Source organism: Erythrolamprus reginae, chromosome 2 (genome assembly GCF_031021105.1).
Source record: "Erythrolamprus reginae isolate rEryReg1 chromosome 2, rEryReg1.hap1, whole genome shotgun sequence".
In the NCBI taxonomy this organism is placed as follows: Eukaryota; Metazoa; Chordata; class Lepidosauria; order Squamata; family Dipsadidae; genus Erythrolamprus; species Erythrolamprus reginae.
Genome location: NC_091951.1, coordinates 171,418,273 through 171,479,220, shown reverse-complemented (window position 1 = coordinate 171,479,220; position 60,948 = coordinate 171,418,273). Strand labels below are relative to the sequence as shown.

General features: G+C 42.2%; 1 protein-coding gene across 2 annotated transcripts; it reads right to left on the bottom strand.

Annotated features, from left to right (window-relative positions):
* Positions 1-1,046: 1,046 nt before the first annotated feature.
* DNAJC22 (DnaJ heat shock protein family (Hsp40) member C22) lies at positions 1,047-50,355 on the bottom strand. 2 transcript variants are annotated; one of them, XM_070735990.1, is made up of 4 exons: positions 50,300-50,355; positions 33,032-33,143; positions 3,804-4,714; positions 1,047-1,419 (listed from the first exon to the last, which is right to left on the bottom strand). In XM_070735990.1, the coding sequence occupies exons 3-4, from the start codon at positions 4,626-4,628 to the stop codon at positions 1,240-1,242; spliced, it is 1,005 nt and encodes a 334-aa protein (XP_070592091.1). In that variant the 5' UTR covers positions 4,629-4,714; positions 33,032-33,143; positions 50,300-50,355; the 3' UTR covers positions 1,047-1,239. The 2 variants fall into 2 exon arrangements, with proteins under 2 accessions (XP_070592091.1, XP_070592090.1); XM_070735989.1 differs by lacking the exons at positions 33,032-33,143; positions 50,300-50,355 and adding an exon at positions 6,113-6,187.
* Positions 50,356-60,948: the final 10,593 nt, after the last annotated feature.

Below are 60,948 nucleotides of genomic sequence, written 5' to 3'. Positions count from 1 at the left end.
ATATGGAAATGAGTGAAGCAAGCAATTTAGAGAGAATGTAACAAGTTTAAGGAAACCTACAATGTGTATAATGGATGTATGCATAGCATGAGGTTGTATACTACTGTAAACTGCTACCTTTGGCAACTCCTGTCTTGATTTTTATAATTTAAGAAATGCATGTCTGTAGTGTAAAGGTTTTCAATGTGGCTTAAAACTTTAGCTAAAGCAGTGTCATAACCAATCACTATAAAGTTTATCAGAAATCTAATCCAATAAAAAAATACTAAGAAAATTAGAACATTTTTCACTTACCGTATTTTTCAGAGCATAAGATGCACTTGGTTTTTGGGAGGAAAATAGGGGGGGGGGGTCTGCCTACCAGGTATTCATCTGGCTAGGGTCCTTATTTAAGTCAGCTTCAGCACATTATCCCTTGGTTAAAGTTTTAAAAAACCTTATTCGGAAAGAATAACATTGAAAGAGCTTGCAAGCCGATAAGAGCTGGGAACATCATTAGCACCTGGTTGGGGTTGGAAAGCAACATTTGAATAAGTAGTAGAGCAATGAACAAAAGGCTTTGCAGACTTAGGGCTTGGAAAACATTCTTTGCAAAGAGTAACAATGAAAAAACCTGCAAAGTAAGAGCTGGGAAGATTGTTAGCATCTAGTTAGGGCTGGAAAAAAAAGTTTGGGAGGGAAGAGTATAAGATGCACCCACATTTTCAGCCTCTTTTAGGGAGGAAAAGATGCATTTAATACTCTGAAAAATATGGTATTTATTAAATTTCTATGCCATCCATCTCCTCTGCCAGGTGACTATGCAATTCCTGCTTTATTTTTCCTGACCTTAAAAAGGATAACGTACATCTTCTCATTGTTATTTGATAAATAAAGACTTTAAAAAAAATATTGAACATATATTTCAGGGGCAGAAACCAGCAAATATCAGAGGATTGGCAATGTGAAAAGAAACTGGCAGTATCTCATAAAAAAAACAAGCCTAGTGAAAATACAGGTCAGTGATATGTTCCACTCCCCAATTTATCCAAAAAGTCCTGGAATTCTTACAAATATTTAATGAAAGATCATAAAACAGTTATGTTTGTAATCTTCATCTTCTAAGACATTTAACATACATAGAAAATTAACACATTTATAATTTGGTCCATGTTATTTTGAGAACCATTGCTTTAATAATAATAGTTTAATCCCCAGCTGTTTTATGGTAATAAAATTTCTGTGCTGTCTAAAATGCAATCATGCAAATTTTGACTTCTTTGCCTGCATGAGGAATTCATAGGCAGCTTGCACTTCAATAAAATGTCTTTCAGCTTCTGCTATTTGATGTTGATTATGATCAGGATGCCAAAGCTTCACCAGCTCCCGGTAGCTTTTGGTAATTTCTTCTGGAGTGGCATCATTAGGAATACCTAAGATCTAGAAGAAGAGGACAGAGGAATATCAGCATCCTATCAAAGATGTAAATTCATTAATATTTTAATTATCAATTATCAAATCAATAATTAGTTGGCTGGGTGACTTTGAGACAATCACTGTCTCTCAGCCCACCCCACCCGATGGGGTTGTTGTGGGGAAAATGAGGAAGAGGATGGAGCATGTTTGTTGTTCTGAGTTTCTTATAAAGTAATAAAGGAAGGGTAACATCTAAGAAATAAATAAAGTAGTCATTTGTCAGTGATGGAGCAGAGGGGGAGAGCACAAAGAATAATTTGCTGGCACTTGCTGTTACAACTTATTGAAAAAATATATAAAATCCAAAAATCCAATGAAAGATTATTTTTGTGGGGTTTGAACTAATAGGAGAGCACATAATTTTGTAGAGCTTTGGGAATCTAAGCATAAAGGTCCTTTCTCTTTCTTGCAATTCTGCAAAACACAGTTGGTTTTCTTTCTTTCTTTTTCTCTCCTTCCTTCCTTCCTTCCTTCCTTCCTTCACCCAAAGATATCAAAACTGAAGAGCCTTGATATTATCTCTGGTTATACATTTTGGGTAAAACTTTCAGCCAGCTGGATGATAATATTATACAATTCCCAACCTTTAAGCATGGCATATTCTGCTTTATATTTCAAATAATCCCAGAAAATTCTACTAAAATCAGTATGGTGGTCTTGTGTTAAGTCTAAGACTGCAGAATTCTAATTAATGGCTATACTAAAAATTCTGGAAAATTTTAATTCTAAGGTATCAGGGAAATATGCTCTAAATGGAAGAAACTGTTAATAATGGAACAAATATGTATGACAGATAACATTGTTGACTTCTTTGCCCTTTGAACCATTTTCCTTACAATCAAAAAGTTCTGATTTCAGTTAATGTTATTCTTTTCCCAAATAGCATTTTAAACTGGTAAATCAATGTAAGTGTAAAATTATTGGCTAGGGTCTTCTGATGTTTTTATTTAGTTGCTTTGTCTATTTATAAATGCTGTTAAAATAGAAGATTGTATTACTGAATTGAATAAGAATTTTTCACAAACTGTTTCTAATTAGATTTAACATGATTTACATTTTGTTAGTTGTTTTATCTTGCACACTGTACAGTGCTACCAGTAGTATTTGAGCTTCCTTTAGTGCAATTTTGTATTGATACAAATAGCAGTCCTTTAATACAGTGTTTTTCAACCAGTGTGCCGTGGCACACTAGTGTGCCGTGAGACATGGTCAGGTGTGCCACGAAGCTCAGAGAGAGAAAGAAAACAAGAGAAAGAACGAGAAAGAAAGAGCAAGAGAAAGAAAGCAAGAGAGAGAAAGAAAGAAAGCAGAGAGATAAAGAACAAGAGAGAGAGAAAGCAAGAGAGAGAGAAAGACACAGAGGGAAGTAGGGAAGGAGAGAGAGCAGAAAAGAGGAAAGAAGGAAGAGAGAAAGAAAGAAAGGGATGGAGAGAGAAAAAAGAGGGAGAGAGAAATAGAGTGAAAGGGAGGAAGACAGAATTTTTTTGTCCAAACTTTTTTAGCCGCGCCCCCCCCACATGTGCCCCATCGTTTTGTAAATGTAAAAAATGTGCCGCTGCTCAAAAAAGGTTGAAAATCACTGCTTTAATACATGCAAAGCAAGTTGTTTGATATGCAAGGCTTGAAGTGAATTTTAATCTGTCTGAGGACAAAAGAGTTTGATGTACTCATTAAGGCATCAGCTAGAAACTGAGAGGTTGTTTTAGTCCTGCCTTAAATACAAAGCTAGTTGGGTGATCTTGGACCAGTCATTTTCTCTCAGCCCTAGGAAGAAAGCAATGGCAAACCACTTCTGAAAGATCCTGTCTAGAAAAATGCAGAGGCTAGTCCGAGTAGTTGCCAGGAATCAAAAACTGACTTGAAGGCATACACAGACAGCTTGTCACACATGCAGAATCAAAGCTTATAAACACTGTTTTGGACATACAAAGGGGGCAGGGCTTTTATTGTGTAGTAATGACCAGCAGCTTGACTTTTTTAAAAATCCTTTCAGCAGATGATCCTTTGCTAGTCCAGATTTAGTGTTGTGAAATGCAGAAATTCTCATTTCCTATATTTGATTATATAATACTGGATTACTACAATGCACTCCACACAGGACTACCTTGAGATGCATTTAGAAGCTTCAGCTGGTGCAAAGTGTGGCTGTACAGGTGGTAAATAATGTTGGGTATGCCACGGGTCCTATCGGCTAAGAAATGTCAGCCGGCAGGGACTGTGAGATGTACCGTCTTTAAAGTAGCCCCTTCCTTTAGAGTTGAGGTTGACCTTGATCTTGTTGGCTAGGTTGTAGGAATCTTGAAACTTAACTGTTCCCAAAAGCTGAAAAATAATAAAATCCACTGTACCTGATATGCCATCAGCCGTCTTTCATCCTGGAAAGACTGCACAAATTTTAAAATGTTCTCCCATTCCTGGAAATAGCCACCAGTTAAACCCAGCATCTTCGCAGCACGGTAGGGGAGAAGCAGCACTGATTCCAATATTCTACTCAAGGATGGAAACACACTGACATAATCCAGGACTGCTCCAATGGTGCTGGCTATGTAGTTGGCAGTGGCTGCTGTGTTGCTGAAGGCAGAGTAGGCCAGTGGCGTTGTGAATGCCAGATAGGCCAGACCTAGTCGGTAAAGTCGGAGACTTAGCTTCTTCTTGGTGTGATTGTTTTGGGTTTTATAGCTTCGGTAATTCTGGGCTGTCACACTACTGGTAAGAGTAATGGGCAAGATCCCCAGAGAGTGGCCATAGAAGATTGGTGCAGTTATGAAGGCAGCCACTAAGGTTGCTTGAAGATCGGAGGCTTGATTGCCCACCTCGGACACCAAATGAACTCCGAGACCCACAGCCAGAGGGAGAGCCAGAAGGTAAAAACCTGGCAGGGTAGAGAGACCAATCAAAGCCACTATCCCAAAATAGATGCCTACTAAAGCTTGGCCAAGGAAACGCACAGGGTTGAAAGGTGGGGATTGACCTTTAGGCAAGTCTGGGCTACCATTTGCCTGTGCTACCCACCCCGGGAGCAGCCACAATTCCCAAAGCCACCCTAGGCCAAAGCCTCCCAAAGTCAGCATCCAGAGTAAGGCATGGTTATCTCGGCCCAGGTAGAGATGGTGGAGCCCAGCAAGGCCTCCCACAGCCCAGAGAGCAATAGCTACCACAAGGTATTTGGCCATCTCATTTGGCCTTAGCACCACCGGACGTATCACTGCAGGCAATGCTGTTTTCTATATCCATCCTCCCCGGATGCCGAATAATAGTTCTGAGAAGAGAGAGGGAGAAAAAAAACAATAAAATATAGCAGTCCTGTAGGAAGTTAACACCGATCCTAGGAAATAAAATATTTTAGAAGCTGATGGCACGATGGAATAAGGTGAAAAGTTATATCTTAAGTAGAATTTATGACGACAATGTGAAAAATAAATTCCGATCACTTTTTGTATGTAAAGAAATGTAAACTGGAGCTAAGGAAATAATTGGAAATAATTTAACCCCCTAAATGGTGGTGGGGTTTATTGGTGTTGGGCACTTTTTCTTTAAGATTTTTTCATTTGTTTGTTTGTTCTGTTGTAATAAAAATTTAATAAAAATATTTTTTTTTAAAAAGGAAATATTAAAATGGCAGAATATTATATTTTCCTGACGGAGAAATGGAGAAACATGTTTTTAGGTAGGAAATAGACTAACTCTTAATAATAATACCTCTTACCCCACCTTGTCATTAAGATCAGAGCAAATCCCCCCCACACCTTATGTTCTTATGTTTTGTCAATGGGCAGCCTATTCTACGTAACAAAGAATGACCGTAATGGGAATCCCAAAGTCATCTCACCACATGGCACCTGAGAAGATTACATGAGCCAAGCCTGATGGGACACAGACAAAAGCCTACAGAGTTAGCTAAGACCACCCCCACCCCCACCTGATGGGAGTCTGACAGCCAATGGGATGCATTTTTCTTGTACGGGAACAGGAAACATTTAAGGTAGAGCACAACAGAGGGTATAAAACTCAGGCACTCACAGCATCTCAGCCCATCTGTCTTCTTCAACATCTTTAAGGCATATGACCCTCCTATTCCGCAGGCTCTCTAGCCATGTAGTCCTGCTGGCCACCATTAAAACAGCCTCCATGCTTCCAGTGTCTTTTTCTCCACTTGGAAACTGAACCCAGAAAGGGCATTTCGTACAACAGTATCTACAGCACAGGGCTAGCCAAGTGTCTGGACTGTAAGTCATGATTTCTTCCTGTTGTCGAGCCGCACCCTCCCTGGTAGTGACTGCCTTCCCCCGCCAGATCTAGGTGTCTGCATTATGATAGTGTGCAGGAGAAGCTAGTGTAAGCTTCATTTTTCTGGCAGCTAATCCAGGGAACCATTGGTGCTTTCTTACAATTTATCACCGAAAAGATCAATCATTTCCTAATCAGAACATTGCTTCCATAGCCTCCCCAAACTTTCATCGGTTGAATCCTGCCATGTATTTCAGTGGCAGAGTATCAGCTTTTCAAGAAAAAGGTGTTACTTTTTCCAAGCAAAAGCATGTTTAAGGAGGACTAGGAAAGATTCCTGCTAAACACCCTGAAGATCCTTCCAGTAAGAAGAGATGGTTCGGGATGAGAGGGTGCAAAATGTTTGATTTCCAGAAATGTAATCACCTACCTTTCAGCTCATTTTCAGAGGGAACATCGGGAAAATGCAGGCAACTCTTAATGCCTCAGAAAGCCTTTGACCTCACAAGGCTAACAGACTTTGTCTCCCTTCTGGGGGAGGAGGTATGGTCAAAGGGCAGCAGAATACACACTGTGTTACTGATAACGACAGAGAGTGGGGAGAGAGAAGGAGAGAGAGACTGGAGCTTGGTCAAAATTATCATCTACCTAAACTTTTCAGAATTTGTTTATATCAATCAAATTAAGAGGGAGATAAGTTATGCTTATGATTTTCTAAATTATCCAAAGTGATGTTGTGGTTAAAGGTATTAATCTGAGACCTGGGTGTGGGTGTGTCCAGATTCAAACTTATCCTCGTCCATAAGTGGCGACTGAGTGATTTGGGGTGTGTCACTCCTCTCTCAAAGTATTGCTCTTACTGCTTTAATGACGGGGGAGTCATTCCCTACTTTTCCTGCCAAGCATCTTCAGGGCGCCTGAGTGGGGATTATATTTTCTGGCCACTTTGCACCAAGTTGCAGGATGCGGATGTGTGCCTGTATGAGTGTGTTGCTGCTTGTTGCTTCAGATGCTTCTCTGAAGTGTGTGCAGTGATCTAAGGCGACAACCTTGTGGCGCCGGGTTCTTCCCTTTCTCCCTCGCCCGCATCCCTGCCGCGGTGACTCACCAGGAGAAGGCTGGAGACCCACGCAGCTCCTCGGGGGGCCTTGCGGAAGGCGGCGGCGGAAGACCCCATGGCCGGCGCTGGATGCGAGGAAGGATGCTTTCTGCGCGGGCGGAGGCCGAGAGCTGAGAAGGGCGCGCCTTGCCCACCCTCGCTGGAAGAGCTGCCCATGTAGCAGTCCCGCTGCCCCATTGCCTGGCAGGGGATGATGGGCAAGGGACGCCTCGGGGAAGGAGGGCAGGGCGGGAAGGGAAGGAGGGGGCTGGCGGGGGTTTAAGAAAAGGGAGCCCGCCGGGCACGAGGGAACGCTGGCCGCGCGGGGCTCCGAGACCAGCCTTGCAACTCCGAGGCGGGAGGAGCTGAAAGCCACCGGGAGAGGACTGGGCTCAGCAGGAGAAGCACCGCCCCCCCCCCCCCATTATTCAATTTCCCTGGGCCCGGGACACCACTCCCAGTAATACCGGTCTATCGGCGGCCCTGAGAGAGACAGATGCAGATGCAGATACAGAGAAAGAAGGAGAGACAGTGACACAGAGACAGAGAAAGAGAGAGACGTGGCTGGGAGGGGAGGGGTGAGGCAGGGCAGGGCAAGGCAAATAATTTAACAAGTGAATCTCTGCCCTAATGACCGGTTGGGTAGATATGGCTGGAGGGGGAGTGTCATGTGACCAGGCGGGAATGAATGACATTGAGTTGGCCACACCGACACTGTCATACCAATAATTGTTAAATTATTGGCTTCCAATATTTTCTTTTTTGTGGGAAAAGGGTCCAAATGGCTCTTTGAGTGCTTAAGGTTGCAGACCCCTGTACGAGACCAAACTGATTCTATCTGATATAAACTCCCTAAGAACACAAAAACTTACATATTGTTCTGGGGACTTAGTTAATCTAATAAAGGGAACAGCCCAATATGGTTTTGGATGGGCTCCTCTGTTTGCTTTAACATTGGTTGTTGTTTCAAGTAAATGGGAAGTCCCCCAGAGGCTTAAATGTGACCACTCACGTCATGACAGTTAATTTGGTCAACCAACTATATCCGCCTAAATTCATCATTACCGAGTTGCCTTGTTTGATCACAAACCTCCAGAAATTGACAATACAGTGTTCCCTCAATTTTCGCGGGGGATGCGTTCTGAGACCGCCCGCGAAAGTTGAATTTCCGCAAAGTAGAGATGCGGAAGTAAATGTGCTATTTTTGGCTATGAACAGTATCACAAGCCTTCCCTTAACACTTTAAACCCCTAAATTACAATTTCCCATCCCCTTAGCAACCATTTAGATTATTGCTCAACATGTTTATTTATTAAACTTTATTAAAAAAATATTTATTAAAGGCAGATGAAAGTTTGGTGATGACATATGATGTCATCAGGCGGGAAAAACCGTGGTATAGAGAAAAAACCCACAAAGTATTTTTTAATTATTATTTTTGAAAAACCGTGGTATAGACTTTTCGCGAAGTTCGAACCCGCGAAAATCGAGGGAACACTGTACAAAGAATTTAGGCTAGATCCTTAATCCCCCTAATAACAGGAATAAATCTATAGCTGAAAGATTTACAACAGATGGTGAAATCTAGGGTATTGACACACACATTAAGAACAATTGTATTTTTTTTAAAAAAAGAAAATAAGCGAAGTACAGTGGAACTTAATTCGTTCTGTCACCAGGTTCGTAAGTAGAAAAGTTCGTAAGTAGAAGCAATTTTTCCAATAGGAATCAATGTAAAAGCAAATAATGTATGCAAATCCATTAGGAAAATCCAAACTTTAAGGCTTAAAAAAAAAGCGGCGGGCAAACAAAGTGAAGGCTAACGGAGTGGAGACTGACAGCGAGGAGAAGCCAGAAATGGAGGTCCTAACAAAGGCTAATGCCGCCCCAAATCACTCCCAAAATCACCCCTCCAGATGCTTCCTATGCCACCTCAAATCACTCCCAAAATCACCCCTCCAAAAGCTTCCTATGCCACCCCATTTGTACATTAAAAATTTTCTACCCCAAAAAAAATATTTTATTTATTTTCCTTTTCAACCCATTCATAAAATTTCCTCAAAATTTTATAAAACTCCAAGTCTTCTTTATCTTTAATTTTCATTGTAAGTCTATTCATTTCTGCACAATCCATTATCTTCCTTGTCTTCTGGCCCTGGGCTCACGTTGCTGCTGCTCAATGCCAGGTCGGTGGTAAATAAAGCTCTCCTCATCCGGGATTTAATCCTGGATGAGGAGGCCAACCTGGCATGTATTACGGAAACCTGGCTGGGCCCAGAGGGAGGAGTTCCTCTCTCTGAAATTTGCCCAGCCAGGTTTCAGATATGGCATCAACCTCGACCCCAGGGAAGGGGGGGAGGAGTGGCTATTATAGCCAGGGAGAGCCTTTGCCTACGTGGACTCATTGCTCCAGAGATTGCGGGTTGCGAGTCTCTCTTGATGAAGTTGGACTTAGGGGTTCAGGTGGGCTTGTTTCTCACATACCTGCCTCCCAGCTGCGTGTCAAAAGCCCTGCCTGTGCTACTCGAGGAAGTAGCCGGGTTGGCGGTGGAGTTCCCTGGACTTATTGTCTTGGGGGACTTCAACCTGCCGTCACTCGGCGAAGCCTCTGGACTGGCACAGGAGTTCATGGCCACCATGACAGCCATGGACCTGACTCAAGTAATACAGGGTCCGACTCACAAGGGAGGACATGCACCCGACATGGTATTCCTCTTCGAGCAATTGAGTAATGGTCTGAGACTAAGGGGCTTAGAAGCATTGCCTTTGTCTTGGTCGGACCATTTTCTACTACGGCTTGACTTCCTGGCTTCAATCCTTCCCCGCAGGGAGGCGGAACCAATGAAGATGTTCCGCCCCAGACACCTGATGGACCCAGAGGGCTTTCAGACGGCGCTTGGGGTTATTCCAGATGCACTCGTCCACAGTTCGGCGGAGTCTCTTGCGGAGGCCTGGAACAAGGCTGCAGTGGATGCTCTTGACCGGACTGCGCCTTTGCGACCTCTCCGTGGCGCCAGACCCCGTAGAGCTCCATGGTTCAACGAGGAGCTCCTGGAGTTGAAACGCCAGAAGAGACATCTAGAGAAGCGATGGAGGAAGAGTAAGTCTGAATCCGATCAAACACTTGTAAGAGCTTTTATTAAGACTTACAAAGTGGCGCTCAAGGCGGCAAGATGCGCGTATCATGCCACCTTGATTGCATCAGCGGAATCACGCCTGGCCGCTCGGTTTAGGGTGACCCGCTCCCTTCTTAACCAGGGGGGAGTTGGGGAACCCTTACAGAGCAGTGCCGAGGATTTTAACTCGTTTTTCACTGATAAAATCGCTCAAATCTGGGCCGACCTCGACTCCAATTGGAAAACAGAGTTGACTGACAATGAGTCAGTTGAGGTGACTGGGGCCCGTACTTGTCCACCTGTCTGGGAAGAGTTTGATCTGGTGACACCTGATGAAGTGGACAAGGCCATTGGAGCTGTGAGTTCCGCCACCTGTTTACTGGATCCGTGTCCCTCCTGGCTGGTTTCGGCCAGCGGGGAGGTGACACGGAGCTGGGTCCAGGAGATTGTCAACGCTTTCTTGGGGAGGGGATCCTTTCCAACACCCTATAAAGAGGCGCTCATGCGCCCCCTTCTCAAGAAGCCTTCCCTGGACCCAGCCGTACTTAATAACTATCGTCCAGTCTCCAACCTTCCCTTTATGGGGAAGGTTGTTGAGAAGGTGGTGGCACTCCAGCTCCAACGGTCCTTGGAAGAAGCCGATTATCTAGGTCCCCAGCAGTCGGGTTTCAGGCCCGGTTACAGCACGGAAACTGCTTTGGTCGCATTGATGGATGATCTCTGGCGGGCCCGGGACAGGGGTTTATCCTCTGTCCTGGTGCTTCTTGACCTCTCAGCGGCTTTCGATACCATCGGCCATGGTATCCTTCTGCACCGGCTGGAGGGGTTGGGGGTGGGGGTGGGAGGCACTGTTCTCCAGGGGTTCTCCTCATACCTCTCCGGTCGGTCGCAGTCGGTGTTAGTGGGGGGCCAGAGGTCGACCCTGAAGTCTCTCCCTTGTGGGGTACCTCAAGGGTCGGTCCTCTCCCCCCTGCTATTTAATATCTACATGAAACCACTGGGAGAGATCATCTAAGGGCATGGGGTGAGGTATCATCAGTACGCTGATGATATCCAGCTTTACATCTCCACCCCATGTCCAGTCAACGAAGCAGTGGAAGTGATGTGCCGGTGTCTGGAGGCTGTTGGGGCCTGGATGGGTGTCAACAGACTCAAACTCAACCCTGATAAGATGGAGTGGCTGTGGGTTCTGCCTCCCAAGGACAATCCCATCTGTCCGTCCATCACCCTGGGGGGGAATTATTGACCCCCTCGGAGAGGGTCCGCAACTTGGGCGTCCTCCTCGATCCACAGCTCACATAAGAGAACCATCTTTCAGCTGTGGCGAGGGGGGCGTTTGCCCAGGTTCGCCTGGTGCACCAGTTGCGGCCCTATCTGGACCGGGACTCACTGCTCACAGTCACTCATGCCCTCATCACCTCGAGGTTCGACTACTGTAATGCTCTCTACATGGGGCTACCTTTGAAAAGTGTTCGGAAACTCCAGATCGTGCAGAATGCAGCTGCGATAGCAGTCATGAGCTTACCTAGGTATGCCCATGTTTCACCAACACTCCGTAGTCTGCATTGGTTGCCGATCAATTTCCGGTCACAATTCAAAGTGTTGGTTATGACCTTTAAAGCCCTTCATGGCATTGGACCAGAATATCTCCGAGACCGCCTTCTGCCGCACGAATCCCAGCGACCGATTAGGTCCCACAGAGTGGGCCTTCTCCGGGTCCTGTCAACTAAACAATGTCAGTTGGCGTGCCCCAGGGGAAGAGCCTTTTCTGTGGTGGCCCTGACTCTCTGGAGCCAACTCCCCCCAGAGATTAGAACTGCCCCTACTCTCCTTGCCTTTCGTAAGCTCCTTAAAACCCACCTTTGTCGTCAGGCATGGGGGAACTGAGACATCTCCCCGGGGAATATACAGTTTATGCATGGTATGTTTGTATGTATGTTTGCTTAGTAAATGGGTTTTTTAAAATATTTTAAACTATAATTTAGATTTGTCATGAATTGTTTTATTTTGTTGTGAGCCGCCCCGAGTCTGCGGAGAGGGGCGGCATACAAATCTAAATAATAGATAGATAGATAGATAGATAGATAGATAGATAGATAGATAGATAGATAGATAGATAGATAGATAGATAGATAGATAGATAGTATAATGGTACATCTACTTAAGAACTTAATTCGTTCCGTGATCAGGTTCTTAAATAGAAAAGTTTGTAAGTAGAAGCAATTTTTCCCATATGAATCAATGTAAAAGCAAATAATGCATGCAAACCCATTAGGAAAGAAATAAAAACTTGGAATTAGGGTGGGAGGAGGAGGAGGAAGAAGAGGAGGAGGACAGTCTCTACTGAAGGAAGAAGGTGAGGTGAGGGGAATGAAAAAAATCCAAAACTTTAAGGCTTAAAAAGACAAAACAGGGACTCTGAGGCGGCAAGGAGGAGCACGTGCCTCCCATACACCTGGCGCGAGGCTGCCTCCCATACACTGCACCAGAGAGAGAAACCCAGTGGGAATGGCAGGAAGCTGGCCGGGCCTTTGTGTCGCTCTCAAATTTCCTGGGAATGTTTTTCAGGCTTGGGTTCTTAAGTAGAAAATGGTTCTTAAGAAGAGGCAAAAAAATCTTGAACACCCAGTTCTTATCTAGAAAGGTTCTTAAGTAGAGGCGTTCTTAGGTAGTACTTTACTTTCTGTTGATATTCTGTTCAACTTCCAATTTTGTGCATATACAATTCTAGCCGCAGTTACTATGCCGCCTCAAATATATATATAAAGAAGAAATAAGTATATTTCTTCTTTATTGAACTTTGCTGACAATATGCCTAATAAAAATATTTCAGGTTTTAAATCAATACTTTGTTTCAAAATCTTCTTGATCCACATTTGAACCTCTATCCAATATATTTTGGCTTCCGTGCAAGTCAACCACACATGATAAAAGGAGCCAGGTATGTGATTACATTTCCAACACTTCATCAATTTATTCTTAAATATTTTTGCTAGTTTCTCTGGAGACATGGGCCACCTGTAAAACATCTTACACATATATTCTTTAAATGTTGTTGCCAGATCAGAACACACTGCAAACTTTGGTTGAACAAGTCACCTATTGTAAAGAAATTATTGAGTGGCTACAGCACATTTATTAAAGGAATGGTAGGATACAAGCAGGAGAAACTCTAAGCAGAACAACCACAGGAACTGGCATGTCCCTACTTACAACTTTGGGATCTTGGATGAAAGCAGATTTGTTGAATTCCCAAATTTGTACAAAATACATTTGGGCTCACAGGTAGGAGCCAGCCTGCAAGACCTTCCTCTTGACTTACCAAGACTTGGCTGACGTAAGAGGCATTGAGAAAAGTAGACAGTTCATTGGAATCTGCTGCTCTGCTCAGAAGTTTGTATGTCTGTGATTGTGTAATGTTAGGATATGCATGTGGGTGTTGCCAACTCTAGCCTTGCCATCGTTGCCACGTTTCCTTACACCATTCGGAAAGCTTTGAATAAACAAGACCTTCAGGCAAAAAAGATTCCTTATTTCCTTTCTTAAAGCCTCAGCATGTGACCCAAACAGCTTGGAGAGGTATATGCAGCCTGCCATCACTAAAGACCAGCATCTGAACCGAATGCTATGTAGCCTTAAAGAGAGAAACAGGATGTCCAGACCAAAGAACGTTCAATGGAATCCAATAGTGCTCTTGTTTCTTATAGAGTTCCATAGATTTCACCCAGAACTAATGTCCCAGAGGCACTTTAGCTCCAACTTGGTGGAGCATTCAATACAGATGATCCTCGACTTACTACCACAATTGAGTCCAAATTTTCCATTGCCAAGCAAGGCAGTTGTTAAGTGAGTTTTGCCCCATTTTATGACCTTTTTCCCACAGTTGTTAAGCGAATCGCTGCAGTTGTTAAGTGAATCGTGTAATTGGTAAGCAAACCTGGCTTCCACATTTTGACTTTGCTGAAGCTGTCCGGGAAGGTCACAAATGGTGATCACATAACCCCAGGACACTGCAACTGTCATAAATACATGCCAGGTTGCTACATGCCCAAAGTTTGATCAAATGACCAGGCTGCAATGATTGTGTGAAAACTGGTCATGTCACTTTGCTCAGTGCGGTTATAACTTTGGTCACTAAACAAACGGTTGTAAATCAAGGACTACCTGAACATTCAAATCTGAGGTGCTGCTTGTTTTTCTGGATCCTGGTGGTGGTCTGTTGCGATGGAATAAAACACGATAGCTGAAACAACCTGTATTTTGCTTTGTTTCAGTTCAAGTAAAAAAAGACTCTCACTCGCCTAAAAACAGCATACTGACACCAGGTGGCAGTAGCAACACCACAATGAAGACTGCTTCTTCGCTAATGTCTTGCTGGGAAAGGATATAGTGGGGAATTGGAGGCAGCTTAAATTTTGTGTGATATTACGCGATTCAAGTACAATTTAAGTTGCCGGAGGTACAGTGGCTTTAACCTCTTGCAACCAAAATAACAGCAGCATGTCTCAACTAACATCTTTCAGGAGAAACATCTTTCAGATGTGGCGACGGGGGCGTTTGTCCATGTTCGCCTGGTGCAACAGTTGCGGCCCTATTTCAACCAGGAGTCACTGCTCATAGTCACTCATGCCCTCATCACCTCGAGGCTCGACTACTGTAATGCTCTCTACATGGGGCTAGCTTTGAAAAGTGTTCGGAAACTTCAGATCGTGCAGAATGCAGCTGCGAGAGCAATTATGGGCTTCTCTAAGTATGCCCATGTTACACCAACACTCCGCAGTCTGCATTGGTTGCCGATCAGTTTCCGGTCACAATTCAAAGTGTTGGTTATGACCTATAAAGCCCTTCATGGCATTGGACCAGAATATCTCCGGAACCGCCTTCTGCCGCACAAATCCCAGCGACCAGTTAGATCCCACAGAGTTGGCCTTCTCCAGGTCCCGTCGACGAAACAATGTCGTTTGGCGGGACCCAGGGGAAGAGCCTTTTCTGTGGCGGCCCTGACCCTCTGGAACCAGCTGCCCCCAGAGATCAGAATTGCCCCCACCCTCCTCGCCTTTCGTAAGCTCCTTAAAACCCACCTCTGTTGTCAGGCATGGGGGAATTGAGATATTCCTTTCCCCCCAGGCCTATACAATTTGTGCATGGTATGTTTGTGTGTATGTTTGGTTTTTAATAAGGGTTTTTAGTTATTTTAAATATTAGATTTGTCCTATGCTGTTTTATTATTGTTGTTAGCCGCCCCGAGTCTACGGAGAGGGGCGGCATACAAATCTAATAATAAATAAAATAAATAAATAAGTAAATAACCAGCTGAGTAAATGGTTTTTTTAAAATCATTTGGTCTATCCAACTATGGGATGGAGCATACTATGATACTTCGGCTTTCGCCATACTATGATACTTCGGCATTCACAATCCAGGGGCCTTCGGAGGCAGTTGCTTTCGCAATGAACTATTTTTGTGTTAAATTTATATTTACCAACAAAGTTTCTCTTTATTTCTTTGTCAGTAAATATAAACTGAACACAATAACTAGTAACTATAACTAGTTGAGTGTATCCATCGCCTACATTCTGCAGTTTATTCTTCCTATCCTTCCATTGACCAAGTTTATTATCTTACATATTTCATCTCTTGAGTTTAAGTCAGTGTACAAGAAGGTACTGTCTCCTCATTTTATTTTCATAATAGCAAGCTGGTCGAGCCAGTTTGGTTAAAATAGGGGAAGACTTGCTGAAGGTCATCGTCCAGTGAACTCCACAGTCAAATGGGGAGATGAGTTTGGGGCTTTCCGACTCCTGACCAGCTCCTTAGCCATGATGCTATCTTACTGGAGACTGCCTTGCATTCATAACAAGGGCTTTTTGAATAGGGCCACTCACTTGAAATGTATGAACATAATTGTGTAACAATGAGAATCTTTCCCATATCAAAATACCACCCAGGTCATGGAGTATATCCATTGTTTGTTTCCTTTTGTATATCATGATGATTCTCTCCTATGAGGCAGCAAGAAGGAGCATGGAGGTTGCTGCTCCGCCGGACTACGGTGTAACATCGCGACTTAATTTAACTTAAGTCAACAAGCTTGTTCTGGTTGTTCTGAGAGGTGAGATGTCCATGCCTCTGGAGACCTCAATTTGGCGTCTTTCCATGGCGGTTTAGAGTTATTTCAGCCGTGGACACACCAGGAGCCGATCAGCTGGGGTACGGAAAATGGCAGCCGCCATTAAGAACTGAGCTACACTGCTGAGAGATTGAGTTGAGATCAAACTGAGAGCTGAGATATCAAGTTGGGAGAGCGGGCCAGGAGGTGAGAGATACGGATGACTGGCACTGGAGGTGATTAACAGCCTAGGCAGCCCTGACCCACCGGGTGGACCCGGGACTCTGGGACGTTGTATGGTGGGAGCACTTGGCGTCGGAGGGTCTGTTGGATGGAGGGCCTGTATGGAGAGGTTGGACTGGCCACTGCCGTGGAGGAGGAGGCTGATGAGAAGGAAGAGGAGGCCGAGGAAACCCACCTATGTCGCCAGGCATGGGGTACTTGAGGTATTCCCTTGCTAATATGATTTATGTATCTATCATATGATTAAGTTGTATGGTTATTTTAATGATATGGGTTTTTTAAATGTCTTTTTAAGTAATGGATTTGTTACATTGTTTATTATTGTTGTGAGCTGCTCTGAGTCTTCGGAGAGGGGCGGCATACAAATCTAATAAGTTATTATTAAATTATTATTATTATCTGTTTTGTGATTGGGATGGGGGAAAAAATCTTAGTTTTGTGTCCGTGTGCATGCTTGTGTTTTAATGAAATGCAGGTCTCATTCAAAAACCATACCTGCTGTTGATAAGTGCCACATCTATTGACAAACTTGACTTTTAAAGCTGCCTCTTTAGTTTCCTCTCATACAATGCCATTTATTGTATTCCTACTAGTTCCAACTTTTATAAAGGTACAGAGGACAAGATGAGTAAAACAAATTGGACATTTGAATTTAAGACATTTACTTTTACTCTCACCGCACTACATACAAAAAGATATTAGAAAGGAAGATGCAACTGAGCCAAGCTTATGCTTGGATGGACATATAGGCAGAGGTGAGGGGAACAATCTTCCTAGAATTCAGTGTATCCATCTTCTACATTCTGCTGTTTGTTCTTCCTCTCCTTCCACTGACCAAGCGTAGTTTTAACAAGGTAGCTCCTATGATGGGCATCTCATTGTCCATGTAAATTTCATTCCGTAACCCCATAAAAATTAATGGCAGCACAAAGCCTTCTTCCCACAACCCCCGCGGGGAGCTGGGTTTGCCCATTGCGCCTTAGCAAGTTTCTATTTGCACAAGCACTCATAGTATTATCATCCTTATTTACATAGATTACTGAGTAGCAGGCCGCCAATTTGTCCTAATTCATAATTAATCAACCCAATCTCCTTCTATGTTGTTGACTCAGCCACCTGCTTCCTGACCTACGCAAATTGGGAGAATTTTGCATCAACTTTGGAAATGTATAGGGAGACTTTAATATTTCATTAAAAAAGAAAAGAAAAGAAGAAAACAGCTATCCACGCTATTACCCCAAAGGTTAGGAATTACCTGTGCGCTCTGAAGCATGAGACAGTAAACTGGGTTTTAGTTGGCCAAAGATTAGCAGATATAAACAGAAATTGGTCCTCCGTCTGTTCAAAGGTGCAGTTTTTGATCTAGAATTGGCTACAATTGCTGCTACTCTTTCATATCAAACTGGACCCCTAGATAATACAATCTCAGAACAATTTGAGTCAGTTTTGTCCAGCTGCATTTTGATTTGAATTGTTTTCTAAATAATCTCTCACTTTGTTCTTATGCACTGAGAAAATTGGGAATTAAAGGGGTTGTGTTTGTTTGGAACTAGATCCAGCATGTTTTAAATCAGTGTATAACAAGAGGGTAAAATACATGTTTTCGTTTGTTGTCCTTTTAACTCAACATTCTTTTAATATTTTTGTCCAATTTTGTTTTGTCTAATTTCTTTCCTTTTGGATTTTTTTTGTATTTTAATTCTCTGAATAAAATAAGTTTTTGAAAAAAAAAGATTAATTTGATATTTTGTGCAGAGGACAAAATGGTGTGTGCCCTCACCTCTGGCAACAGACTAGGCAGCTGAATTTTATTCTGGAATTAGCAAAATTGTGGTGCATAGATAGTCCTCTATGTATGACCACAATTGAGGTCAAAATTTCTGTTATTAAGCAAGACAGTTGTTCACATTTTGCCCCATTTTACAAACTTTCTTTCCCCAGCGTGAAACAAATCATTGTAGTTGTTAAGTTAATTACACGGTTGTTAATTGAATCTGGTTTCTCCATTGACTTTGCTTGTCAGAAGGTCACAGAATGTGATCACATGACTCTGAACCAGTTGCCAAGTGTCAAGGGCAGCGGTCCCCAAATTACGGCCCACGGGACGGATGCAGCCCGCCGAGGTCTTTTAACCAACCCGCGGCAGCACACAAGATTTTACCAATCGATATAATAAGCTCCCGAATCTCCTGTTCACTCACTGCGGTCGGCTGCTGAGCGAGGAGGAGGTGGAGAGGCAAGAGGCGGGGAGGAAAGTGGGCATCAACGGCTGCCACGGGGCCGTTGTTGTTGTCGCGGCGGCTGCCCTGTGCCGGCCAGGAAAGCCGGCTGCCCGGGAAAGGGAGGGAAAGGGAGGGAGGGAAGGAAGGAAGGAGAAATGGAGGGAGTTTGTTGGTTTAAGTTTAAATTTACTTGTTAATAAAGAAGTATAAATTACTTAATTACTTAATTACTTATTACTTCTTCTTTATTTTAAATACTGTATTTGTTCCCATTTTGTTTTTTACTTTAAATAAGGTATGTGCAGTGTGCATAGGGATTTGTTCATAGTTTTTTTTTATAGTCCAGCCCTCCAATAGTCTGAGGGACAGTGAACTGGTCCCCTGTGTAAAAAGTTTGGGGACCCCTGGTCAAGGGGATGCTACAGCGGTCATAATTGTGAACGATGGTCATAGGTCACTTTTTCCAGTGCTTTTTTTGTAACTTCAAATGATCACTAAATGAATGGTTGTAAGTTGAGAACTACTTGGAGTGATTATGGCATCTTGGCAGCTGGATTCCCAGGAATTCTGGGAATTGAAATCCACAGATCATAAAGGGGCCATAATCCCCCCACTCCTGATCTGTCAGTCCCTTTTGTCCAAATGGAATTGTAAGCCACCCAAGAGTCATTGATTGAGATAGGCGGCTATAGAAATCAAATGCATAAATAAATAATACCCAGTCCTTTTAAGGCTAGGATTTATTTATTTTTTGCAACATTTGTATATTCTACGGTACCAAATGACTGGATAGTTGTATTCAGTGGCCTAGCAGTGACAAGCAGTGTTCCCTCTAATTTTTTTGGGGGGGTGGGGGGAAAAGTATAGTGTCTGAGCGGCAGTCCCTTCGGGACTGGGCGGCACAGAAATATTAAATAAACAAACAAACAAACAAACAAATAAAAAACCCACCATGTTTTGCCTCAGAGAATTTCAAAATAAAATACTGTACTGTGTGTCTATAACAGTGAGCTCATAATAGGGCAACTCTATCAATATCAAAATGCCACTTAAATAGTTGAGCTAGTTTCAAACTAGATTTTGATTTTCTTTCTCTCTTCCTTACTCCCATTCTTTTTCTTTCTCTTTTCCTTCCTCTCTTTTTTCTATCTGTTTCTCTCTCTTCCTCTCTTCCTCTCTCTCTCCTTCCCTCTCACTCTTTCCCTCTCGGCTTCTGGGCAGGTTTGGAAAACTCTGAGTTGATGATGATTTTTAAATGAGCAATTGCTCACTGCTCAGCTTAGAGGGAACTATGGTGACAAGTGAGAAAAACGTGCTCTCAACCCGTGCACTTTGAGCAACAGGACTAGAACCAAAACTATATTACTTGTGAACATTTTTCAAAACCCCAGTTCCACTCTGCTGGCAAGAATCATCAGTGTCGGATCTCCATTAGAAAAGCGATGGGAATGAAGAGACACAATGAGGTCACTGAAAAAATGAGGAAATGGTCATCTGGAAAAAGAACAGGTTTTAACTGATTAGTTTGAGGGAAGGGGGGGGGAAAGAATTGCATATCTTATTCTCAAGTATGGAAGTGAACCAAAAACTAGCAGGTTAAAAGGATGATAGAGAAAGATAGTTGATGAGCTCCTTTGTGGGAACAGAGTCGGAAAGATTAGGGAAGAGTGTTAAATATTTAACAGGCTGATGAATTTTAATGAAAAAGTGGCGCCTCTTGTTGCCATTGTATTCCCACAAGAGACGGGGATGCGGCATGGCTCTGCATCAGCCTCAGTGATTAGCAGGTGGTCGTCTTGTGATTGACTCAGATGTTTGTGGTCATCATCTGTTTACAGGTCACCTGGATTTGAGACCTCCAGGCCTTATCCATGCCTGGCCTCTTCATGCATTGAAAACTCCATCATTAGAGATGTGAAGTTTAAGAAGAGGGCAATAAAGGAGGCTATCTGAATTCTGTCCAGAGCTCGGGAAAGGAAGAATAGGCCAAAGATTAAGACGAGGCTTGAAAAGGCAGCTGGAATGGCATGAAATAGTGCAATTATATCTTGTATTGACAAACACTGCACGATAATTCTGCATTCTGCTTTCCGTTAAGATGAAGAATCAAGGATACATTTTTTTAATGCAATTTGAAAGACTAGAGCCTTGTGTAAGGGAATGCGGAGATCAGACCTCTCCTTTTGGTTGTAAAGTTCTCCATTTACAAGGTTCTGGGAGATGGTACTATAAGAAACAGTACATTTGGGTATGATGAAACTCATATGTTTGAAGAAGAAAAAAACCACCACCCAGCAATTAGCCATGCCCACAATTCATGCTAAAAGTATCAATATTCCCTTTGAGCAGCCAGAGGTTTATAAACCTTTGTTAGTGAGTAAATTCCAGGGAACAAAGAGAGATTTATTTCTTGTAACAATAGGTTGTTGTAATACAGTATAGCTCTTAACCGAAGCTCCAGTCAAGCTATCCATTCTTTTTTTAAAATAGAATTTGTTAATTTCCAGTCTTTTTTGCAAAAACAGTAATACAATAATATAATAAATACAATAAGTGATTCTGCATTGTTACATCATTGCATCTTCTCTCTTTTTTTTAGTTACCTCACATTTTATATATTTGGACATATTGTACTGATATTACATTGTTGCAATAGCTAATTATTGCAATAGCATTCTTAACCATTTGATGTGATGGTATAATATTTGATAGAAACATAGAAACATAGAAGACTGACGGCAGAAAAAGACCTCATGATCCATCTAGTCTGCCCTTATACTATTTTCTGTATTTTATCTTAGGATGGATATATGTTTATCCCAGGCATGTTTAAATTCAGTTACTGTGGATTTATCAACCACGTCTGCTGGAAGTTTGTTCCAAGGATCTACTACTCTTTCAGTAAAATAATATTTTCTCATGTTGCTTTTGATCTTTCCCCCAACTAACTTCAGATTGTGTCCCCTTGTTCTTGTGTTCACTTTCCTATTAAAACCACTTCCCTCCTGGACCTTATTTAACCCTTTAACATATTTAAATGTTTCGATCATGTCCCCCCTTTTCCTTCTGTCCTCCAGACTATACAGATTGAGTTCATCAAGTCTTTCCTGATACGTTTTATGCTTAAGACCTTCCACCATTCTTGTAGCCCGTCTTTGGACCCGTTCAATTTTGTCAATATCTTTTTGTAGGTGAGGTCTCCAGAACTGAACACAGTATTCCAAATGTGGTCTCACCAGCGCTCTATATAGCGGGATCATAATCTCCCTCTTCCTGCTTGTTATACCTCTAGCTATTTTTTTAATTGATAATGAAAAAGACATCATACTTCCACATGCTGCAGGATAGAAAGGACTGATGTCCATCCTCACAAGCAGAACTGCTTAGAACTACTAAGTTCTTACAATTTAGAACTTGTGTAGAACAACTTAGGAGAAATTATTTTTAAAAGTTAAACATTTACCCTCTAGTTGTGTGCAACACTAGGGGCTGGGTGCTTATCATTGTTTCTTAGCTGATGGCATCAGTATGGTCTGAAGACACTTCTGTAGTCACATGGCCAGCATGAGTATATGCTGAAGGCATGTGGAATGTTATTACCTTCCCACTAAAGTGGTACCTATTTATCTATTTGAACTTGTATGCTTTTGAACTGCTAGGTTGGCAGGATCTGGAGCAAGAATGGGAGCTCACTCCATCATATGGTACTTGGGTCTCAAACTGTCAAATTTCGGGTTGGAGAACAGAACATCGGTTCAATTGCCCTCATAAAAGATGGGAAACTTATTGCCTTCCCATCATCCTTCATATTAGTCACACTAGCTAGAGATACTGTGAGTTGTAGTTTCAATGATCTTTAGGCAGTCAGAAGAATATCACCCTGCCATACAAAGAAAGCACTAAATAGCTCCAAATAGTTTTTAAAAATCAAGTCTTCGAGTTAGAAAAAGAAACTGGCAAGTCCATGGATAGCATAATGTAGATTTATGGCAGCAGTATGGAAGCAAGCTGCCATATTTTTGTCATTTTTTTCTTTCTACTTTCCAGTCTTAGTCTTGAGGTATCTTGGGGCTTTCCCTTTCAAATAATAACCATCTGCCCCAACTAAACTGTTTTCAACATGAGCCAAGATACGGTGGTTGCTACTTGATGAACTTAAACCAGAAGATACTTCAGTACAAACTTTTATATAGGTTAGTAGAACCACAAGATATTCTGGGACTCTTAAATGAGCCTAAATGTGTCTCCCTGTCATTTACTTTGGCTGTAAAATCATGCAACGTTTTTGTGAGTTCAAGAAAAATTTCCTCCCTTAGCAATTTAGTTAATTGTTTAACATAACTGACAAAATGAGGTCTATTGTGTCAAAAGCTCACTCCACAAAATCTTCACTTTTAAAGTGAGCCAAAAGTCTGCTCTTTTAGCCTAAATGAAACATGATTTTCATCATGAGAATATAATCAGAAATCCAAAGAAAATATATCCATAAGAAAGGGACTAGGGGGTTAGAAGAAACCGGAACAACATCTATAGAGGTGTGGAATCTTCCTGTCTATCTTCCCCACTTCTCCAACCCACCATCTTCACAACTATTGACTAGCGTTCGAAACTTAGCTTCTCTGCTCCAATTCCTACTTGTCTCTTTCTAGACAGGAAGTCCCAGGGGGACCCCTGAAGTAAGAACAGTCCTGGCACAAAGCACAAATCCTTGGTTGGTTTCAAGCCGCGCTGTCCCATGGGGGATCCCGTGGAAGCAGCCAAGGGTGGAATCCAGCCAAGCGCAGACAGTCTATGAAAGCTCTTCAAAAATCAGGCTTTCGCTCAGAAAGAGGGGAGAGGAGGGGAACTGAGCACTGCGATACCCAGCTTGGCTCTTGGTTTGCAGCTCAAAGCTTTTCTAAAGGGTCGCAATGCTAATCTTCGGCATTGCTCAGTTTCATTTCTCTAGCCTCAGAGAGACCAAGTCACAGATCCTGCTGGACCATTGCTGCACCCCATCCCAACCAGTGATTTTGAAAACACAAATACACATGTTGTTACACCCCAATGCAGTGGATTTTTTTTACATCCACTAAAGATTTCCTGCCCTGCTAGTTTGATAAGATCAATCATTGAAGGAGGAGGGGGGGTTTCTCTTCCAACTCTGTTCGATTCTGTAAAAGATCTGGCTTTAAGCCGTCAAATTTGCCTTTTTCTGCTGGGGGCTGGATTAGGAGAGAGAGGATGATGAGACGTCGACATTTGCGAAGGGCAGGCAGCCCCAACTTGGTGGGGCTCTGCCTTGCTCAGAATGAACTCCACATCTTGATGCCTCAAATTATCTGATTGCCGGCCTCACTTCATGCTCAACTCCTGCCCATCTTCTTGTCATCTGAGTAAGGCGAGCCCAGGCACCCCTTGCCCTCTTAAAGCAATTAGATAAGGATGTTTGGCTTAGCGTGCTTCCATCTCAGCCTCTCATTTCAATATAGATACTCCACTGGGGCAGATGGGAACCTTTCCTTCCAACTCCCTGTTTGTGTGTTGTCATGGAATACGATGCTGCCTTCCCACAACCAGGAGACAGATGCCTGACAGGTACCCAGGCAGGTGATCCGGCTGTCAGTCTGGTTTGGAGTGGGGAGGACTTGGGAGTAGAAGAGGGAAGTGTTGCTTGAGAGGTTGCCTTTGTCCTTTATATTTAAAGAAGCTAAACTTTCTTTATTTCACACTGCAAGTTTCTGCGAGATTATTCAATGGGATATATCCTGTAATGAGCCTTTTTAGAAGCAAAGCTTTAATTGTGTCCTTTATTTATTTTATTTTATTTATTTGTCAAACAATTATAGGGTGATAATTTGTACATATAAAACATTAGATAAGTAATGATTGAAAGTAAACAATAGGACAGGGACGGTAGGCACAATAGTGCGCTTATGCACGCCCCTTACAGACCTCTTAGAAAGGAGGAGAGATCAATTGTAGATAATCTAAGGTTAAAGGTTTTGGGGTTAGGAGTATAAACCACAGAATCAGGTAGTTGATTACTCTGTTGCTGAAGTTGTATTTTTTGCAGTCAAGTTTGGAGCAGTTGACATTTAGTATAAATCGATTTCGTGCTCGTGTGTTGTTGCGGTTGAAGGTGAAGTAGTTGTTAACAGGTAGGACATTTTGGTATATGATTTTATGAACTATAATTAAGTCGGAACGGAGACGACAGAGTTGTAAGTTGTCTAAACCAAGAATTTCAAGTCTGGCGGAGTAAGGTATTTTGTTGTGAGAAGAGGAGTGAAGGACTCTTCTTGTGAAATATTTCTGGACTCTCTCAATTGTGTTGATGTCAGATATGCAATGTGGGTTCCATACAGGCGAGCTGTATTCTAGGATTGGTCTGACAAATGTTTTGTAAGCTCTTGTTAGCAATTCAAAATTACCAGAGAAGAAGCTGCGAAGGATTAGGTTAACAACTCTTAAAGCCCTTTTGGCAATGTTGTTGCAGTGGGCTCTAGGACTTAGGTCATTGGATATGAATACACCAAGGTCTTTGACAGATTGAGGGTTATCAATAAGTTCAATTCCTCCAAGTTTATGTTTAGTATTCTGATTCTTTTTACCAATGTGTAAGACAGAGCATTTAGTGGTGGAGATTTGAAGTTGCCAGGTTTTAGACCATTCTGCTACGTGGTCAAGGTCTTTTTGAAGGGTAGCAGCATTGTCGGTGGTATTAAATAGTTTGACATCATCTGCAAAGAGAACGCAATTGCTAGTGATGCAATCGCAAAGATCGTTTATGTATAGTATGAATAGTGTGGGTCCTAAAATATTACCTTAAGGGACACCACTGTTAACAGGAGCAGGAAGAGAAGTGGCACTTCCTATTTTGACCATTTGTTGTCTGTTAGATAGGAATGCTGTTAACCAATTGTGTAGTAGTCCAGAGATGCCGTAGGATTTGAGTTTCAGAAGAAGTTTGTCGTGGACAACTGAGTCAAAGGCTTTGCAAAAGTCGATATAGATCGCATCAATTGGATTACCTTGGTCAAGTTGAGTGGTCCAAATGTTTTTACATTGTAAGAGTTGTAGATTACAGGATAATTTTTTTCTGAAACCAAATTGTTTATTGGAAAGTAGGTTATTAGCTTCAAGGTGGAGTTTAATGGATTGGTTTATGATTGATTCCATAACTTTGCAGGTGACACAACACAAAGAAATCGGTCTGTAATTTTCAACGTTGCTTGGATCTCCTTTTTTGAAGATAGGGATGACTTTATGCCTAAATATTATTACTAAAAACACAGTCTGCCTCTTATTCTTAAAACACAGCCAAAGGACTGCAAATACATCCAAATCTCTAAATATTAACATGCAGCATATAAACATGCAACCATATAGAGCCTTTCAGTCTATTCATTCTCACAGTGAGAACTAGAGATTTAACTGGCTATGACCCTGTTAGCCTTCAAGAAGGCTTTGAAGACTTGGATGTTCCCCCAGGTGTTGGGGCCACGAGGTTAGGTGGATTCATCCTAGCAGTTCATATATATGAGGTTATGCCCCAATTGTGTGATTTGTTGCTGGGGATTTTTCTGTTGGATATTATGATTTGCTTTATGGTTTGCACGCTGCCCAGAGTCACATTTTTGCGAGTTGGGCAGTCATACAAATCTTCAAATAAATGAAAGAAAATCTTAGTTTAATGTCAATTAAACATTCATGAAAAGGCAATATACAAAGACATGGGATAAAAGCCAAACCAGTGTTTGTCCACATTTGGCCATGTAGCATATTTAGAAGGCTGAATATTATATGGAATGAGACTTAATAGTGCTATGTGCAAAGGTTACTGATGTCCAGCCCAACAAGGAGGTAACAGCCCTTCCCAAAATTTCTTTCCCTTCCAGTAGATAAGATTATTTATGTCCTTAATCACATGTGTTTGGATGGAAATTGTCATAGAAGCAAAGGGGCTGGCATTTGGGGGCAGGCAGGAGACAGGTATCCCACCCCCACCCCCCACCCCCCCGGCAAGAAAGGGGTGAAATAATGTGATTTGCAAGTAGATAGCTCTGAAGATGGCAATGGGGTCAAGATGGGTCTCTTCAGATGAATACACAAACTATACCATCCTTAAAGTGGTAGAAAACAAACTGGTCTAAAACTCCCTGCCTCCACAGCCAATCCCTATCCTGCCTCCATAGCTTCTATTCTGCCCCTGCCCCTGTCCTAATTTAGGATGTACATCAAGCAAAATGGTCTGATTTTTCTGGCCGCCTGTCCCCTTCTTTATATCACCAACTCAAAGGAAGCCATGTTTAAGCATAATTTTTCTTGAGAATCATAAACAATATAAGCAATAACAAGGAGAAATGAATCTTTTTCATTCTAAGCTATGTCTTTAAAACAGTGACATGCTTTTACAAACACTAAATAATGCAAACCGAAAAAAGAAGGAAAAAAGTGAAACACTCACACCCATATATAATAATGCCATAGAATATTCCAATAGAGATTTTGGCAATAGAAAAAAACAGCCATATGAACCACTAAAATAGGAATTGTTGAAACAATAAATTAAATCTAGACCATTTGAAAATGTATCATCCCATCTGGCCCCTCTGCCAAAAAAGAGCTAGTTCAAAGGTTGAGCGTTGACAGGTTTCATTAAGCCAACCTTTAGAGTCCAGAGCACGCACATCCTTCCAAGCATACACAATCACCTTTTCTGCAACTTCCAAAAACAATATAGCCAGAGCACTTCAGAAACGGATGAAGTCCGAAGTACAAATGTTTGGAATATAATTCAGCATTACACAGATATCTTTCAGTTGTAATTTTCCCCAAGGACCTGCTGTCCCAAAAGGAACTACCAATAGACAGTTTCAGAGCATATGTTCTAAAGTTCTTTCAAATTTATTATAGCTCCAATGTATTTAAATTTTAATTCAATTTTATTCATTCAATAGAGATGCTATCCAATTCCAACTAGCCCAGGGTGCAATTAAAACTAATAGAATAAAAACAGAATACCATAAATATAAAATAAGAAACAAAAAGAGCCAACGATAAACCCAGCTACCCACAACCACACACAATCCGGCAGGGAACACAATTACTGTACCCTAGCCCACAACAGCCAAGTCTTTAAGGCATTCTGGAATGCCAATCAGAGCAAGAACAAATCTTTTTTAAACATCTATTGAGTAATTCAATAAACTCAAAAAAGATTTTTATAGGGTTGATTTAAATTCTTACTTTAAAAAACCCAAGCATTAAAAAACAGAGAAGAATAGAATATAATAGAATTCTTTATTGGCCAAGTGTGATTGGACACACAAGGAATTTGTCTTTGGTGCATATACTCTCAGTGTGCATAAAAGAAAATATACATTGGTCAAGAATCATGAGGTGCAACATTTAATGATTGTCATAGGGGTCAAATAAGCAATGATGAAATAATCAATATTAATAAAAATCTTAAGGATACAAGCAACAAGTTACAGTCATACGGTCATAAGTGAGAGGAGATGGGTGATAGGAGATAGGTAGGGAAGAGTGAGTGAGGAGACTGGGGAGGAACCTGGGCCTGGAGTCCGGAGAAGGCTCAGTGCCAGAGGCAGGAATCCAGCCAGGGCCATTGGGGAAGTCTATCTCACCTCCAGAACAGCCAGAAGCTGATATGAGTGAGGCAGAAGAACAGGAGGAGTCTGTTCTTGATGCGCACATGCATAGAGCTGCCAGAAGACCAATCCTGGGTCTTGAAAGCTTAGAACTACGACACCTTAAACATGATGCCTTAAACATGATCTAAGTATTGCCCACAAGATCATATGCTGCAATGTCCTGCCTGTCAAAGACTACTTCAGCTTCAAGCACCACAACAAAAGAGCACACAACAGATTCAAGCTTAATATTAACCACTCCAAACTTGACTGTAAAAAATACGACTTTAGTAATCGGGTTGTCGAAGCGTGGAACTCTTTACTGGACTCTGTAGTATCATCCCCTAACCCCCAACACTTTACCCTTAGACTATCCACAGTTGACCTCTCCAGATTCCTAAGAGGTCAGTAAGGGGTGTGCATAAGTGTACTAGAGTGCCTTCCTTCCCCTGTCCTATACTCTCTCCTATATCTCATATACAGTATCTCCTCTACTATATCTTTTATAACCTTCATTGTGTATTATTGTGTATTGGACAAAATACATAAATTAAATAAATAAATAAATAAGGCAAGAACAATTCCAGAGGAAAAGGACTACTCAGGAGTAAGGCTTGGGGATAATTGGTCACTCTAATAGGCTATATAAGTGGAGAACACGAAAGACTTCATTGCGAGAAGCAACTCAGTTCATCTCTAGATCTTGTCATTGCAACCCAGGACTCACATTAGACTTGCTAAATTTTTCCTGTAAATTGATCCTTGGCAGTTTGCCAAAGAAGAGCAAGTTTTGTATGTGTTATCTCCTTTCCCTGAAAGACTTTAGTCGGACTTGTTTTACTTTGCTTGGACTTTTAATACGCCTGCTAATGAAAATAATTAGCAGCCCTTGCAAATAAAAAGAGGTTTGTGAGATGCCATTTGTGCCATTTTACTTAATCAGAAAGCCTAGGTCAGAACAGGTAAGTAGAACTTATCCTTGGTTCACTGCTTTGATTGTACCAATTTCTTAACAATCAATTTCCTGATTGTTCCAATTTCTTGAATAAATTGTGAGTTGCCATAATAATTTTATCTGAGTCAAAGTGCAACCAAAGAAAGATGGATAGTAGCAGGAACTGAAATATTCCCATTGCAACTAGCAAATTTGATCATTGTTTTAGTAGCCTTTTGAGCCTGGCTTCACAAATATGACATAGCCAAGAAGAGGAGGACTCAAAATAAATGCCTAAATGCCTTTGCCTACTTCATTTATTTATCTTGTCTCTCAGTAAGGCATTATTCACTTAATCCCCAGAGGCTGCAATGAAACCCAACTTGAGTTAGAGAATAGCCATGCCGTAAGCATAGACAAGCAAGGAGATTAAACTGTACTTCAATGAAGGAAGGTGTGGAAATTTACATTAAAAGAAGCTTACACAATTCCTTTAATGTTGAATAAACAGGTGCAAAGATATTTGATTGTGCACAGATAGTAAGGACTGATATACCTCATGAAGCATAAAATGTAGCTGTAATAAACTGATCTAGATGGACCATGAGGTCTTTTTCTGCCGTCAGTCTTCTATGTGTCTATCTAGAGGCTCCTTCAGATACAAATGGCTCTAACGCTGTTATCCTTCAGATATGACCTGCTTTTACAACCAAATTTAATCTAAGGTGGGATGCGGGCCACTCTGGGAGGGATTTACAGATTTTTAGTAGAAGCGACTACTGTTATAGCAGAAGACATGTAAATTTCTGTTTCTATTTTTTGACTGTCTTAGATCTTTGTTTTTAATTCTGTATGCTATTCAGTCTTGCCAACCCAGAAGGTCTCTGTAGAGAGTAATCTGACACATAGAAATATGAATTAATAAATAAGTTATTAAACTAATAAATACTGCAGGGGTCATTGCATTTTTAGCCAATGTGGATGGCAGTCGTTTGATCTTGTACATGCTTCTGCGATTGGTAAGAGGGATTTAATGATTTATGAATGCATTTTAGCAGCTTGGTGGGCTTAAGTAAATTAAGTAATAGGAGTTCAGATAAGATTAGAAACTGAATGACTGCTACGGAAATTACATTAGACCACTTGAGTTGGGAATTATGTAGTCAACTTACAACCATTTGCTTAGTGATATTCGAAGTTACAATGGCACTGAAAAAAACCTGACTTATGATTGTATTTCAGAGTTATGATCATTGTAGCACCCCTGTGGGTGCTGATCAAAATTTGAGCATTTAGCAGTTGATCTGTATTTGTGACTGCTGCAGTGTCCCTGGGGGTCAAAGTCAATGGGGAAGCCAGATTCACTTAACAATCATGTTACTATTTTAACAATGGGCAGTGATTCACTTAACGGTTTTTGCAAGAAACATGAAATGGGGCAAAATTCACTTAACAACTGTCTTGTTTAGCAATGAAAATTTGGGGCTCAATTGTGGTCTTAAGCTGAGAACACTTTCTGAACCAAATCATTGCGAGATGAAATGCCCAAGGTGGTAGAAAGGGATCATAGTCAGAATGGAAACCTATTCATTCATTCATTCATTCATTCATTCATTCATTCATTCATTTATTGTTAGAGTTGGAAGGGACCATGTGGGTCATCAAGTCCAACCCCCTGCCTAAGCAGAAACCCTATAGCATCCTAGCCAAATGGCAGTCCAGAGTACCAACTTCCGCTGGTAGGTTGTTCCACTGGTTGATCGTTCTGACCGTCAGGAAGTTCTTCCTTATTTCCAGGTTGAATCTCTCCTTGGTCAGCTTCCAGCCGTTGTTCCTCATCCAGCCCTCCGGTGCCCTGGAGAATAAAGTGATCCCCTCCTCTCTGTGGCAACCCCTCGTATACCTGTAGACTGCTATCATGTCCGCTCTGGCCCTCCTATTCTCTAGGCTATCCATGCCCAGTTCCCGCAGTCTCTCTTCATAAGTCTTGGTTTCTAGACCCCTGATCATTTTGGTTGCTCTTTTCTGTACCTTCTCCAGAGTTTCAATGTCTTTTTTGAAGTGTGGTGACCAGAACTGAACACAGTACTCCAGGTGTGGTCTGACCAGGGCATAGTAGAGTGGTATTAAGACTTCCCTGGTCTTGGAGTGTATTCCCCTGTTGATGCAGCTTAGGATTGTATTGACTTTTTTGGCTGCTGCTGCACATTGTTGGCTCATGTTGTGCAGCATTTCAAGATCATAACTGCCAAGAAGAAGTGTGCTAGGTATCAATTATATAATCCATGCTAGGAATGCTCTTTTGGCCCCAAAGGGTGCATTCTCCTTCCAATCTTGAGAGGCTAAGCTCTTTAAAATTTGTAAGCAATGTTTAATAGACAAAAAAAATTAACTTGCAGCTTTCTGAAATGATGCATTTGTCTTTAGAACTCTCAGGGCCAGATTAAAATAGCTAGAGTAAAAAAATATATATTTTGCATTAAAGTGGGAAAGGAAAGGATTCATCATTGCATGGAACTATGGAGATGACCTTGGAGAAACCATCCAGAAAGTGTTATGACAATAACAGATGCAGAGCATGTGTTGGCTTGAAGAAGGTGGGAAAATACTTTCTAGTCTTCTTGTGGAAGCAGGTCTGGTCTTCATAGGAGTAAAAATCATTAGGACTGCCTACATTGATGTCTCTAGCTAAAATCAAGGCAAATTTGGATCTATGAGCTCAGTCCCAGTAAAAAGGTATCCAATGCACCTCAAGAAGAATTCATGGGGAGGAATATATACATTAACCAAGAACAGGTTTAGACCTCTTAGTTTTTATCTCTAGAGAAATGGCCAGGGAAATATTATTTACTAGGGAGAAAGAAATGCTTGGTGTTTGGTTACAGTCAGGATCATTATAACTCTAAACACATTGCAGAAAAAACAATTGCTGCCAATCTGCCTTCCATTGAGGACTTGTATACTGCACGAGTCAAAAAGAGGGCGGGTAAAATATTTACTGACCCCTCACATCCTGGACACAAATTGTTTCAACTCCTACCCTCAAAACGTCGCTACAGAGCACTGCACACCAAGACAACTAGACACAAGAACAGTTTTTTCCCGAACGCCATTACTCTACTAAACAAATAATTCCCTCAACACTGTCAGACTTTCTACTAAATCTGCACTTCTATTCTACTAGTTTTTCTCATCATTCCTATCACCCATTTCCTCCCATGTTGACTGTATGACTGTAACTTGTTGCGTATATCCTAAGATTTTTATTAATATTGCTTCTTCATTGCTTATTTGACCCCTATGACAATCATTAAGTGTTGTACCACATGATTCTTGACAAATGTATATTTTATTTTATGTACGTTGAGAGCATATGCACCAAGAAAAATTCCTTGTGTGTCCAATCACACTTGGCCAATAAAATTCTATTCTATTCTATTCTATTCTAATTTAGAATTATAGGAATGGAATCTTACATGATTGCAATTTAATAAAGATCAGCACAGTTGACTCAGCAATAAAACAGTAGTTCATATCAATCATTTGGAGGCTAGGAACAAAAATGCTTCCTTTTATTTCTGCCATCTACCTCCATAAACACTTGCTGAACCCTGTGGTTCCTTTCTTTGATTTAAGCAGCTAAAGAATCACTTCTCACATACTACAGCTTTCAGACTTCTGACCTAAGCTTAACCTACTGTTCATTTTCACTTTGCATGCCAGCTTATTTTTCATTATCATGATTAAGGATTTACCTTGTTGAGGTTAATTTATACAAGAGACAGAATATATAAAAACATCACCTTTGCAATGCCCCACATAGCATTTCATTTAATGAACTCTTAGCCTGTGTTCTAGCTTCTCTCTGCACCATTCATTCATCAGTAGCACAAAGTATCTCACATAGACAGGGGAGTCCAAGTTGCTTTTGTTTGCACAAGTAAGTACTTTTTCTAGCCATTTATGTTTTGAATAAATTATTTCTTACTTTATCATTAGCAGATGCTGGCACAGCACTTTATTTGTAGAGGAGAGAGACCAGAGTTTTTCAGCAACACTCCCTTGATTATTCAGGATGTTGAAAGTGTATTGGTGTGAGGCTAAAACACAAAAGAGCAATTTGTTAGCATTTTAAAGGCTAGACTGCAGACTTAGTCCATAACTCTGAAAGTTTAGCAGATGAGCTGAGTCAGGGAGTTTTGTTTCACAGCCTGAATTTCTTATACATAAAATTTGAGTAAGTTCAATAACACACCAGTACAGCATTCTCAATTCTCTAAAACACTGATTTCCTCTGCTGCCAATCTTGCATATTCTGGTTTGTTCAGCGTGTCTATATCTTTGCTGAGTTTGTGAATTCTTCATCCTTTTTGATTCAAGTTGTTTCAAAGGCTTACTTCTTCCAACAACTCCCTTTATTTTAAGTCCCTTTCCTATCATTATCTATCTTTATATTCTGGAGAAAATAAATCCTTTATTATTTAAAATATCATAAAGGACATTAGGATGAACGAAAGGTAAGTTCCAGACACCCTGGAACATACACCTTCAACTTTTTGGATTTCAAATGAAGAATATAAGAGCAGACGAGGGAAAGGGTAGACCTGATAAATATTTAGTCCTTGAGAAATTACGGTATATTGTTACGTAAAGAAGGCAAAAGACGATTTGTTTGAAGGAATGTTTACCTAAAGTCCCGGCTAGAACCCAGTGTGCTAAATGCCTATTCTGAAGGCCTTTACAACCCTATTACAAGATGCCTGTGCAAAGCTTTTCCTTTCATTCAATTAATCTCATTCCGGTAGTACATTCATGATTTGTGGCAATACCAACTATCTTTCAGGAAAAATATAACTGAAGTGATGGAGTCAGCAAAACAATGTAAGGCATCTGATGAAAGATTCAATGAGCATATAATAATTCAGCTAGTGGATACAGTGGGGAAGACGGAATGGACCATCCTGAAGGAAGAAAGTGCTGACAGAACTCAAGACCACTTTTGATGGAGTCAACTTAGATACTGTAACTCCAAGCTAACTTGTAAATGAAAACCAGGTACTGAAAAAATACACTAATGTGCACTTAAAAATTAGGGAGTAAATCTTGGGCTTCCCATAGTGTAAAAAGAAATACAGATCTGTACATCAAAAGAAAACCAATATTTCAGAAAGTTGACCTTGTAGGTTTGTAAGGACCTGAGGAATGTTGAGTGCCCGGAGATGAAAATATTGGACTAGTTTATCTTATTGTGACAGCCTTTCCTACCATCTTTTCTTAGACCAGGGTTGCTAACCTTTGCTTGCTGAGGAATTTTGGGAGTTGAAGTCTACAAGTCTTAAAGAGGCCAAGGTTGGACACTCCGGTCCTAGCCTGTCTATTGAAAAAGGGAATACTAAACTTTCTTGTGTTTTTTAAATAACCTCTGAGCAAACAGAGGAAATCCTATCGTATGCTTTGCAATTGCCAGGTATAGTCTGGATTTACAGTATGTCACAGAAGTGAGTACACCCCCTCACATTTGGTAAATATTTAAGTATATCTTTTCATATGACAACGCTGAAGAAATGACACTTGGCTACAATGTAAAGTAGTGAGTATACAGCTTGTATAACAGTGTAAATGTGCTATCACTGCAAAATAACAGAACACACAACCATTAATGTCTAAACTGCTGGCAACAAAAGCACACCCCTAAGTGATATTGTCAAAATGGGCCTCAAGTAGCCATTTTACCTCCCTAGTGTCATGCAACTGGTTAGTGGTACAAGGTCTCAGGTGTGAAGGGGGAGCAGGTGTATTAAATTTGGTGTTATCACTCTTACTCTCTCATACTAGTCACTGGAAGTTCAACATGGCAATGAACTATCTGAGGATCTGAAAAAAAGAATTGTTGCTCTACATAAAGATGGCCTAGGACAGTGATGGCGATCCTTTTTGTCCTTGGGTGCAAAAAGAGTGTGGGCTGGTGCTATCATGCATGCGCGAGTGCCCACACCCATAATTCAATGTCTGGGGAGGGCAAAAACAGCTTCCCCCACCACCCAAGGGCCATCTGGAGGCCAGAAATGGTCTGTTTCCCAACTTCTGGTGGGCTCAGTAGGCTCATGCTTACCCTCCCCAGGTTCCAAAGGCTTCCCTGGAGTTGGGTACAAACGCCCTCCCCATCCCCCCAGAGGCTCTCTGGAAGCCAAAAACATCCTGCCAGAACCTTTGTGCGAGCCAAAAATAGCTGGCCAGCACACACATGTATGTTGGAGTGGAGCTGAGTTTCTGTATTGTTTGATTGGCTCATGTGATTATTTTACTGTAAGGATTTTTTAAATTGTTTTTAAATTGAATTAAACTGTTTATTTTGTTGTGAGCTGCCCCGAGTCTTCAGAGAGGGGTGGCATACAAATCTAATAAATGAAATGAAAATGAAATTAATGAAATGAGCTAGGACAGTGGTTCGCATGCCAGCAGATATGGCTCCGTGTGCCACCTGTGGCACCCATGCCATAGGTTCGCCATCACTGGCCTAGGATATAAGAAGATTGCCAAGACCCTGAAACCGAGCTGCAGCCCAGTGGCCAAGAGCATACGGCGGTTTAACAGGACAGGTTCCACTCAGAACAGGCCTTGCCATGATCAACCAAAGAAGTTGAGTGCCCGTGCTCAGCATCATATCCAGAGGTTGGCTTTGGGAAATAAGACGTATTAGTGCTGCCAGCATTGCTGCAGAGGTTGAAGGAGTGGGGTGTCAGCCTGTCAGTATGCAGACCATATGCTGCATGGCGTATCAAATTGGTCTACAGGGCTGTCGTCCCAGAAGGAAGCCTCTTTTAAAGAAAGAAAGAAAGCCCACAAATGGTTTGCTGCAAACAAGCAGACTAAGGCCATGGATTTCTGGAACCATGTCCTGTGGTCTGATGAAACCAAGATAAACTTATTTTGTTCAGATGGTGTGAAGTGTGTGTGGCGGCAACCAGGTGAGGAGCACAAAGACAAGTGGGTCTTGCCTACAGTCAAGCATGGTGGTAGAAATGTCATGGTCTGGGGCTGCATGAGTGCTGCCAGGACTGGAAGCTATAATTCATTTAGGGAACCATGAATGCCAACATGTAATGTGACATACTGAAGCAGAGCATCATCCCATCCTTTCAGAGACTGGGCTGCAGAGGCAGTATTCCAACATGATAATGACTCCAAAACAATACACTGCCTTGCTAAAGAAGCTGAGGGTAAAGGTGATGGACTGGCCAAGCATGTCTCCAGACCTAAACTCTATTGAGCATCTGTGGGACATCCGGAAATGAAAGGTGGAGGTGTGCAAGACTCTCTAACAGAGACGTCACCTGCTCCATGACACCATTGAGGAGTGGAAGAGGATTCCAATGGCAACCTGTGAAGCTCTGGTAAACTCTATGCCCAAGAGGGTTAAGGCAGTACTGGAAAATAATGGTGACCACACAAAATATTGACACTTTGGGTCCCACTTGGACATTATCACTTACAGATGTACTCACTTTTGTTGCCAACACTTTAGACATTAACGTCTGTGTGTTGCATTATTTTGAGGGGCACATTTACACTGTTGTACAAGCTACAAACTCAATACTTTATATTGTAGCCAAGTGCCATTGCTTCAGTGTTGTCACATGAAAAGATATACTTAAATAATTTACAAAATATGAGGGGGTGTTCTCATTTCTGTGACATTTTGTAGGTTATCTTTATCCCAATCTTTTGTTTCATTAGGCTTTAATTGTGATAAGGAACCATCCAAATGTGCAGATGCTGCAGTCTGAGATAGGTAGGACACTGTAATTTTTTTATACCCCTAGAGTTTTTATTCCACCTAACCTTAGCTACAAATACAAGCAGAAATTGTACAATTGTAAGATTGATATCAGTTTTACTAGGTTGACCAGACAGAAAACATGACAATGTGAGCTAATTCTACTTTATTGTAAAACTACATTGTCAGAATCTTTCAAGTCCGAAAGTACGAATCTCCCGCCTTCTCCATTAAAGCCCTGGAAACTAGGGAGGGTCTCTTCTGATCCTCTTGCCTCTCCCATTACCCAGCTGTGGGCTATTCTGTCTCTTACCATGTCTCATTTTCCCAAGGTCATTCCCACATACCATTACAGCTTTCTTCTCTCTGGATCCCAGCTCTAGGCCTTGGCAAATCTGACCTGTCATGCATCAGATCCTCAGCCCTGCAAAAGGTCAGCTGTATTGATCTCTCAAGTTGTCAACACTCACATTAAGCAAAGGCTAACAAGACAGGAAAGGAAGAGCGCCAGAATTGCTGTTCATCCTCAGATCCTGGCTGTTATTCAGGGGTGAGTTCTAACTTACCCCACTGCTGGTTCGCTTCCTCCCACACCCCGTGGCTGTGCCTTGTAGGTGCGCACACAAACACATGCACAATGGCAAAAAAATTCAAAAAGGCCAAAACAAGATGGTGACCACACGCACAGTGACAGAAACTCTGCAAAAAAAATCTGGAAAAGAAAAAGATGGCAGCGCCCACAGACTGGCACCGACCGAACAGGTTCTGTGATGTTATTGTGCCATCACCAGCGGGTCGCTACAGGTTCAGGCAAACTGGTCCGGACCTGGAAGACCCCACCTCTGACATAGTCACCATTTGCCCACGTCCATATAAATCCTAGCTAGATGAACCACCAAAAGAGACCCTGTGCCTGGAAGAACCAAGGGTGAAGATTAGCGAACAATTGCACAGGAATCCCAACATCTGCTATGCTAAGGTGCAGTCTGGTGGGAAAATGAGATACGTTGACTAGAAGGAGAACCTTCTCTAATCAGAGACCTTCCAAGTGTGTTGATCTACAATTCTCTCTAGAAAGAGCAGTGCCTATCTGTTGTGGTTCAGCCTGAGGCTGCTCAGGGACCGGCTGTGTCTCTGCTGGCTCCATGCCCGGAGGAGGATGACAGCGAAGAGGAGGGGGCTGAACAGTCGCACGGGGGAGAGGAAAGTGAGGAATGGGACGAAGGAGAACAGCATGAGAGCCCCGGGGGGGGGGGCTCTCCCCAGCCAGTAGCTTGGAGTCATTAGGTGATGAAGCACAAGCCATCATTGACATGCGACAGAGACGTTCAGATCAAAGAAAGGAGCAATTAAAGAAGTATTATCAGCACTGAATTAGGAACAGCTGGGCTTGGGTGTGGTCCTCCTTAGCAGGGTTTAAAAGGCAGGCAAGCCCTTGAAGCCATGTGGAGTGTTATCAGATTGGAGTTACGGTGTCCTGCTTTGTTCTGGGCGTCTCTGTTCCTGGCTTGTGGCCCAGCAGTTTGGAAGACCCGTTGGGGGTGTAGGTCTGCTATCTACAGCCTCGTCTTGGCAGCAAGAATCCAGTATTGCTGCATGGACTTTTGCCTTCGTGGGATCTTTGAAGATACAGCGTTTTCCTGTTTGTAAGGACATTTTCTGTTACCTGTGTTTTTCTTGAATTTTATAAACTGCCTTTGCCTTTTACCGGTGTGTCTGGCTTCTCTTTTTGGGTTGGTCTTGGCTTCCGGAGTGACCCAGACAGAACACTATCCAGGATGTGTCATGGGACTTATAGTCTGATATACTGTAGAAGGCAATCTATTGAAGATGACATAGTAAACTAACAAGAAAGAGAACCCAAGACTTGTGATATGATCGTGAAACGTTATCTTTCTATTCACTTTTGTGCCCCTCCCCCTCAAATTTGGACAAGATGATAAATGCCTCAATTAGTAAGCAAATTTTGCCAATCGATTCCTTGAAGCATTGACGGTCAGGTCTGATCAATGTCCCCAATTATGCCTTATAACAAGCATCCAATGCATAAGTATATCTGGCCCTTCCCAACATAGGAACATTTTTTACATTTGTTTTGCTTCAAAGCTGAAGACACAGGAGAGATCGTTGTTTGCATTACCTTACAGTAAAGGCTCCCTTGGCTTTTTTCCTTGTCTGAAGAGGAAGAAAATTATTAAGAGGGACAGGATGCTTCTCTTCCTGCCTAAAATGCAGAATTAAGCCCAACAGTATCCCCCAAACTGCAAATGAATCAAGTTCTGTTTCCGAAGGCAAGCTAGAAATGCTCCTAAGTGCTCAGATGAAGAAGCCTGAGAATATCTTCCTTTTAATCTGGGCAGTTTCATGAGCAGAGTCAACTTCTTTATAATTATTGGGGAAATGTTCCAATGTCCGGATCTCCAGTCCTCTTTAATTTGATTATGCTGCGATGCAGCTTCTTTATGGGGGTCTGTTGCCTGTTATTATTCCACTTGTGTTCCTGTTTTTCCTCCAGAATGAACTGCCTGTCAACATGGTCATTCTGAACATATTTCAAATAGCTGGATTTCACTTTTCTACGTCTGGTCATAGCAGGCAATGTCAATAAAGAGGCGAAAGAGAGAGAGAAAGAAAGAAAGAAAGAAAGAAGGAAGCACCTCTTTTTGAAATGTGGGCTTCCAAAGGGAATTTGTTGCCTGAAAGCTATCACAGAACAACTCCCTACCATCACTGAGACATCTCCCCCAGGCTTACTATATTTCATGTTTGATGTGTATGTGCTGTATGGTTTTTAATTGTTGAGGTTTTTATATATTTTATTATTAGTTTTGTTCCATTGTTATACTGTTTTTATTGCTGTTGTGAGCCGCCCCGAGTCTTCGGAGAGGGGCAGCATACAAATCTAATAAATTGAATTGAATTGCTCCAAGTCAAAATGCAGAGGAACCAAAACTGATTAGAATATTTTGAACTTAAGCATCTGATATGCAATAACATATAAAGGTTTTCCCTGTCTTGAACTAAAATCAGCCTACCAAAACAACCATTTTCTTTTTACTGACAGGGCTAATTCTGACCATATCCCAATGTTCTCCTGCTTCTCTGGTTCACCCCCCTGAGCTCTGCTCCCAGCACTGTTTTGAAACACACTCCTGCCTGCGAGAAGGAGGTGAGGCAGGGATTGAGGCTCTGAAGTGGGGGGGGGAGAGCCCCAGCCCCCTCCTCTGTGAGACGCAGAAGGGCCCTTCCAGTCACCTGCCCCGGGATCCGCCTCCCTGCTTCTCTGGCTCAGTGAGCGACTCTTTCGGCAGGCTCCATAACAGGGCCCTGCTGCCGTCTTGGCGCTTTCTCACCACGCTGCATCATTGGACATGAGTTCAATCGCTGAGTGAGTTGCTGCTGCTGCTGCTGCCACCTTCTATCTCTCCGAGGAAAGGTTGAGGGACTTGGAACAAATGGGCAAGAGCAGGCAGCGAGCACTGTGCCTTGCTATGGGCGTGTAAGGTGCATGGGGCATTTATTTATTTATTTTATTTATTTATTGGATTTATATGCCGCCCCTCTCCGTGGACTCGGGGCGGCTAACAACAGTGATAAAAACAATATACAATGGTACCTCGGTTCTCGAACGCTTTGGTTTTCGTACATTTCGGATACCGAACAAAATGTTCTGCAAAAATTTGCTTCAGTATCCGAACAAAAATTCGGATACTGAACAGAAAATTTTGTTTACTATCCGAAATGTAAGAGGGGACGAGGTGAGAGGGAATGGGTGCCGGAATCCTGACACGCCCCTCCTGGCCGCCCTCTTAACAGCCTCCCAGTCTCTACCTTGTAACTGCTCCAAGCTGCAGGAAGGGTAGGGCTGGCTGCAATACCGGCAGCTTCAGGGGTTCAGTACATTACCTCCAGGCAGCTGCCTCAACCTTTTCTTTCCCGCCAGCGGCGGTGGCTCCGGCGGCTTCCCTTCGAGGAGCAGCAGCAGCGTCAGGAACGTCACGTGTTGAAGGGAAGCCGCCGGAGCCGCCGCTGGGAAAGAAAAGGTTGAGGCAGCTGCCTGGAGGTAATGAACTGCTGAGGAAAGGAGCCCCCCGAAGCTTCCGGTATTGCAGCCAGCCCTACCCTTCCTGCAGCTTGGAGCAGTTACAAGGTAGAGACTGGGCGGCTCGAGGAGCAGCAGCAGCGGCGGGAATATCGTGCGGTTCAGTTGGTTGCCTCCAAGCAGCTGCATGAACTTTTTCTTTCCTGGCGGCGGCGGCGGCAGCTTCCCTGCATCATGTGACGTTCCCGGCCGCCAGGAAAGAAAAAATTCGTGCAGCTGCTTGGAGGCAACCAACTGAACCGCTGAGGAAAGTAGCTCCCCGAAGCTGCCGGTATTGCAGCCAGCCCTACCAGTGTTCCCTCTAATTTTTTTGGGGGGTGGGCGGAAAAGTATAGTGTCTGAGCGGCAGTCCCTTCGGGACTGGGCGGCACAGAAATAAACAAACAAACAAACAAACAAATAAAAAACCCACCCTGTTTTGCTTCAGAGTATTTCAAAATAAAATACTGTACTGTGTGTCTATAACAGTGAGCTCATAATGGGGCAACTCTATCAATATCAAAATGCCACTTAAATAGTTGAGCTAGTTTCAAACTAGATTTTGATTTCCTTTCTCTCTTCCTTACTCCCATTCTTTTTCTTTCTCTTTTCCTCCCTCTCTTTTTTCTATCTGTTTCTCTCTCTTCCTCTCTCTCTCCTTCCCTCTCACTCTTTCCCTCTCGGCTTCTGGGCAGGTTTGGAAAACTGAGTTGATGATGATTTTTAAGTGAGCGATTGCTCACTGCTCAGCTTAGAGGGAACTATGAGCCCTACCCTTCCTGCAGCTTGGAGCAGTTACAAGGTAGAGACTGGGAGGCTGTTAAGGGGACGGCCAGGAGGGGCGTGTCGGGATTCCGACTCCCCTTCCCTCTCACCCCATCCCCTCAGATCTTTATCCCATAGGAAATAGAGGAAATACTGCAGATTTAATTGGTTCCCAGCAAGTCAATGGGCTGGGAACCAATTAAATCCATTTCCATTATTTCCTATGGGATAAATTAATTCGGTTCTCGACCAAATCGGTTCTCAACCACACTTCTAGAACGGATTGTGGTCGAGAACCGAGGTACCACTGTATAGCAATCCAATAATAAAACAACTAAAAACCCTTATTTATAAAACCAAACATACATACAAACATCCATGCATAAACTGTAGAGGCCTAGGGGGAAAGAACATCTCAGTTCCCCCATGCCTGACGGCAGAGGTGGGTTTTAAGGAGCTTACGAAAAGCGAGGAGGGTGGGGGTAATTCTAATCTCTGGAGGGAGTTGGTTCCAGAGGGCCGGGGCCACCACAGAGAAGGCTCTTCCCCTGGGTCCTGCCAAACGACATTGTTTAGTTGACGGGACCCGGAGAAGGCCCACTCTGTGGGATCTAACTGGTCGCTGGGATTCGTGCGGCAGAAGGCAGTCCCAGAGATAATGTTCCCCCTTTCTCTGAAAAGTAGGGGGGGCTTATTGGGGGGGGGGGGTTATTTCAGTGCATGCACTAAAAAGTCTGATTGGCCTTATTATGGGAACATGTCTTATTGTCAGGGAAATATGGTACAGAGGAACTAACCTACACCACTCACGATGACTATTACTTAGCAGCAAAGAGATACAGAAATAACTTCTTTTAAAACACAAATAATCCAACTTTCTATCAGACCCAGGCTGTGAAATTTCAAAGGATCACTAAATCATAGCTAACAGATATAGAAAAGTCTTGCTTCATTTCTGCAACCTTGTGGCGTCTGGATCTTTGAAAATCAGGACTTTTGGTACGTCAACCAAAATCTCTGAGCTGAATTAATCATTGTGCTAATCATATTATGAAGCAGGATCTCAGCCAAATTAAACTCAGCTCTGTGGAGATACAATTACTTGGATTTCTCAGTATCACAGAAAGCCACCACACTCCTTCAACATTTCCTATAGCCTAGGCTGTGATGGATATCTTTTCCCTGCAGTGCTGGGAGGTCAGCATCAAAGCTGTCCAACTTGACTGCTAGAAAATTTACAACAGTGGTAGAACAGCTACTACAGGCAATGTTAATTTATTACATGGGTCTCCCAGCCTTCCTCCAGGGAGCTCACAATGACATGCATGTTCCTTCCCTGTGTCTAATCCAAGGTCACTAATAAGTATTTTTCATGTCTCAGTAAGGATTTGAATGCAGATCTTAACCCTGGCACGATCCCCCACCGTTCCTCTTGAACCATATTGCATTTGGCCATCATGCAATTTACATACTATCAACTGAATCACTGGGATGTGTTAACCATGGTTCATTGTTTTAGCGTGATGCAAAAAACTCAAGTTAATTGTTCCCTCCTCAGTTATTATGGTTGCATAAATCACACCTTAGTAGTAAATGTGGATGATTCATAGGCAGAATAGAAGGGTGATGGATATGCGGGAGAGCTGATACACAAGTGACAGCGTCTACCGCAGCATGCAATTATTTTGGCAAATGAGAGCAAATGAAAAGTTGCCATTTGCAAGTCATATATTTATGAGTCTGTAAGGCATGGTTTGTGATTGAATCTTCATTTCTTACAACCCAGCAGTGCTTCAAAGGCTTCAGTGAAAACAGCAGCCTTGGGTCCCCAATCTTACATATCCCTGCTATTGAGCTGTTGTTTCACACATGTACAAGCTCTTTCAGATCAGTGACTGCTGCTGCTGGGAACTAAGAAGCACATCGGAGGGGATAGAAGGAAATTCAATACTTTTCTGTTTCGGAGAGTTAGCAATTCTGAGCTGTTCTTGACATTCATTTCCTCAGGGAAGAGACGGGAACAGAGCCATACATTCATCTACCAGTTTGGAGCAATCGGTGACATCTATAGGATAAAAGAAGAAAACCCCAAAGTACTGCAATTATTAAACCTCAGCTAAATGTGCAATATATCACAGGAGTGAAGCAATCCATGTTTGCCAACCCACAGCATACATCCGTTAGCCAAACAAACTACTTTCCAATATTGAGTTGTGTAGTGTTGAGAGGGAAACATCTTCCATGACTGATAAAAAATGGAAGATTGAAATTGGGAGAGACAAAAACCAAAGGGAAGGACAATTTTCAAGGCAGAGGAGAATTGAAAATGATTCCAGACTCACACATAAAACAATTGAAGCAACTAGCAGCAGCATCAGAAATGGACCATTTCATGTTTTTAATATACAGTACACACAAAAAAAGATCTTTATAAGGTCTCCACCTGCCAGTCTTCTTCCATAAAGATCACATTATTATTTCTTTTCTAAGAATGATTCCAGAATTCTTTCATTAAGTACTAGGAGTATAAATTACTCCTAGATTATTTCTAGCTGTTAGTTTTGTTTTTACAAACATTAACCAGAATGATAAGGCTCAGCTAGTAAATATAATCTCATTTACTTCCACTTTTATTATATAAATGAAATCATTGTTTAATTTATGCATTTTATTTTGGATTGTATGGCCTGAAGTCCACTCAGGGTCTCACAGGTCCTTACAGCTTCTCTGCTTCCAAGCCCAAAGATTCACATATGTAGATGGATATATAACATATTCCAATTTCAGCAATGCTGAACATTTTTCCAACATGTCTTTTATAACACTGTGGAAATCAGTTAAGTGCATGTACACCCAGCCTCTTTTGTATGCAAAATCCACGCTTGAGTTTCAAGTATAAATTCTGTGCACACCTGATACTTTTCTTCACCACAGTGCTACTCAGTGCGATTTAACGATCCATTTTTGTTTGTTTTTAATCTCCTTGTTTTTGCACTTTAGGCCTTTGAGCAGAGAACCTGTCTTGGGAAGGGAAATATAATACTTTTATACATTTCATTCTGACAGTTATATCCATACACCGGATGTAATTTTCTTCCACGCATACCTCTGTGCGCAAATAATAATAATGATAATGATAATAATAATAATAATAATAATAATAATAATAATAATAAGATTTGTATCCCGCCCATCTCCGAGGACTCATGCTACATCCTCCGTCCACGTTCGTTTTGCTGACCACAACGTGCTTCTGGATACCTACCCTTATTCCTCCATCACTTTTGCAGACCAGATGGATTGCTTTATGTTTCCTGAGCATGACTTTTTTCTTTTTCTTTTTTTTTTAAAAATAAATTTTATTATTTTAAAAGGCTCCATACGTAATGTATTTGCAAAAATAATTTACAATATATATAATCATAATGGTAGTAATAACAGGCAAGCAAATCAACAAAAAGTGATTTAAAAAGCAGACAAAAAACAAAGGGGAAAATCCCCCCCCCCCAGAAACGGCACCATTTAAAAAGAGAAAAATATCTTATTTCTCTCTTAACTGTCTGGGCACAACTTTTTGCACACCTTTGCGTTGGCCGGCTCTCTCTTCCTTTCGATAAACCACAGCTGCCATTTTAATAATAGCCTCCCCTCAGAAATACCTCATGGCATTTGACCCCTCGAAGACCAAATGTTAATTCTTTTAAAACCTGCGGGCCCAAGGTTTACGGACTGCCAACTTATAAGCACACCCGGCCTAGGCAGGCGAGGCCGAGCGAGGAGGATTTGGCGTTAACAGATGCACAACGTCGGCAGCTTCCTTTCGCCGGCGCAGCTCGCCCACCCCGGGGGCTAAAGATAATATAACGGGGCCCCTGCCTACTCCGCGCTGTCACGTCGGCCTGTCAGTCGGCTGGTAATTAATGCGAACTGCGGGTCCGGCGCCCCACCGGAGTCGTATATCACTGCCAGCTCCCGCGCGGCAAAGCAACCTCTTCTTACCCAAGCCCTGTTATTTGGGGAATTTTCTATGTATTAGCTGTTGATGCACATTAATACATTAAAAATGTCAGCAGCGGAGGCCGGCTAATTGTCTGATTTAAATGTCTATTTGTCAGCGCCGCGGCTCAGGTGGGCATGAGCCGAATCGGGAATGAAGCACGGAAACCTGTCTCGGGACGGGAGGGCGGGGGGAGGCGGCTCTCAGCCGAGCCGGGACGCGGGAATGATCGATGGCAGAGACGCGCGGCCCAAAATGTTTGCGTTTCTGCTCGGCTTGGCTCGGCGCGGGCGAGGAAGTGAGGGGGGAGGAGGCGGGGAGGGGGAAGGAGTCAAGGCGACCAGGAGGCTGAGGGAAAGCCTTTTTTTTCTTTTGTTAGGGAGGGGAGAAAAAAGTTTCCAGGTATTCTGAAGGGAGAAAGGAAAGGTTGGGTGGGGTTTCTCCCCGACGGCTCCAGCGTCCATCATCCGTATCCGGTTGAGGCCTAACGGGAGTTGGAATCCAGGAAACGTTTAAAAGGTCTCCTCTGACTCTTATAGAGCTGAGGCCCCGGATCAAAAGGCTTCCCTAGCTCGGCTGCATCGCAAAGGCTCTTTTGTTTGTCTGCCCTATTTAATATCAGAGAAAAGATGAGAAAGAGCAATAGCGTTTAGATTTATACACTGCTTCATAGCCCTCTCTAAGAGGTTTACTGAGAGTCAACCTATTGCCCCCAACAATCTGGGTCCTCATTTTATCGACCTTGGAAGGATGGAAGGCTGAGTCAACCTTGAGCCTACTGAGATTCGATCTGCCAAACTGCTGGCAGCCAGTGATCAGCATAGGTAGCTTGCATTACTGCCACTGCACCACTGAGGCTCAACTGTCAGAAAGAAAGTACAAGGCAAGGATAGCTAGTGAAAGGCATCCTTTGAGTCAGTAGTTTTGCATTAGAACCGGGATCTCCAACCTTGGCAATTTTAAGACTTGTGGTCTTCATAAAAACAAATACAAATATATACCAGTAATTTTTGTATGAAATCTCTTTCATAATAGGTAGTTAATGTTTTAATAGAATAGAATAGAATTTTATTAGCCAATTTTATTAGCCAATTTTATTAGTGTGATTGGACACACAAGGAATTTGTCTTGGTGTTTGTGAAGAATCATGTGGTACAAGCTCAAATTTCTCTCTTGTGATTTGTATATGTCGACACACACATATATATATTGTGGTGGTGTTCTTTTTTTCAATAAAGAAACTTTAAAAATTAAAAACAAAAAAGACTTGTGGGCTTCAATTCCCAGAATTCCTCAGACAGTAAGTTGCCAAGGTTGGAGATCCCTGCCATAGAGCACTGACCGGAACATTATGGCTTGGAATATTGTTTTCTTTCCAATGAAGAACACAAGCGCGGTCCTTATCTGTGCTCTTTGAGCTTGCTTGTTTTCTTACAGAGGTTTCATTACCCAAACTGGGTAACATCACCAGTGCTACTGGTAGTAGCTTGTAGTACTGAAGATGTCACCTAATTTGTGTAACGGAACATCTGCAATAAAAGCTCAGAGAGCAGCAAGGGCCCATTGTATCGACCTCTGAGCTACAAATATTATCCTTCATTACAACACAAGTGCTTCTGAACATGTGCAGAGTGCACTCCTCCCCACTCCTAAAGATGGGAGGGAAGGGAGTCATCTAAGAGCAACATGAATCTCAAAATCTTTTTTTTTTTTAGCAATCTGCAGCAAAGCCCAGCTAGCAGCTCAAAACGATTCAAATACTGTACTTGCCTGCGGATTACGTCAGCCTCCAACAAATCCTCTAAATGTCTCACACTCAAACTCACATCCTATTGGCTGAGGAAAGACTTAGACCTTTCGTTCAAGACATTTGGAAGGTGGGAAAAGGCTGGCATAGATAGTCTGAGAGATGGTGATGTCAGCATTGCACCCTATAGAATATTCCTAAGCACTATCGGTTAATATTGCTAACATGTTGTAAGCCGCCCTGAGTCTAAGGAGAAAGGTGGCATAAAAATCAAACAAGCAAACAAGCAAATAAATAATATTGCCCAAATTACCATTTATTTATTTATTTATTTATTTATTTGTTTGTTTGTTTGTTTGTTTATTAGATTTGTATGCCGCCCCTCTCCGAAGACTCAGGGCGGCTAACAACAATATAAAAAGACAATGTAAACAAATCTAATATTAAAAACAATCTAAAAAACCCCAATTTAAAAAACCACTCATACATACAAGCATAGCATGTATAAATTCTATAAGCCTAGGGGGAAGAGAAATTTCAATTCCCCCATGCCTGACGACAGAGGTGGGTTTTAAGGAGCTTGCGAAAGGCAAGATATCTGATATCTGGGGGGAGCTGGTTCCAGAGGGTCGGGGCCGCCACAGAGAAGGCTCTTCTCCTGGGTCCCGCCAAACGACATTGCTTAGTTGACGGGACCCGGATAAGGCCAACTCTGTGGGACCTAACCGGTCGCTGGGATTCGTGCGGCAGAAGGCGGTCCCAGAGATATTCTGGTCCGATGCCATGAAGGGCTTTATAGGTCATAACCAACACTTTGAATTGTGACCGGAAATTGATTGGCAACCAATGCAGACTGCGGAGTGTTGGTGTAACATGGGCATACCTTGGGAAGCCCATGATTGCTCTCGCAGCTGCATTCTAAAGCAGATTTCAGCTTATTTTGGAAGTAGTGGGAGGGAGAGAATTTCACTAATAATTTTTGTGGATCTTATCTTGCAAAAATTGCTCCTATTTTGCGGGGGGGGGGGGGGCGGAGGGAGGACATTCAAAAAGTAGCAAAATGCACGCTCCAAATACAGTATGTGCTTCATCCCTAAATCAAAACATTAAATGGTCTCACATTATTCAGGTGACTATATTCTTTACATTCAGGACAATGCTGTGAATTGGCATTGTTTCATATTGGATTGGCTAAATAAGAGACCTCCCATTTTGTCAAGCCAGTGGGCAATTTTGAAATTCCAAGAAAATACCATGGGTATAGTAATAAAATCGATCGATTAACTGACTTATTGAACTTATACTGCTCCGCAATCCACAGACTCTAGATGGCTTATAAAATATACAACTCATAACAAAACATCCAACATAAAACAGCAATAAATAAATGACAATAAAACAAATATAAAATAATAAAAATGTTGCCATGCTTTAAAACAAGAAAATGTCAAGAATAGTTTGGGTTTTGGCCACTTTCTCAAAGCCAGCAGAAAGAGAGTGACTTTGATCTTCAAAGGGAGGCCATTTCAGAGCAGCAATATCACCAACTGACCTGTGCTGGCTAGAAGGCTGGCTAGGTACAAGGACTACAGTGTGAATAAGCTAATGTCCATCTAGGATCAAAAAAAGACAAAACTCTTTTATTTCTGTATAGAAACAGAAAAGGGTTTCACTTCCAAAGAGCAGCACCCCAGAAATCAGGCACAGTTATTTTTTAAAAACTTTCTACAGAAAAAAATAATAATAAGAGAATGACTGACTGGTTCCACATTTCCCTGTCGGTGTCACATGGGGCACAAAGCAAAGCCATTCCATAATACAGTAGAACCTCTGATCACAAACGCTTCTGACCACAACCAAATTGGAGTCCGACCCTCCCCCCCAAAATCATGTTTTTTTCCTCCCCAGAGCCGGTTTCCCATTCTGTGCCATTTTTTTGTAAGCCCCAAATTTCTAAAATTAGGTTCAGGTTGCCACCAAAGTTATGGAACAAATTATGGTTGGGACCAGAGATTCTACTGTCAATTATTTAATTCTATTTCATTATTATATAAGTTTGACTCCCTCAGGTTTTTTTTACTACCGGTATGTTATTAATGATAAGTTTTGTTGGTCTCTAGACACTTGTCCAGATGCCCTTAAGCAGCGCTTAAGCTAAACATCACAGTCACCTTCCTTAATTTCAGTAATGGTTCATTTGCAAGGTCTTTTTAGTCAAGGGTCAAAGCCACAATCTGTTAGCTAATCTAAATAAGAGACAACTTGTGTGTTTGTAGTCAACCCCTTTAGCTCCTGCTTGCAGGTGTTCTAGCAGGCAAAGGCACAACTATTAACTCTGGCTAAAGTTAATTGATTGCTTACAAAACCTGATTTCTTATGAATAAGCTAATAAGCCACCAGACACACAAACTGAAGGGGTGTGATACAGTACTGGGTTCTAAAACCCATTGCTCACGTTTGATGCTTCTGCACATGCACAAAAGCATCCTGGGTGGATGGGCGGAGCCTCTTGCCACTGTCACTACTGGTTCACAGAACTAGGCTGAACCAGGAGCAACTCACTGCTGGTGTCATAGCTCTAATTAAAAACTAGGCAAATATCTATCTATCTATCTATCTATCTATCTATCTATCTATCTATCTATCTCTACTGTATCTCTATCTATCTATCTATCTATCTATCTATCTACCTATTTCTGTTTATCTATCTCTATCTATCTATCGTATCTATTTCTTTCTATCTATCTATCTATCTATCTATCTATCTATCTATCTACTGTATCTATCTATTTCTATCTGTCTGTCTGTCTGTCTATCTATCATCTATCCTATCGAATTGGCAGGATGCAAGATTTCTGTGATTTTTTTTTTGCACAAGCAAAAACTCACCAAAATCGAATGCACACACACGCGTCCTCTCGTGAGATTTTACTTCCTGCACATGCGCAGAAGCAAAGTCTTGCTGGGACATGCAGGCGCGCATGCCAGAGACTGAAAGCTGCACACGCGGCTTCCGTTTTACTACTGGTGCAGCGTCCTCATCCATTCCGGTAGGAACCCACTACTGATCCTATTCCCTTTCCAATGGCAGCAATTTTAGTACAGAGCTTATGGTACTCTCTCAAAATTTTAGAATTGCTTGCTGGGATAGTGAAGCAAAGATGCTGTAGCAAGAGAGATTTTATGCTGGTATGTTTCCTGCTGCTTCGAAGGCAACTTTGTGTGTATGTATGAGCCTTTGAGTCAAATGCCTGGAGTAGTCCCTACAGTTTTGTTGACAAAGTTTTTTTAAAAGCCCTTACCTATTTCTTAGGGCTGAAAGAGGGTGACTGGCAGTGAAGGGCTACCAAAATTTTTACTACCACACCTGTGGGTGTAACTTATGCAGGATTATTATTATTCTTTCAATATCTTTCAGTGCAAATTGGGTGCTTTGGGGTAGAGCTCCATTTTCTCTACCCCACTGTGTTCCCCACCCCATCCGGGCAGTAGCCCACCCTTGGTGACTGGCCCAAAATCACTTAGCTGGCTTCGAGCCTAAGGCAGATTTAAAAGGCAGAGTTTCCCAGTTTCTACCTCATTGTCTTCAATCACTACCCCACCCTGTCTCTCCAAAGGAAGCTTTACAGCACTTTTAATTCTATAAATCTCCTTCTTATTCAGAATCACCATCCATATGTTCAGAGAAGGAAAAAAAGGAATTATCCCTTGTGTTCTCTCCCTCTAATCTGTGGGACTTTAATTGCCCCAAAACTTCTAGAAATGTGGTTGGTTCTCTGTAAAGTTGAGAAGTGCTAAGGGGGATAAAGATGGCAAAAGCCAGGCCCCTCCATTAAAAAATATATTGTATATATTTTGTATAGATTGTATATATTGAAATGAACTTATGGGCGCTTCCTTTCCCCCCAGAGCACTCTATTAATGACCCCCATAGATGTGGGTATCAGCAGAAAAATTTGAAGGTTATTATTTTATTTACACGATTTAGGTCCTGTAGTCGTCTTTCTCTTATGTCAGGTTATAGGATGACTATTATTTACAAGACGGAAATATCAAAGCCACAACTGTGAGCCGCCCCGAGTCTACGGAGAGGAGCGGCATACAAATCTAATGAATAATAATAATAATAATAATTAATAATAATAATAATAAATAATAATAATAATAAATAATAATAATAATAATAATGATAATGATGATAATAATAATGATAATGATAACCACCAGTGCAATAGGTTAACAATGGAGCTTTGAAAGAACATTTCCTTTATCTTTTTATGCTTAAAATGTTAGCCTGAGAACACAACAAGAACCTGGCAACAGTATCTCTTGTGGGGTAACTTGTGCTTTCTGTTGGTGTGATAGATACAGTATATCAAACATACAAACAAAACTTTGTTTTGCCATTTTTTTACATTTAACACTTGCTGTGGGAACACACGGAAAACATGCTTGCAAATTGCACATTGCAATTTGAATTATAGAGACCAACCATTCCACTCAGAATACTATTCCTGGGCTTGTGTGCTCTTTCTCTATCTCCATTGGGGAGGTGATCTACTGGTGCCCTGTCTTTGAAACTGGCACTGAAATTCAATCTGGATTCCTGCTGTGTGTCCCCCCCCCTCTAATAACGCTGTGTCCAGTGAAGGGCTGCAAAAATTTTTACTACCACACTGTGGGTGTGGCTTATTTTGTGAGTTGGCTTGCGAGCCATGTGACCAGGTGGGAGTGGCTTGATGGACATGTGACTGGGAGTAGCTTAAAGATCATGTGACTGCCTTAAAGATGGCAACTTGACATCACTCATGTCAATGGTTTGGGCTAGGATTAGGGTGCCTGGCCTCTCCTTGCCTCAAAGAGATACAATTTCCCTATTTACTATTACTGAACATCCAAAATATACTTTTTAATTCTATGTATGTATGTATGTATGTATGTGTGTGTGTGTGTGTGTGTGTGTGTGTTTGTTTGTTTGCTTGCTTGCTTGCTTGCTTGCTTGCTTGCTTGCTTGCTTGCTTGCTTGCTTGTTTGTTTGTTTGTTTATTTATTTATTTATTTGTATGCCGCCCCTCTCCAGAGACTCGGGGCGGCTAACAGCGACAATAAAACAGTGTACAATAGTAATTTGGTATTGATGATTAAAAATCAATTAATATAAAAACCAAACATACATACATACATACCATGCATAGAATTGTAAAGGCCTAGGGGGAAAGAGGATCTCAATTCCCCCATGCCTGGTGGCAGAGGTGGGTTTTAAGTTGTTTACGAAAGGCAAGGAGGGTGGGGGCAGTTCTAATCTCTGGGGGGAGTTGGTTCCAGAGGGCTGGGGCCGCCACAGAGAAGGCTCTTGCCCTGGGTCCCGCCAGGCGACATTGCTTAGTTGACGGGACCCGGAGAAGATCCACTCTGTGGGACCTAACTGGCCATATGTGTACACACAAATTACATACAGGCCCACAAAAATATACATTAACTACTATATAAACTGTAGGTGTATGTACACAAACGCACACATGTACAGCTCTTCTAAAATTATACACATTCAACCTTATTTACTATAATAGGAAAAACCTACCCAGAGTCCAAAAGGGGGGAAAAAGAAAAAAAAATCAAACATTTTCTACTGGTTCTGCGTACCTGGCCCTACCCATTGGAGCCCATCACTGGCTGCGTCTAATAGCAGTGTCGGTGTGAGCTAAGGATGGGTGTCGGTGAAGGACCCTGCATGCCCAGAATCCTTGCAGCCAGCACAGGCTCTGATCTGGGATTCGAACCCCACTGGGAGCTGCTGCAAACCACCCCGATCTTTCCTTGCCCAACTAATTGCCAAAAGAGGGCAGGATGGATTTCTTCATCTGACATCCCTAGAATGCTTAATAAACGCAGCTTGTCCGAGGAATTAATTCGGGCCGCCCTGCAGATATCAATCTTGGCGTCTACTGGCATGCAGGTGATATACTGCCTGGTTGCCATTTATTAGCACGGAGCTGGTGGATTTAGGAAATGACTAATTTTATGTGGTCTGGAGCGCAGTGCATCTCCTTGGACAGTAAATCCCAGCTGAATTGGGCAGGGAGAGGAGAGAAAAACGGCCTTTTTCCACGGGCTCTTCTCTCCCTCCCTGCCTTCCCCAACAATAAGCATCAGTGTTCCCCCACCTTTGGAAGAGGATCAGCCAAGTTTCAAGGAAGATATATAGAGAAACATGTGCGCTTAAATGTGGATTTCTGGGTTTCGAGTCTGCCCATCCTTAGAGAAGAGGTCCCTTGGCCTTCTCAGATTTGGTGCCAGTCAAACGAGCTGGACCACAATTCCTATAAATTGGAAATAAATCAAATACTACAAAAAACAAAAAGTCTCCTTTATGAAAGTAAGAACCAAATTCAAAAGATTACATACGATATTTATTTACATCCCACGTTTTCTCTGAGAGCGCAAAGGGCCAAACCTTCATTCTATCCCCACAGGGACCTATTTTATGGGGTGGGCTGATGTGGGAGAAACTGGCCCTCTGTCAGCCTAGAAGCTTCATTTATTATTTATTAATTAATTTATTTTATTTTATTGGATTTGTATGCCGCCCCTCTCCGCAGACCCGGGGCGGCGAACAACAGTGACAAAAAACAGCATGTGACAATCCAATACTAAACAACTAAAAAAAAACCCTTATTATAAAACAAAACATACATACAAACATACCATGTGTAAATTGTAAGGCCTAGGGGGAAAGAATATCTCAGTTCCCCCATGCCTGATGGCAGAGGTAGGTTTTAAGAAGCTTACGAAAGGCAAGGAGGGTGGGGGCAATTCTAATCTCTGGGGGGAGTTGGTTCCAAAGGGCCGGGGCTGCCACAGAGAAGGCTCTTCCCCTGGGTCCCGCCAAACAACATTGTTTAGTTGACGGGACCCGGAGAAGACCCACTCTGTGGGACCTAACTGGTCGCTGGGATTCATGCAGCAGAAAGCGGTCCCTGAGATAATCTGGTCCGGTGCCATGAAGGGCTTTATAGGTCATAACCAACTCATGGTTCTGATTGAGTGGGGAGTTGAACCCGGGCCTCTCTTGATCCGAGTCTAACACTGGAAATGTCAGCCTTGGAGGAAAAGTCCACCATCCAACTCTAAAATTTAAACTGAAAATTAAACTAAAGTTAGCTGCTAAAATACATAATTTATATGCAGCACAACCGCAGAAAGAAAATGGATCAGAAGGCTCCATCATAGCAGAGATGTTAAAGTATTTGGAATATTAACATATTCAAATATGAAACGTCCTGGGAGTATAAAAATACTTTCATTTGTTAACTGGAAATAAGGCTATTTTTCAGTGCCAGGCAAATTGACATGTATTTGCTTGGGTCTGTGTGTCCCAGGTAGTCTTCCAATATCTGAGGGGCTGTCACAAAGAAGAGGGAGTCGATCTATTCTCAAAAGCACCTGAAGGCAGAACAAGAAGCAATGCGTGGAAACTAATCAAGGGGAAACCAACCTAGAATTAAGGAGAAATTTCCTTAAGGAGAAAGCTCATAGGTAAGAAAGTGAGGACAAATCAAGGGAAATATTTCTTCACCCAGAGGGTCGCTGGTTTATGGAATTCACTTCCAGAAGAGGTCGTGACAGCTGTCAGCCTTGATAGCTTCAAGGCAGAATTAGACAGATTCATGGATGCCAAGTGTATCGGTTGTTATTGAAACGGATGTCCATGTGCCGCCTCTATGTTGGTTGGGGCAGCCAGGATTCCCTTCAGTACCATTTGTTGGGGGTCAAGGGAAAGGGAGGGTCTTGCCTTCTCTTTCTGCTCAAGATCCCCATATACAATTGGTGGGCCACTGTGTGACACAGAATGCGGGACTCGATGGGCTTTGGCCTGATTCAGCATGGCTCTTCTTATGTTCTTATGTTCATGAGAGTTAGAACAATTAATCAGTGGAACAACTTGCCTCCAGAAGTTGAAGATGCTCCATCATTGGAGGTTTTTAAGAAGAGAATGGACAGCCACTTGTCTGAAATGGTGTAGTGCGGTGATAGCAAACCTATGGCCCGCGTGGCCCGAACCTATGGCACGCATGAGGCATTGCCCTATGTCAGCTCCAGCGCGCATGTACGCACTAGACAGCTAATTTTCGACCTTAAGAAAGGCCATTTCATCCTCTGGAGCAGGGGTCCCCAAACTTGGCAACTTTAAGACTTGGGGACTTCAACTCCCAGAATTTCCCAGCCAACTATACTGGCTGGAGAATTCTGGGAGTTGAAGTCCATAAGTCTTAAAGTTGCCAAGTTTGAAGACCTTTGCTCTGGAGGCTTCCCTAAAGGCCTGGTGTGTGAAAAACAGCCCAATGGGCAAATCAGAACTTCAGAAAATGGATGGTTTCCCTGTTGTGCTGTTTTTCGCCCTCCAGAGGGCAAAACAGCCTTTCGCAAGGCCGAAAATATATCCTGAGGCCTCCCCAAAAGTTAGCATAGGTCCATACAGGAAGAAATATTTCTTTACTATTCCTCGTTTTTATCTTCAATTTCCATTTTGTTAAACACTTTTCTAAACCGCTCAGGAATCTATTGAAATAGCAGAACGTGTATAAAAGTAAATTTAGTAGAAAAACAGCAGAGTAGAAACACTGCAAATGTTAGGTAATGCTTCTCACACATAGACACACATACACACCCCAAACCTTAGGGAAATATGACAGTAATCCACAAAATACTAATCACAGAACAAGCCTCCAAGATACCAGAAAATACTCTTTTACCTTATCTTTCTTCCAGCTTTTGACAGGAGAAAAAACAGTACATGGTGTTTAGATAAAGCAAGCAAGATTTTCAGGAACATAGGAAACAAGACAATTGAATCACCTGTGGGGGTTGGTGGCACTTTATCTCCAAATAATTTCTCTGTGTGTGTGTGTGTGTGCGTGCATTATAAATGCCCCTGTATCCAAGAAATCAAAACAAGGTAGATTTAAAATTCTATAGATTCATGTTAGCAATTGATTTGTTATGGCTGTGCCCCATAGTCTAGCTCAGTGTTTCTGAACCTTACAGCAACTTGATTATGAGTGGACTTCAACTCCCAGAATTTCCCAGCCAGCATTAAAATACCACTGATGTCATTCTTAATCTCAACAGTCCTGGCTGGGAATTTTCGTCAACAACATCCGGCAGTCCAGATAGATAATCCTCAATTTAAACCATAATTTAGCTGTAATTTTGGTCATAAGTCATGACAGTTGTAAAACAAAGCGTCCCATGACCACACAGGATTTTATAATCATTTTTGTGGCACGCAGGGACCAAATTAATGAAGACACTGTTCACCATGGGGTGGTGTTTTTTTGCTAGAAACCAGACCTAAATGCCAATTTCCAGAAAAATGTCCCAAATCATGACCATGGAATGTGGCTGATGGCTGTAAAGATGGACTGGTTGTTGAGCACCGAAAAGGCAGTGATAGGGTGAGATGGGGGAAGGGGATGTTGTAACTTTGAATCTGGGTTGCAAAAGTCCTTTTTTCAGGCTCCATCACATCACTAAGTGGCCAATCAAGGACTACCTGTAGTTATTCATTATTGCCCTTCAAATAAATATGAAACATATACCAATAAATTGTCTTTAAAACATGGGAAGTGTAAAAACTCTGCAGGATTGAACTGCTTGGCAAGGACACTGTTTCCCATGGAGGCCAGCCAAGTGTGAGATAAGCACCTTGGTTACGTGAGCAGGAGGTTGGACTAGAAGACCATCCTGCTATTATTATTATTATTATTATTATTATTATTATTATTATTGTTGTTGTTGTTGTTGTTATGTCAGTACAACACAGCAAACGAGATCACTATGCTGGATATCGTATTTCATCACCAGTCAGGCACTTCCCAAGCTCCTAGGACTGCGTGATGTAGCGGCGAATTATGTTTGCTGATCCCAGTAAAGCGGCCTTTTGCAATTGACAGATGGAGATTTTGTCAATTCCGATGGTTTTCAAATGTCCGCTGAGATCCTTCGGCACTGTGCCCAGCATGCCAAGGACCACTGGGACCACTTTCACTGGCTTATGCCAGGGTCGTTGCAGCTTGATTTTTGGATCTTCGTATTTCACTAATTTCTCTAGCTGCTTCTCCTCAATTCTGCTGTCCCGAGATTGCGATGTCGATGATCCATACTTTCTTTTTCTCCACAATCAGGATGTCTGGTGTGTTATGCTTCAGAATTCGCTCAGTCGGAAGTCGGAAGTCCCACAGTAGTTTTGCTTGCTCATTATTATTATTATTATTATTATTATTATTATTATTATTATTATTATTTAGATTTATTAGATTTATTATTGTTGTTGTTTTGTTGTTGTTGTTGTTGCTGTTGCTATTATTATTATTATTATTATTATTATTATTATTATTATTATTTATTAGATTTGTATGCTGCCCCTCTCCGAGGACTCAGAGTGGCTCACAACAACATTATTATTCTGATATTCTGCTTTACCAGTTTCTTCTACTGGTGTTCAGGACCACACAGCCTCTAGAATAGAATAGAATTTTATTGGCCAAGTGTGATTGGACACACAAGGAATTTGTCTCTAAACCTGCAGGCTTCATTTACCTCCATTACAGCCAATGCTTCCTGAGAGTTCTCTCTCCCAGGAATTTTGGTACACCCCCTCCCCCCATTAACAAATCCTACTCATCTTTAAACCAATGGTTATTGCAACTTGGGAAGTATGGGCTGTTCAGGTAGGGGTAGCACCTCTGGTGTAGGGGCATGTTGTGTCCTTTTACAGCAGCTCATTTTAGGGCAGCTTTTAGGGCAGCTCGTTCATCGAGTCTGCGGAGAGGGGCGGCGTACAAATCTAATAAATTATTATTAATTATTATTATTATCTTTGGTCCCCACCTGTCACTCAGCTCTCACCTGTGGTAGCTGTAGCATGCACAATGGCCACACCCAACAGCTTCGACAGGCTGGCTAAACCAGGTTGAGAATAGCCATTGGGTCATTGACTTTTGGTGAGATAGGGACTTTGTCTATCCCGAGCACGTGAAGACAGATTCCGGCGGACTGAGCAGATGAAATCTACTAGATTAGGCCAATGGTCATGAAGGCGGTCTCTGCAAGTGATGTGATACACTAAGAAGCACGGCAAGACACGAAAGATGCCCTAGTCAGCCACTGTGCCCAGCCCATCTCCAACTGTCCCAACTCTTGTCCTGCTATTGGAGCAAGATGGAATCTGGGAAGAAGGAGTGAGATTGACTATGCACGGGGATGGGACTTTTTGCCTCCGCCAGTTGGATGAAGCTCTTTCCTCTGCAGCCACTGATCGGCCACTGCCTTCTCTCCCTTGCCCAAAGGCCCCTAGCTATTGGCCCCAGCCCTTTGGTCACAAAAATCCAAATTCAGTCACAGCCTTTTGGCCACATGGGACACTTCGCCACCATCCAATCAGAATGGTTGTTACAAAATGCTACTTTTGGAAGGAAAGAATGGGACAGTTTGCTCTTTCATACACACACACAGAATGATAGAGATGGAAGGAGCCTCAGTGGCCATCTAGTCTGACCCCCCTTCTCATTCAGGAGACTTGCAGAATGATAGAGAGGGAAGGGGCCTCAGTGGCCATCTAGTCTGACCCCCTTTTTCATTCAGGAGACTTACAGAATGATAGAGAGGGAAGGGGCCTCAGTGACCATCTAGTCTGACCCCCCCTTCTCATTCAGGAGACTTACAGAATGATAGAGAGGGAAGGGGCCTCAGTGGCCATCTAGTCTGACCCCCCTTCTCATTCAGGAGACTTGCAGATAAACCCCTATGCACACCTCTCCTCACTTTAATCCAATTCACACGCAAGTCTTGACATCCCCTCTAAGATATCAAGGTCCTCTTCGAAAACGATGGACGGACATCATTGCATCCTAGCCTGGGAGCAAGATGCTTGAGCCAACGATGCATTACGATAAGAAACATCCAGGCCTCTCAGTTCTGAATATAATGCCAAACAATTTCACCAGTTATCCCAGTGATGAAATAAAGAGGAAAGTGCTGTTTGCCTTACTCCCCCTGCACATCGGGTTATCAATCCCTTTACCATGTTCTTCCTTTAGATGCCTTTATTACCGAGGAAAAGCTTCCAATATTTCCCCCTTTTTTCTCATAAGCGCTCCTGCCTTTTGATGATTCGGGTTGCCCTTTCCTGTGCTTGAGATGCTAATGTTATACTGTCCAGCAGGCAGAGAGATGCCTGGGGGTGGAAGGCGGGGAAGGTAGAATAATTAAGTTTTGCCTAAAGCCTTTATTGCCCTTGACTCCTTGACTCTTTTATCAAAAATGGCTCTCCAATAAAAGCCCTTGCTGACCAGAAGCTAAAAAGTACGGCTTGTGGAAAGAAGAATATATATTACAGAAGCTAATATCCGGGTATGCCTTATTACAGTAAATCTGAAGAATGCCCGTTTTTAGAGGCTCCTTGGGTTCCTCTTTCCAAAAATTGTAATGGGTTGTGAAACGCCTAGCGTTTCCTATTTACCACGAAAATCAATTTTTGGACAGTGCTGAAGTCATTGATAGAAAGTTATACCGGTTTAATTATCCAGTCTTGCGCTGAATGACAATGAGAACGTATCTTGGAAAATGGAGTATTTTTGCTGCTTTTAGAATAATTAATGCTTGCTTTTTAATTGCTAATCAATATCAATTAGATTTCAAGCAGCTGGTTCAATCTGGGTTTCTTGCAAATCAAGGGTTTAACATGGCAGGCATTCTTTGCGGGACAAGCCCTGAATCTCTGGCAGAATGCCTGGCCCCAGGAGTATTTTTTGCTATAAAAGGGCAGCAAACGATTACTTACATAATGACATTTCTATATACAGTACAGTATTTTTATTCCCAAGAAGGAAAGGACTGCGGTTTCATTTGTCCTCCTTCTTCCTATAGACGTGAATAAAGCTTGGGGGAGAAGATAAGAAGTGCACAGGTAGTCTAAGGCCCATTGAACATAATAGACCTTACTTCTAATAAACTTGCAGAGGTTGCAATAAGTGGCATAAAGAATTAAAAGCAAGAATTTTGCCTTGAGGCCCATCTGCTTTTCACCTTTCCCTCCCAGTCGCTTTGCCAGAGGTGGGTTCCTCTCAATTTGGACCAGTTCACCTGAACTAGGAACAACCCACTGGTGACATCACAATGACATCAAAAACTGGTTCTGTTAGTGTCGGTCCCTAGCCACCACCATTTTGGCGTGGGGGGGATTTTTGGATTTTTTTAAAATTCCAAGGTTTTTTTTCTTCTGTGCATGCGTAGAAGCTGAGTTTTCAGCACTGTGCATGGGTCGCCATTTGTTTTTGGCTTTGGGAGGGGTGGGTTGGATTTTTCAGCACTGCACAAGTACGCGTTGCCCTCCATTTCCCACAGCACTAAATGTGGCAGGCCTGAAGATCCAATGGCCAAAATGGCTTCCAGGCCTGACAAAAGGATATATTCTAGTGATTAAAATAAACATGACAAAAGAAAGAAGAAACCTATTTAATAGGGTTTCTATAATAATT

Bases quoted from the DNA above. Each gene is read 5' to 3' on its own strand.
- DNAJC22 (XM_070735990.1), bottom strand. From the start codon at position 4,628: ATGGCCAAATACCTTGTGGTAGCTATTGCTCTCTGGGCTGTGGGAGGC. The intron at 1,420-3,803 runs GTACAGTGGATT...CTCTTCTTCTAG, and splicing joins GACGGCTGATGGCATATCAG to ATCTTAGGTATTCCTAATGA.